Below are 71,721 nucleotides of genomic sequence, written 5' to 3' on the forward strand. Positions count from 1 at the left end.
CTCATGTTGAAAGGAACTACCAGCTTTCATGTTCTCATGTTCTGAGCAAGGCACTTAAACTTGAGCTTTTTTACATGGCACATATTGCACTTTTACTTTCTTCTCCAACACTGTGTTTTTTGCATTATTTAAACCAAATTGAACATGTTTCATTATTTATTTGAGACTAAATTGATTTTATTTATGTATTATATTAAGTTAAAATAAAAGTGTTCATTGTTCATTCAGTAATGTTGCAATTATCATTATTACAAATATATATACAAAAATCTTCCGATTAATCGGTATCGTCTTTTTTTTGGTCCTCCAATAATCGGTATCGGCGTTGAAAAATCATAATTGGTCGACGTCTACTTCAAAGCCTCTCAATGGCCAATACAAACCATCAGCAGTACAGGGTTTATATACATAATTAATTGCCTCCCACATTAACAGTGCTGTTGACAGGTCTGGGATCTTCTATACTGTGACTTGTACAGTGTACACAGATTAATGTCATTCAAACCAGGCATGTGTGTGTGTTGACATGCAAATTACTTGTTATGAGTGCAGAATGATGTGCAAATATTGATAAAAGCAACACGTGAATTCTTCATATTATATTTTGGAAATATTATATTTCATTAATAGTACACTGAATTGCTGTTTAACTTCAAATTAAAGCTGCAATATGTAACTTTATGGTATTCTCTACACTACACTTGCTTGTTGTCACATAAACTGAAATTAAGCGAACTATTAGATTTTTTGGAACCAGAAAACGGCTGAGAGATTTCTGCATAGTGCATTTTAAAAATGTCATAGCCTACATTAACATTTCTCAGTAGGCAAGGTGACATAACGTAACAACCCGTTCTATCCCCACCATAGATCACTGACACAATAGGACTAATCACTGTTAGTGATTCACTGATAAAATAAGAGTCATGTAACCGCTGAATTAACCCTTGTCATCAAACATACTAGCACTGCCAGTCAGTGTACAATAGGGTAGGGTACATAAGAATACTGATGTACCAGTTCAAATACCTGACTGTTATTTGATAATTCGCCAGAAACAATAGGGTCACACACAATGGTGCTTACTTAAAACAAGTGTCAGACCAGTTCCTTATCACAATGACTAATATGACTAATATGAAAAGAATGCTACCAAACAAGCTGCCTGTAGTAGCAGAGCAGGTCAGAAGTTGCTACTTATTGTGAATGGATAAAACAAGCTTGCCCACACTGTTTACATCATTGGGAACATCACATCCAACATGATCCATAATGTACGTAAAAACATATAATAACCTATAAATAACACAACTACCATTTTAAGGGAAATGCTACTAAAGAAGTTACATAAATTACAAACAGACATACACATGGCTGTAAACAATAATACTCCAGTATAGTTGACCCGCACTTGGCATCATCAGAATGTAAGCCTGGGTTCCCGCTGTGTCATCTCCTCCACCTCTTCTGGGCTGAGCTCATTACCTCTCAACCTAGAAAGAAAACAATTATTCTCTTAACTCTAATTTACAGTCTTTGGATTAGAGACCTTCTTAAGTGATTAGAGATCCATTCTTCACGTGTATGGGGAGGTATAGGAGACTACAACATACTGTACTGTATGTATAGGACATAACACTTTGTAAATTACATTTCTCAGCCAGTATATAACTGTCTAAATGATTAAAGCATAATGTTAACATACCACACTGCCTTCACACTAGTGTTGCCTTCAAGAGCCAGTATTAGACACTCCACACCTGTTCTTGTGATGCAGTTTTTGGTTAACCTGTGGAGGGCATGAGAGAGCAGAGTGAAAGATGTGTTTAGCACAGCCACAACTTTCAAAATGTCAGTTGGGGCAAAACGGAATGTGGGTAGCTGCAAAGTCCTTTTCAGTATTCAGGATGTGCTATCAATATACTCACCACAGCTCCTCAAGCGTACTGTTCTTGATGAGTGGGGCAAGAGCACATGCTCCTGCACTGCCAACACCATTGTCTACCAGGCTGCCATGAAACATACATCTGACAGTAAGATTTATTCCTATGTTGAAGTATTTGAATGATAACAGGGCTGTCTGGACATATAGTTGCCCATGATAGTATGGATGTGTTAGTAATGTTCATGGTTCAACCTGTCACTAGTCTAACATTACCTGAGCCACACCAAGGTTTGGCTGTCCTTTAGAGCATTGGCAATGGCCTCTGCACCTTTATCACCTATTTTATTTCCCCAAAGCCTAAAAAACAGAGAGGATTAAAATGGTCAACCAGATATATTATTACAGCATTGTGATAGGCATAAAAACAACTTTGTCATTCTCAGAGAGATAGGGTAGTCTGCTTCCTACCCCAAGAACTGTAGTGACCGATTGAACCTCAGTCCCTCCGCCAGTTGCCCTGCCCCTGCTGCGGTGATGTTATTGTTTCCCAGCCTGCAATACAAAGTCAGAGAAAGTGTTCGATTGAATATGGTATTAGCGATTGCTGTGTGAGGTAACATTGTACAGTATCTTATATGGTGAGAGTTGAAAAATATCCTCACCTTAGAGAGAGAAAATTCTGTTTCGTCTTCAGGAGGTGAGCGAAGCACTCTGTGCAGGCATCAGTTAGCTTGTTGTTGAACAGCCTTTCAGAGACATTAATCAAGATCAATAAAGGTAATAACCTCATCAGTTTTCTTTTTTACGTCTGCATATTTGACATAGCCATAGCATAGCCTAGCTATAGGTCAGGTCACCTGACAGTGGAAATTGATTTGGCCATACTCACGCAATCTTCTGAAAGCGCTCACACTGGATGCCTTTTTCAATCAATTTACGGATTCCCTCATCTGATATGTTATTGTGTCTCAGGCTGAGGGAGTGAAATAAAAAATAGTCTTATTATTAGGCTTTAGTTTAGTGTCCTGTGTGTTGTGTTACTGGCACAAGGTAACATGTTTATGCTAAAATAATCCCATAGTGAGTGCCATAGTAAATAGCATGGTAAAGCTTTCCACACTTACTATACAGAGTGGCAGACATGCAGGCAAGGCAGCAGCTGCTCCACCCCAACGTCTCCTACGTAGTTGTAGTCTAGCTGAAGCCCCACAGGGTTCCTAAGGTGCTGGAGCACGTAGGCCAGCGCAGTACACTCCACAGGGCCTATGTTACAATAAGTCAGTTTCAGGTGTTCCACCTCTAGCTTAGCCATAGTGTCTCTGGCGATCCTGCTGTCCTGCATCTCATGGATGCACTTGATGAGCCACACGAAGCCTGGCATGGCGTGCATGCTCTTCTTCTCCCCCTCCACGGGCCGAGGGATGGATTTAAAGTGCTTCTGCATGCCTTTGGACAGGCACATCACCACCTGCTTGGACTTCCTGTCCAGAGTGGGCCCAGGGCAGGAGAGGAGAAGCAGGCTGCGGTGGCGCTGAGACAAGAGCCCAGACACAAAAGTGGCTGTTATCTGGAGGTTGGGGGTCTCTGCTGCCGTATTGGCCTCCTTCAAGGCCCCTTCTTGTTGGGTCAAGCAGTGCCCCAGACACACCCTGTGAAAGCCAGGCTGTTGCTGCCTGTCCTGCGGCTGAAAGAGCTTAGGGATGGTGGAGCGGTCCAAGTTATTGTTCAGGACAATGTAGAGAGCAGCAAAGAAGCACTGCATGGTAATGTGCAGGAACTCGTAGTGTTTGCAGTTAGTAGAGGAGGAGAGGTCTTCACTACGGATGAGGAACCCCATGCAGATATCTTCCTCGGTCACCCCACACTTCTGTAGCTCTGTGCCTGTGAAGACATAACAAGAGGCCCCCAGGCCCTCCATGGCTAGCTGCCCCAGATGCAAGGCAGTATCCTGGTGCTCCTGCACCCACCCTATCCCCATGGTGTTCCTCTGAGAGGCCCGGCGCTGGAAGAAGTGCTGCAGGATCATGAGGTAAACATCTGTGATGGTCTGGGGACTGCCCTCTCCCTCTCCACAGCCCAGCAGCTCCTTATAACACTTGGACACAATCCAGCAGAAAACCGGGATGTGACACAGGCCCAGTAGAGCTGTGTTGTTTCGTAGAGACTCCAGGACCCTGGTGGCCACCGTCGGGTCGCGAAGATACTTCCTCACGAAGCAGTCGATCCCGCCGGGCGAGAAGCCTTTCAAGAGGACTTCCTTGCGAAGGTACCGCTTCAGGGTGGGACCCACTGCCTCTGGCCGGCTGGTCACCACCTTAGGATGAGGATAAACTTTATTGTCCCTGAGGGGAAAATTGTCTCGATACAGGAACTGCTTTATACAAAATAAACACTATACATTACCCAGTTGACACATACACAATACATACATTGCACATAAAAATCCTACACATGTCATTTAGCCGTATACATAAAACATACCTTCCTCACCCCCTTCATGAGGGATCCCTGCAGCAAGTTGAAGAGCAGGGTGGGGACTGGGGCACACTGGGTGGGGCAGCAGTGCCTCTGCTCTGAGTCTGAGAAGCTCTGCATAAACTCGTCCAGGCCGTCGAAGGTGAAGAGGATGAGGTGCGGATGGTCCAGGATGAACTGGAAGATTCGGTCCTGGTCCCCGTCCGGCCAGCAGCAGTGGAGGAACAGCAGCTCTCTGAGAGACAGCTCCCTCTGCTCCGAGCTCAGCCTGCGGCAGCTGAAGGGAAAGAGGAGGAAGAAATCATGTAGAGCCGCCCCCCTGGCCCAAAGGAGGTGTAGCCTCTGGAGAAGGGTGCTCTTCCCACTGCCTGCCTCCCCAGAGACTAGCACAGTGTCAGCCTCCTGGTTCAGGGTGCCCACCAGGCCCACCACGTCCTCCAGCCCCAGAGCACCAGTCTGGGGCTGGGCCTCACTGCCACCCTGGGCAAGCTCCAGCTGACCCTCTGTGTAGATGTCTTCTAGAGACAGACTGCTGGTTCCTCCATACGTGCTGAGGAAATGTGACTGGGCCGACACAGTGCTGCGCAGCTTCTTCTGATAGGACAAGCACTCTGCAGCAGTACACAAATGATAAGAATGTTTGAAATACACAGGACATCATAGCAAACAATATAATATCTAAGTGTTAACTCGAAATGACACAACGACAAGGTTCCAGTTTAACAAAGTTTACTATACTATATGAACACACTACAAGTAGCCATTTCACTCAAGGCTAGGTCCAACAACGACAAGACTTCCTGCGCATGCGCACTCTTGACTGAGTGATAGCCCCGTAATAACAGAAATATAGGGATACTTAAAACATGAACTTAACAATCTCCCCCTTTTCTTTAAAGACAAAAAAAACATCAACAACATAATTAAATGTCCAAGTATTATTCAAGATCCCCATTACAAATGGGTTGTGTGACAGTTTTTATTTGTATTACTCAAGCTGCCACTTTCCATTACTGAGAGCCTGTAGGAGCGAGAGCCTGTAGGAGCACAAGACCGGATGCTCCCTTTTTAGTCAGACAGTCAGCAAGCTGTTCCTTTGTGGTCGACCACAGAATCCGCTGGATTCTCTGTGCTTGAATAAGTTCCTTGATGCTGCTAATCTCAAAGTCGTTTCTCTGTGACAGACTTGGTTGACTTCACAGCATCAACTAATGAGTAGTTGTCAGTGACACAAACTACAGGTAGGAAGTGCCGTTTTGTCCCACCAGTGATAACCTAGCGAAGCATCACGGAAGACAACTAGTTTCAAAGAGTCATCTTTTCCAACATGCTGAAACTTTAAAGTCACTTGTTGTGATTCCAGTTTACGAACAACTTTGTTTGCCCCATGAATGGTTTGTACAGTGGCGTGTTTTGTGTTCGATGCCAAGTTGCAACCATCAACCCAGGTCTACTCTGTCTCGCAGCCCATAAAATTTGTCCCATCTTTGACCTCAATTGACCAGCTTCAATTCCACATAGAGGGGAATTCCTTTGTACGGCTCTTGAAGAATCCATGTGGATGGGTTGAAGATTCTTGATATAGCTCTCCTGTTGCATCAGTATTTTTCCATCAACTGTAATAAACTCTATGCCAACATAACAAAAATGATCATGCTCCTCACGGCCAACCTAGAAAACAGCTTTGAGGTGTGGAATCACAGTTGAAGCAAAGGTCTGTGAGCCACCCCAGATAAAGTCATCAACATGACAGGCAAGTACTCCAGTCACATTGCAGTCTTGATCAAGCCAATAGAAGACTGCAGGATCCACTTGTGACATTTTTCCACCTGTATTCAGCATTGTTGCCTTGACTTTGTTGTACCAGTAGAGTGATCCATCTGCCAGTCCATACACACACTTTTTTAGTTTCCACAGTGTTCCTTCACTTTTAGCTTCGGGCGGAGGTCGGATGTGAATGTCCCTTGACAGCTCTGTTCCCTGCAAAAATCCAGATTTGATGTCTATGGAATTAAGTTTCCATTTTTTCTGGCAGATCACTGACATCAGCAATCTGAGTGACTCTGAGGCGCATGTCGGTGAGTCTTTTGGGAGTTCTTTAGCAGCCAGCTCCTCAAAACCTCTAGCCACTAGACGTGCTTTGGGCACTATTCCAGTTAAGGATTCTTTAAGGGTACACACCCACCTTGTTGAGACGCACTTTTGGCCAATGTCTTTGACTTCCTCAAACACTCCATTTTTCCTCCAATTACTGAGCTCATCTAGCTTAGCTGAGTCAAATGACACGTCCTTTGTTTCAAGTACATCATCATTTTGAATGTCATTCTGTTTTTCTCGATTTTCCATTGGTTCAATTCTGATATTATCTACAAGTGGCAGGTCAGCTGACCCTGTTGTACCAGAAAGTGTAGCTGGTTCAGAGTACTGCAAGTTGTACCAGTTCTTGTGTTTTGCTTTTCCTGCTCGTCCAATGACGGTTGCTGTATGTGGAATACCACTTTCTCTGTCCGTGTATTTAACAGTTTGTCCAGTTTTCAGATTGGAACAACCATGTTCTCTTAACACATGTGGCTGTTGAATGTTTTCCTCATTTGAACGCTCAACAGTATTACCTGTGGCATGGTTGAAGGTCTCTGCTCCATTTCCTGTGTCAGTTTCGGTGTCCATATCATTGGATGCGACATCTGGTAGGTTTGTGTCTGTTACTGTGTCCTTTTTGTCATTTTCATTAGGAGACTGATTCTCAGCAACAGCCCCTCTATCTTGTTGATCATTTACTTTCCGCAATCTTGAGTGATGCACCCTGACAATCATGCCTCCGTGCCTCACAAATATCACCACACCATCTTGACCAATGACTACTCCCGGTCCTTTCCACTCTTGACAGTCAACTCGTTTGTAGTACACTTTGTTTCCAGTTTCGTACTTCTCATCATCATTATTCCCTGAACTGCTCAGTAACTTCTGAAGTCTGTTAACTGTATCATGTCCAAACTGTTTGTAAAGCTTTAACAATACTTTGTGTTTTTCTTTAGTGCTCATGTTCTCTGTGACTGTCAGAATCTTCATGTGCTCTGTGTCAGTCAGAATCTCATTTTTGCATGGACTCTGTGTGATGTATTTGTCTAAAATGTTTACACAATAGTGGCCTGAGGTAGTAAGTTCAAGAGTCACTGGTTGTTTAAACATCACTGCCTTGTCATTTTTTATGTCTAGTACAGCCTCTGCCTTCTTGAGGGAAGCTTTGCTTAATAGTAAGGGGATATCTGTAGGGACCACCTCTGTTTCAATGTGACACTTAGTCTGACCAATTTTTGCTGGTATCTTAACTCTCTTGGTAGAATGGACAATTCTCCCATCTCCAAATTTGAAAGCTCTGTTGCTTGGTGTGTCAATCATATTTTGTACTTCTTTCATATTTAGTTCACTGACATAGCTATCAAGCCATTTTGCACCACACACTGTCCGTGTACATGCAGTATCAATCACAGCAGATCCTAAGGATTCAACTATAAAAATCTCAGTATCAGAAGCAGATTCATTTGAAAACAGTGTAATGTTACACTGCTCTATCTCTGTGTTTACATTTTCCTCTGTTAGTTTAACTTGTTCATTTTTATGAGGACAGTCTTTAACCCAATGGTAAGTGCTTTGACAAATAGCACATTTCGATCTCCTTCCATATGTGTCCAGTGGATTTGTGCCGGGAAATGGCGCCCTCTTCTGGTTGTCTTGAGAACGTGACTTGTTGGCGCCTTTTCTGTGCTGCTCGGTGTAATATGCTTCCATCTGTTATTGGCGCGACAGACGTCTTCTCACCAAATATTATTTTTAGTGCCGACTTCATAGATGCAAAAGTCAGCACAGTACAAGCAGTCAAAGCCAACTGTTTCTCCCTACCATCTAGACAAGCAGTGTCTAGCAACTTGAACCCTAACACTGCATCTGGGAGAACAATGTCGTACTTGCGCATTCTATTGTACCTCTGTTCGAAATCAATGATGTAGTCCGCCATTGCAACCGAAATATCTCTCGTAACACTGTCAAAGTTTGAATATGCCTCGTAGGCACGGTCTTTCTCTTCTTTAAGAAATACAGAATCCAGTGCGGTGATCAAAGTTCCCATACCGTCATCCTTGTTCAAATCCTCAACGGATATTTCCAGTGCTGTATCTCTCGCTCTTCCCTCGAGCGATAATACCACCGCAAGTGCTTGCTTTTTCGCGTCCAGATTAGTAACGCGTGTCCAGATTCCCAGTTCATTTTTCCAACTTTCGTACGACCTCTTCTCGTCGAAGCGAGGTGGCACATTGTAGTTAGAAGCCATCCTCTGCTACCAATGTTAACTCGAAATGACACAACGACAAGGTTCCAGTTTAACAAAGTTTACTATACTATATGAACACACTACAAGTAGCCATTACACTCAAGGCTAGGTCCAACAACGACAAGACTTCCTGCGCATGCGCACTCTTGACTGAGTGATAGCCCCGTAATAACAGAAATATAGGGATACTTAAAACATGAACTTAACACTAAGAAGTATTAGTGTAACACCTATGTGTTAGTGCTGTATGCAAACGACTTGCAAGTAGCCGTGTGACTTTTAGTGTTGTGATATAATACAGTACCTTTGGGAGGAGCCTCTTGGTTAAATGGTGAGGGATGGTCCTCTGTTTGCTGAAAGTATTGCAGTAGGACCTTTGCTGCAGGCTCCCCCTTTGATCTGACCTGGTCCAGTAGACGCCTTGCCTACATGACAAAGAAGTCAATTAATTCACATTCACTATCTGAACCTAAATAACATGTCAAATTACAAAAAAAGTCTAAGGACAGCATGACCTGTTTGGATTCAAAGATGTGCAAACTGGAACTTAATTCCAAGAGGGACAGGGAAGTTGTGTAATATCATAGTACTCTACATCATACCAGGCATGTAGATATAAATAAAGCTGTTATACTGGTCTCAGGGTGCGGTTGGTTACCTGTTGTGAGGGGGTGTACACAAGTAGCTGCACTTCATCGCAATCAGATGGTGTAAAGCTGCCTGTATGCAGCAGGACCTCCAGAGCTCCTTCAATATGGTCCTTTAGCCTCCTCACCAGACCAGGCCTGTCTGTCTGGAGGGTCTGGATAGCTGTACCATGTAGTTCTTTTGTATCATCTCTTGTATTTTCTAGATCGGCAGTACGACAGTTTCCAAAAGAGAGGCCAGCTCTTTGGGCCTCAGGGAGGACCTGGTTGAAAGCAATACAATTAAATAAAAATGTAATGATCTGTATCTTTAATGATCTGTATCTATGTAATGATTTGTATCTATGTAATGATCTGTATCTTTAATGATCTGTATCTTTAATGATCTGTATCTATGTAATGATTTGTATCTATGTAATGATCTGTATCTATGTAATGATCTGTATCTTTGTAATGATCTGTATCTTTGTAATGATCTGTATCTTTGTAATGATCTGTATCTTTGTAATGATCTGTATCTTTGTAATGATTTGTATCTTTGTAATGATTTGTATCTATGTAATTGTAAAGGTTTTCTTCCTGGGGTGAAGGAGAGGACCAAAATGCAGCGTAGCCAGTGCTCAACATGTTTAATTATAAGAACAAGTGAACACTACAAACAACTTACAAAATAACAAACGTGCAAAACCGATACAGACCTATCTGGTGCAGAACACAAACACAGAGACAGGTAACAACCACCCACAACGAACACAGTGAAACAACCTACCTAAATATGACTCCTAATTAGAGGAACGCAAAACACCTGCCTCTAATTAAGAGCCATACCAGGCAACCCTAAACCAACATAGAAACACACAACATAGAATGCCCACCCAAAACTCACGCCCTGACCATCACACACATACAAAACAACAGAAAACAGGTCAGGAACGTGACAGAACCCCCCCCTCAAGGTGCCAACGCCGGGCGCACCAGCACAAAGTCCAGGGGAGGGTCTGGGTGGGCATCTGACCACGGTGGTGGCTCAGGCTCCGGACGCTGTCCCCACACCATAGTCACTCCCCGCTTCTGTATCCCCCTCCCAATGACCACCCTCCAACTAAAACCACCTAAATGAAGGGGCAGCACCGGGATAAGGGGCAGCACCGGGATAAGGGGCAGCACCGGGATAAGGGGCAGCACCGGGATAAGGGGCTGGCAGGTCCTGGCTGAGGAACTCTGGCAGGTCCTGGCTGAGGGACTCTGGCAGGTCCTGGCTGAGGGACTCTGGCAGGTCCGGGCTGAGGGACTCTGGCAGGTCCGGGCTGAGGGACTCTGGCAGGTCCGGGCTGAGGGACTCTGGCAGGTCCGGGCTGAGGGACTCTGGCAGGTCCGGGCTGAGGGACTCTGGCAGGTCCGGGCTGAGGGACTCTGGCAGGTCCGGGCTGACGGAAGGCTCTGGCTGATCCGGGCTGACGGAAGGCTCTGGCTGATCCGGGCTGACGGAAGGCTCTGGCTGATCCGGTCTGGCGGAAGGCTCTGGCTGATCCGGTCTGGCGGAAGGCTCTGGCTGATCCGGTCTGGCGGAAGGCTCTGGCTGATCCGGTCTGGCGGAAGGCTCTGGCTGATCCGGTCTGGCGGAAGGCTCTGGCTGATCCGGTCTGGCGGACGGCTCTAGCGGCTCCTGTCTGGCGGACGGCTCTAGCGGCTCCTGTCTGGCGGACGGCTCTGTAGGCTCATGGCAGACGGGCGGCTTTGCAGGCTCATGGCAGACGGGCGGCTTTGCAGGCTCATGGCAGACGGGCGGCTTTGCAGGCTCATGGCAGACGGACAGTTCAGACGGCGTAGGGCAGACGGGCAGTTCAGACGCCGCTGGGCAGACGGGCAGTTCAGGCGCCGCTGGGCAGACGGGCAGTTCAGGCGCCGCTGGGCAGACGGGCAGTTCAGGCGCCGCTGGGCAGACGGGCAGTTCAGGCGCCGCTGGGCAGACGGGCAGTTCAGGCGCCGCTGGGCAGACGGGCAGTTCAGGCGCCGCTGGGCAGACGGCAGACTCTGGCCGGCTGAGACGCACTGTAGGCCTGGTGCGTGGTACCGGAACTGGAGGTACCGGGCTAAGGACACGCACCTTCAGGCTAGTGCGGGGAACAACAACAGGGCACACTGGACTCTCGTGGCGCACTCTAGGCCTGGTGCGTGGTACCGGAACTGGAGGTACCGGGCTGAGGGCACGCACCTCAGGGCGAGTGCGGGGAGAAGGAACAGTGCGTACAGGGCTCTGGAGACGCACAGGAGGCTTGGTGCGTGGTGCCGGAACTGGTGGTACTGAGCTGGGGTGGGAAGGTGGCGCCGGATATACCGGACCGTGAAGGAGGACACGTGCTCTTGAGCACCGAGCCTCCCCAACCTTACCAGGTTGAATGGTCCCCGTAGCCCTGCCAGTGCGGCGAGGTGGAATAGCCCGCACTGGGCTATGCAGGCGAACCGGGGACACCACCTGTAAGGCTGGTGCCATGTACACCGGCCCGAGGAGACGTACTGGAGGCCAGATACGTTGGGCCGGCTTCATGGCATCCGGCTCGATGCCCAACCTAGCCATCCCAGTGCGGCAAGGTGGAATAGCCCGCACTGGGCTAAGCACGCGTACTGGGGACACCGTGCGCTTTACCGCATAACACGGTGTCTGACCAGTACGACGCCCTCTTACTCCACGGTAAGCCCGGGGAGTTGGCTCAGGTATCCAACCCGGCTTCGCCACACTCCCCTTTAGCCCCCCCCAAGAAATTTTTGGGTGAGCCTCTCGGGTTTCCAGCCACTCTGCCTTGCAAGCGCCTCATAATGACGCCTCTCCGCTTTTGATGCCTCCAGCTCCGCTTTGGGACGGCGACACTCCTCTGGCTCTGCCCAGGGTCCTTCTCCGTCCAGAATCTCCTCCCATGTCCATTCCTCCTTGTACTGCTGCTGCTGTTGCTGCTGCCCGTTGTCACGCTGCTTGGTCCGGGTTTGGTGGGTGGTTCTGTAAAGGTTTTCTTCCTGGGGTGAAGGAGAGGACCAAAATGCAGCGTAGCCAGTGCTCAACATGTTTAATTATAAGAACAAGTGAACACTACAAACAACTTACAAAATAACAAACGTACAAAACCGATACAGACCTATCTGGTGCAGAACACAAACACAGAGACAGGTAACAACCACCCACAACGAACACAGTGAAACAACCTACCTAAATATGACTCCTAATTAGAGGAACGCAAAACACCTGCCTCTAATTAAGAGCCATACCAGGCAACCCTAAACCAACATAGAAACACACAACATAGAATGCCCACCCAAAACTCACGCCCTGACCATCACACACATACAAAACAACAGAAAACAGGTCAGGAACGTGACAGTAATGATCTGTATCTATGTAATGATCTGTATCTTTGCAATGATCTGTATCTATGTAATGATCTGTATCTTTGTAATGATCTGTATCTATGTAATGATCTGTATCTATGTAATGATCTGTACCTATGTAATGGTCTGTACCTATGTAATGATCTGTATCTTTGGGACATGGCAACTGATTTGTATCGCTCAACATTTTTGCCTAGTGGCTTTTTACTAAGACAATACGTTAGGAACACCTGCTCTTTCCATGACATAGACTGACCAGGTGAATCCATGTGAAAGCTATGATCCCTTATTAGATTCACTTCAATCAGTGTAGTTGAAGGGGAGGAGACAGGTTAAATAATTATTTTTAAGCCTTGAGACAATTGAGACATGGATTGGTTATGTGTGTGCCATTCAGAGGGTGAATGGGCAAAACAAAAGTTTTAAGTGCCTTTGAACAGGGTAGTAGGTGCCAGGCACACCGGTTTGAGTGTGCAAAGAACTGCAATGCTGCTTTTCGCGCTCAACAGTTTCCCGTGTGTATCAAGAATGGTCCACCACCCAAAAGACATCTAGCCAACTTGACACAACTGTGGGAAGAATTGGAGTCAACATGGGCTAGCATCCCTGTGGAACGCTTTTGGCACCTTGTAGAGTCCATGCCCCCGACAAATTGATGCTGTTCTGAGGGCAAAAGGGGGTGCAACTCAATATTAGGAAGGTGTTCCTAATGTTTTGTACATACATCAGTAATGTATGTTCAAAACATGCTCATACATCCTTTAGAACGGCATCACCTGTGAAGAGCTGTGCCTACATATCTTACCTGTTTGAAAGCAGCCAGGAGCAGTTGACAGGTCTCATCTCCCTTGGTGTACACAAGATCTAGTAGCACCCTTGTGTTGGCACACAGAGCACGGCCTGGTACCCGTACATTCTGGTAGTCCTCCCAGAACAGCATTCCCCAGGACAGGAGTAGGTCCAATACACTCTCCAGACCCTCAGAAGAGCCACCACAGCACAGGGCACGCAGCAGCTCTGCTCTCTGCCTCAGGACCAGCTGCCGGGCACTCATACAGATGTAGGATCTTAATTTGAGCCAGTTTGCTACAGCAGGAAAATAATCTTGCAGCAACAGGAAATGTGATTTATTATGTGGATTATAATTAATGGACATTTTAGTAGGGTTGTTAAATGTTTTGTTAGGGAAAATCAAGTCTAAATATGCACACAGGCACAGCTTCAATTCTGACACCGCATCATGACACACTCACATGATATACTCTCATTTCCTCTGTGATGTCAAGGAATAAAAATAAATTCATCACCAAAAAGGGAAATGTATGAACACAATCCAAAATTGATCACAAATGTCAATACGATTGACTTGGAAAAATACAGATACAGTCAAACAAGTTTAGAGAAGGCAAAGAGATCGCTAATGTCATATATTGAATTGTGCATAGAGAGCATGTGAGTAACAGGTGAATCCAAAACGTGATGATAAACCTCAAAGGCAACTGTGACACCTGCATTTAACTTTACATCTGTAATAGACCATGGATAAAATTGTAACTTACGTTTCAGCGGGAGATTTGTCTGATTTCTTCGAGATCATCATCTGTCTACTCGAGTCCTGCGAAACAGAATGGTCCACGCAAATGGTAAAGGCGGAATCGTCAACTCTTGTCTCTCTTCCTCATTCCACAATTCGTCATTCCTCATTCCGCTAAATTGCCCGCTGTAAATAATGGCTTTTTCCTAAACCATTTAATAACGAATCTATAAACATATTAACTTATTATTTCAAGGTGAAGAATTTGCAAGTTCTCTAAAAGTATTGTATTATTGAGAGCTATTGAATTATGAGAACCCACATGTGCATGTACCTTTTATTTACAGGGAAAGTGAAAGTGACATGTCAATGACACGTTTAGAATTTGTTTAAATACTGGCTCTTTATTCCAATGATTAATGTCCCTTCAAATAGGTCTGTTAGAGCCCCACGTTTTTTGCACAAAAAAAATAATATATATCCGTTTGTAAATGTTACAAAGCGAAAATGTTGAGTTTCCATAAATCTCGCACGCAATGTAGATATCAAAGAACGCGCAGTTTGGGGTAGAGTAGTGGGTGAAACCATTCACTTCAGGAAAAGGAGTGATATAAATAAAGTTTCCTTTCATTATGTGTTGCTGAATTCATAAGAATATTTGCTGCCATTGTAGTAAGGTTGGCAATACGAGAGGTCTTCGCACTTACCATTTTTGTATTATTTTCTTTGAAAGAACAACTAGTGGGTTTTGAGTGCTTCTCCCCTATTTGGGAAGTTGGTTTGCCTGCTCCTGAGTCTGAGAGATATTCCCGAGAGCAGTGAAGGTGTAGCTGTGACCATCCTGTCAATGCCTATCATCACTGTTTGATATATTTTACTGCAGATAAAAACCGAGTCCTGAAGTGTGGGTGTCCGTGTGCCTTTCTTCTGGGGGGCTATGTGAAGTTGGTTACAAAATTGGTGCAGTGACCGATCATCACCGGGAATACAGCAGTGCTCCAGAGAAGAGGACTACACCTGCCGTCAACTTCATGAGACAGTTAATTTAAATATTCGTCATGACATCTCCACACCAAAAAATCCAGGTACTCTGGTCAAGCCCAATGGTGATCCACCACTTTTACTGGTGAGTGAGGACTTATAACCTAGGGGAGTTAACTGTGATATTGTAACCCCCAGTATTAGTAGGGAAGCTCAGATAGCTAGAATGGTAGAGCATAGCTTTACCAGGAGTGCTGGTGTAACGTCAGTAAATGAACAAGAGGATGTTATTGATCAAACAACATGTCAGAGTGATGGAGATGATGAATACTCCAATGATGATGAATACCTTACGCAGCAGAGTGTTATGCTTGATTTAGTCAAGCAGATGGGTCAAGAGATTGGTCACAGTATTGTTTCAAGTCTGTCAGCAAGTAATATCTCTCCATCCAAGGTATCTGCCGAACACTGTCCCAGTGTGCATGTCAGATTGGTCCAAGGTTAACTTTGTCATGAAATCTGACATGTGTGAGCCACCCACTTTCAGAGGTGATGGAACAGATAAATGTACTGTGTATGAGTGGCAGGAAATGATGAAGATTTACTTGGTAAAGAAAGGTCACAAAATGCCAGAGCAAGGTAATGAAATCATGGAAAGGTTCATGGGGAGGGCAAAAGATTTGGTCAAGATAGGAATCCGCAGCAACCCTATTGTTCCATCAGCAGAGACCCTGAGGTTATTTTCAGTATTTTGAAACAGCATTTTGGTGAAACCATCTCCTCTACTACGCCACTTCAAGATTTTTATGAAACCAAACCTTATCACGGGGAGAATAGCTTAGACTACTGGGTGCGCCTTAACCGAGTAGCAGATCTAGCTAATGAATGTCTACAAAGACAGGGCAGACAGATGGATGACGTGGGTCATGCGGTCCCCATGATATTTGTGAAGCACTGCCCCAATCATGAACTGTACACAGCATTCGGATGCAAGCCTAGGGAGAAACGGACAGTGGGTGAAGTTCAGGAATTGATAGGCAGCCACCAAAATGACAGATGTGCTACAAGGAGGAAGCAAAACATATTGACACTACAGGAAGACATCCAAAAAACAGAGGAGAGCTCAGAGCACCCCGTCCTTAGCTCAGCGGTTCAAGGAGTTCAGAGTTGCAATGATCAGGTGACAATAACAAAACTTTTAACACTGTTAGAACAGTTTATTATAAACAAACACGCTGCTCACCCTGCCACAAGAGGGCCCCGCAGAACTGTACAGCTGTCTCCCTCCTTCCCATGTGCTATATGTAAAGATGTGGCTCACTCCACTCAGGTCTCACTGTCTTAATGACCGCATGTGCTTCAAATGTCAAAATCCTGGCCATCAAACCATAGACTGCCCACAAAAGCAGGAGATTAGAAGAGAGGCACCAGTAGGGCAGCGGCCACAAAATCAAGGTCCAGCTATAAACTAATAGGTCTGCACCTTGAAGGGAAAGGTGCAGCTAAAAACTATAAATTAAACTGATCCTGAAATAGAACTCTTCATACAAAGAGAAAAACCAAGGCAACACAAATGTGATATATCAACGTACTCAGAGAATAACCGGCAATGAAAGTCTGTTCTATGCACCAGTGACCGTGCAGGGTTCAGTAGAACTGAGAGGACTCATTGATAGTGGTTCAATGACCTGTATGTTAAGTGAATCTGCTGAGTATACATTGCTTCGAAACATGTCTTAACTGAAAGCTCGAAAATGTCCACTCCTGTAGTACTCGTGGGATGTGAAGGCCAACAAGTCAATCCCAAATCCGAATATGAGCTCCATATCGAATTAATGAACTGCAAGATGCTGGTGCCAGTCTTAGTTGTGCCAGGGCAAACTGATGACGTGATCATTGTAACAAATGTACTGAAATGTCCTCCATCAACTAAAAAGTACAGAGGGATATTGGAAAGCAATATCACAACCAGTCAATGGCCTTTCTGATGAATCAGATGCACTTCTAAGCATACTGGAAAATGTTGACCGTTGGCAAGGAAGTAAAATGCCTGAAAAAAAGTTGCCACTGTTGTTCTCAGCCGGTGTGTGACACTATTCACAAAACATGAACCCTTAGTCTGGGGTAGGCTGAAAGGAACATTTTCCATTAGCAGTACTCTTTTCCATTAGCAGTACTGTTATTGTAGAGCCCACAACGTCCCGAGCAGTACAGTGTGTTAGTGGGTCGTACTGTATGCCCGCTGTGGGGTGACAAATGGATCCCCATGAGGTGGTTAATCTCCAAGATCGCCCGGTTACACTGAAGTGTAATGCAAAACTGGTAGATGTATACCCCTGCATAGCATTGGAAGACCTAAACAGCAGCTGCTGTGGTCAATGTGATGACAAACAAGATGTTGCACAGAATTGGAACCACGACTGAACAGGTAGAAAAACGCTCATATGCTGATGTGTTGAAAGACATGGGTCTAACTGATGTTGACATTGCCTCCTGTGTATCAGAGTATCAGATGAATGGAAACACAAGATGGCAGACCTGGTTGTGAAATATGACAGCATATTTTCCAGAGGGAAATTGGACTGTGGCGAAGCAAGAGACTTTGTGCATAGAATAAGACTGAAAGATGAGAGGCCTTTCAGACTTCCTTACCGCAGAAAAAAAGTATCTATATTAATGTTGCTCAGAAAACTTGAGGGGCCAAATAAAACCACAGCCAGTTGAGGAACCCTGTCCTAAATCATCAACTGAGAAACATTCCGTTTAAAGTAATTTGCCAATGGATTGGGAAAGAAAGATGCTACGTCCATGGCAATAGATAAACACATGATTTGAATCTGGGTTTTGCATCCCTAAATATATTGTGACATTTAAATTGTTTTCACAGCCCTTTAAGTAATGACAATATGTTAAAACATTTTATTATATTTATAAACAATAGTATGAATAGGATGTATACATACATGTAATGAAGTGAATGCAGCATTACTGCAAAAAAGGAGGCAAGTGGAAAGGGGAGAAAGTAGAGAACATGTCAGTCTGCCCTATATTAATCACCAAAATACAAATAGGAAGATTTGTTATTCTAGACACTTCTCCCAGTCATATTTAAGGTTAGAACTACCTTTTAGTGTTCTGATACTTCTAGCTTGGAGTTGTATGCTTATGATAACATAGCTACAGTATTTCACCTTTTAATGTGTATATTATTGCTTACTAGGTGTGTCCAATTTGGTAACCACTCCCTCTTCTAATTAGGGCTAATTGGAAAAGCCTTTCAAAAGAGGACATTGTATTCTCCTTTTTTTGTACTCCCTGACGAAGGCCATGCAGCCGAAACGCGTCGGTTTTTAAACAACTTTGTTTCTATTGAACATGCCATACTAATAAAGGCATTTTAATTAATTATATGAAGAGTGCCTTGGTCCTCCTTTCTTTTTGAGGAAGATTTGTTCTATTTGAAATGTTCATAAAGTTGGGAGATGTCCATTGTCACCAGGGTGTCTGAGGTTATCTGTAACACAAATGTTTGTATTAGGACTCATTATAACCAGTTTTCTGATGTTGTACTGATTAATGTGATGACTGCTGCTCGTCGAATGATTAACGGTTTATAATTACGTGATTAAATGAATCAGGTATTTATTAACTCATTAACCTGGGGCACCATGGGAAAGTTTGGTTTTATTGACTTTCTATTTCCCAAATTAACTCAAAGAATATCAGAATATCGATTTTACAACAGTCGCTAATTAATCAATTTCCTCTACAGTCTCATTCTGAACGTCACATAATCTGGGAATCTGCACAAACCAAAGTCTCATCAAATAAATCCGTACCCCACCAATTGAGTTGATTATTTACTTGCTAACAAGCTAAAATGATCATATAAGATACACATACACAAACACACAGTCTAGGCTATTGATTAGAACTTAGTACGATTGTCACGCCATGGCCATAGAGAGGCTTTTATTCTCTATTTTGGTTAGGCCAGGGTGTGACTAGGGTGGGCATTCTAGTTTCTTTATTTCTATGTTTTCTATTTATTTGTGTTCTCAATCAGAGGCAGCTGTCTATCGTTGTCTCTGATTGAGAACCATACTTAGGTAGCCCTTTTTTCCACCTGTCTTTGTGGGAAGTTGACTTTTGTTTAGGGCACATAGCCTTTAGCTTCACGGTTTGTTTTTGTAGTGTTTATTGTTTTGTTCGGCGACTTTTTCCCAAATAAAAGAAAATGTACGCCCACCACGCTGCACCTTGGTCCTCTTTTTTTAACGACCGTGACAGAACTTCCCACCACCAACAACGGACCAAGCAGCGTGGTAAGGAGGAGCAGCGTGTCCAGGATTCCTGGACTTGGGAGGAGATCCTGGACGGTAAGGGACCCTGGAGGCAAGCTTGGGAGTATGGCCGTCCACGGGAGGAACTGGAGGCAGCAAGAGCAGAGCGACAGCGTTACGAAGGGACTCGGCTAGCAAGGAAGCCGGAGAGGCAGCTCCAAAGAAAATGTGGGAGGGGGTACACGGGGAGTTTGGCTGAGTGAGGTTGGAGACCTGAGCCAACTCCCCGTGCTTACCGTGGCGAGCGTCGTACTGGTCAGGCACCGTTTTCTGCGGTGGAGCGCACGGTGTCTCCAGTGCGCGTGCACAGCCCGGTGCGCTACCTTCCAGCTCCCCGAATCAGACAGGCTAGAGTGGGCATCCAGCCAGGTCGGAGGATGCCGCCTCAGCGCATCTGACCGCCAGTACGTCTCTACGGCCCGGGATGTCCTGCGTCGGCTCTGCGCACTGTGTCTCCGGTGCGTCTGCACAGCCCGGTGCGTCCTGTGCCTGCACCCCGCATCTGCAGGCGGAAAATAACCATCCATCTAGGACGGGTTGTGCAGGCTCTACGCTCAAGACCTCCAGTGCGCCTCCACGGCCCAGTGTATCCGGTGCCTCTGCCTAGGACAGGGCCTCCTGTATGTCTCTCCAGCCTGGTGAGTCCTGTGCCTGCGCCTACAACTAATCCTCCCGTATGTCTCCCCAGCCTGGTGAGCCCTGTGGCAGCTCAACGTACCAGACTGCCCATACGTCTCCTCCCTCCAGTGATGATCCATGGCAAGAAACCTCCAGTGATGATCCATGGCACGAAGCCTCCAGTGATGATCCATGGCAAGAAGCCTCCAGTGATGATCCATGGCACGAAGCCTCCAGTGATGATCCATGGCACGAAGCCTCCAGTGATGATCCATGGCAAGAAGCCTCCAGTGATGATCCATGGCACGAAGCCTCCAGTGATGATCCATGGCAAGAAGCCTCCAGTGATGATCCATGGCACGAAGCCTCCAGTGATGATCCATGGCAAGAAGCCTCCAGTGATGATCCATAGCACTAAGCCTCCAGTGATGATCCATGGCAAGAAGCCTCTAGTGATGATCCATGCCACGAAGCCTCCAGTGATGATCCATGACAAGAAGCCTCCAGTGATGATCCATGGCAAGAAGCCTCCAGTGATGATCCATGGCACGAAGCCTGCAGTGAGGAGTCATGGAACGAAGGCCTCCAGTCCAGAGCCCCCAGCGACGTCCTCCAGTCCGGAGCCTCCAGCGACGGTCTCCAGTCCGGGGCCCACAACGAGGGTGCCCAGTCCGGGACCCGCAACGAGGGTGCCCAGTCCAGGGCCCGAAATTTAGGTAGCCTGTTTTTCATTGTGTGTTGTGGGTGATTATTTTCTGTGTGTTCTCTGTTAATAAATATAATGATGAACACTTACCACGCTGCGCTTTGGTCCTCACCTCATTCCAACGACGAGCATTACATTGAGTCAATTGGAGGTGTACCTGTGGATGTATTTCAAGGCCTACCTTCAAACTCAGTGCCTCTTTGCTTGACATCATGGGAAAATGTAAATAAATCAGCCAAGACCTCAGAAGAAAATTGTAGACCTCCACAAGTCTGGTTCATCCTTGGGAGCAATTTCCAAACGCCTGAAGGTAACACGTTCATCTGCACAAACAATAGTACGCAAGTATGAACACCATGGGACCACGCAGCCGTCATACCACTCAGGAAGGAGACGCGTTCGGTCTTCTAGAGATGAACGCACTCTGGTGCGAAAAGTGCGAATCAATCCCAGAACAACAGTAAAGGACCTTGTGAAGATGCTGGAGGAAACGGGTACAAAATGATCTATATCCACAGTACAATTAGTACGACATAACCTAAAAGGCCACTCAGCAAGGAAGAAGTCACCACTCCAAAACCGCCATAAAAAAGCCATACTACGGTTTGCAACTGTACATGGGGACAAATATCGTACTTTTTGAGAAATGTCCTCTGGCCTGATGAAACTGAAATAGAACTGTTTGGCCATAATGACCATTGTTATGTTTGGAGGAAAAAGGGGGAGGCTTGCAAGCTGAAGAACATCATCCCAACCTTGAAGCACGGGGGTGGCAGCAACATGTTGTGGGGGTGCTTTGCTGCAGGAGGGACTGGTGCACTTCACAAAATAGCTGGCATCATGAGGAAGGAAAATTATGTGGATATATTGAAGCAACATCTCAAAACATCAGTCAGGAAGTTAAAGCTTGGTCGCAAATGGGTCTTGCAATGGACAATGACCCCAAGCATACTTCCAAAGTTGTGGCAAAATGGCTTAAGGACAATAAAGTGAAGGTATTGGAGTGGCCACGTCACAAAGCCCTGACCTCAAACCTATTGTGAGGGTGTTGGTGAAATGGAGAAAGGTGGAGTCAGGCGCAGGACACAGAGATGAGTATAGTCTAACAGTTTACTCAAAAACATTTAGAATAATGTTCCAACATGGAACACAAAATCCAATGCACAAATAACACGAACCCACATGACAAACAATAACGCACAAAACAGAGATGGAAGCCAGGGGGTTAAATAAGGAACATAATTAATGACATAGAAATCAGGTGTGTAATAATGAAGACAAGCCCAAACGAAAATGAAACATGGATCGGTGGCGACTAGAAAGCCGGTGACGTCGACCGCCGAACGCCGCCCGAACAAGGAGAGGGACCAACTTCGGCGGAAGTCGTGACACCTATATAACATTTGTGGGCAGAAATGAAAAAGCGTGTGCGAGTGTGACAGGTTAAAGGAAATACTCATAGCCTGTTATACATTAAAAAGTATTGGTAAGTTCATAGTATGTGAGGATCTTAAAACATCTAATGTTAAGAAGATCATGCATTCAGTATTAGTTGATAGAGATTGATAACATTCATATAATTGTGTTAAAAAGTTAAAATCCATCAAGCGTACAAAGGGTACAAATTGCGAGAGGAATATGTAAACGTTATATTGATTACTTTATTTTGTGGTGCCTAATGGAAGGGTAAAAGTGTTAATCTGTGATCTACTAAATGCTCTTAATCTATGAGCCTGAGACCAATTGCTCTGGTCTCCACCCAAGTTCCCGGGGAAATCGCGGTCTTTCCTTATTGCACTAAAAGTTCTCATTGAGGAAACAATACCGTATCACTCTCGTGATTATTTCTCCCCTTTTTCAGGTACGTTATTGATGATAAAAAAATAGTAATTTAAATGTAATAACTCGCTAACATGTCAAGAGTGTTTAAGGTGTGTCTTAGTAACATCTTGAGGAAGTTAGAGTTAAGTTTGCAGAGAGTAATATGAGCCATGCTCGGTTGCAGCGAAGAATAGCTTCGTACTGAGAGTAGCTGCCATTTTATGTCGATTGTGAATGAACTTGTGCGTTGTTAATAAGATATTTTGCAGTGTTATTTGTATAATGTTTTTTCAAACACTTTATTGCCTGTTGATAAATTGAGTTATGGTTTACTGAGTTAAAGCTTTGTGCTTGACAGTTATATTGTAATTAGTATCTGTTTCAGTGAATTACAGTGTATACTGTTGTGACTTGAATAAGCCTTGTACCCTACAAAACTATCTATTTCCTGTAGATCTGTTGTTCTGTAAAATGTGTTACTTTTGTAAAATGAATTGCACTAAAAGTTCTCATTGAGGAAACAATACCGTATCACTCTCGTGATTATTTCTCCACTTTTTCAGGGGCGTAACATTTTTGGAGGCTCCGCTGAGATTGCTGCTCAGATGTCCAGTTTCCACATCCTGGTCGCTGAATTCCGAGCCAGCTAAATCCCCACATAACAACTCAGGCAGGCTGCAGTGAGGAAAGTGTTGCTGTTCGAGGGGAGCTGGAAGTGTCAACTGAGGCCATTGATCGACCATCAGAGACAGTAAGGACCATCTAATTCAGAGTCAACTCCTGCACAGTAAAAGTTCCTCCTGTTCTGTCAACATGACAACCGCCTTGGAAGAACTACAGGAAGAGGTAGTAGGAGAATTGCACACCCTGACTAAAGACAAGTTACTAGAGATATGTGATTTCCTTGACATATCAGGCGAACAGAGAAGAGATGTTCAAGACAAATCCCGCATATCATTGATGACTCACATTATGATGTTCCTTGAAAGAGAGGAAGTTGCAGAGTTAGAAGATGGTGGCATGTCGGAATTGTTGCTACTTAAAGACAAAATGACAGAGATGATCAGTGGCATAGATAACAAAACAGGTCAAACTGACCATGATATTGAAACAGCCGGAACACATCACAGAATAGAGGAACTGAGAACTGTAACCTCACAACAAGGGGTGGGAACTGAGCAGATTACTGCAGCCAAAGCCAGTGATTCTCTGCGTCAGCCCCAACCCCATGCCAATCTTCAGGGGAGCGTGCCGCTCTCACCCAATGCACAGCCCAGCTCATACTAGCGCAAAGAGTTTAGAATTTCTGGTCAGATAGGTGAACCGGGACAGAAAGATAAACTGATTTTTTCCAGCCTTGCCCATCAGATCGAGAGTGGACTTAACAAAGGCTATCCTGAGGTAAAAATAGTAGACGCAGTAGTCAGGGCTATTTCTCCAGGCTCACAGCTACGCAGCTACTTGGAAGGTAAACCCCAGCTAACTCTTCCCACACTTAGATGTTTCCTGCATTCCCACTTCCAAGAGAAGAGTGCAACAGAGCTTTACAAACAGCTAGCTTCAGAAGCACAGCATAGCAAGGAGAACCCTCAAAGCTTCCTGATGCGCGTCTTAGATTTGAGGCAGAAAGTACTGTTTGCATCCCAGGAGTCAGAATCAGGGCTTAAGTATGACCCTGCTCTAGTCCAGCGCATGTGTTTACACTCAGTCCTTACAGGTCTCCAGAGTGACAGTATCAGGATAGACATGCAGCCTCTCCTGCTAGATAGCGAAACATCAGATGAGGTTTTGCTAGAGAAGCTTAACATTGCTTGTGCTAATGAGATAGAAAGACGAAACAAAAAGCGGTTTAATGCCCCACAGCCTGCTACAACTGTAAGTGTAGTCCAGTTAGAAGATACGCCATCCGCAAAGTGTCCTGTGAAGGAAGCCAAAGCTAAGATACCCGCAGAACTGTTAACAGAGTTAGCTGAACTTAAGACAGGTGTAGCTTCTCTAAAAGGTCTCAGTGAAGAGATTGCTCAGATTAAGGAGACATTACAGCAGCCTATGTTTCAGTCACCGCCTTGTGCCTATGCCCCACCTCCAGTTAGGAGGCCAGATAGGGACCCCCAGCCACCTGTTTCCCAGCAGCAGTATTACAGCAACTACAGTCAGTCCCAAGCACCTGACCCTGCGCAGCATCAATATGCACCTAACCTGTATACCAACCGCTCTGCTCAAGCTCCAAGGAGGTGTTTTGTCTGCTAGCAGGCCAGAACAGATGCACGCTGCACACACTGCTTCCGATGTGGGAGTGGAGAACATTTTCAAGATGGATGTAAAATCCGGGTAGTCAGACCATCAAGGGAGGCCCCTTTAAACGGGAAAGGGTTACCGCTGAGGGACGAGTGTTAACCGTAGCTACCAAAAAGTCCCAGAAATGTGCAAATTGTGCCAGAGAAGATTAATTTGAGAACCTGAAACAATGTTCATCATGTAAAGAGACACTGTACTGTTCCAAAGTATGTCAAAACCAACATTGGACTAAACATAAGGAAAAATGCACTCACCTGAAAATTGACTCTACCAGTGAAAGGTTTTCCTGCACAGAGGAAAATGCCCACTCCTTACCATCCCAAGCTCAAGGTTGCCACCCCTGTAAGGTCACCTCGCTAGTCGGCAGACAGTGCCTTATTAAGTGTCACCTGAATCGCCACCACCTCCAAGCTCTATGGGACACAGGCTCTCAGGTATCAGTCATTGATGAACGATGGAAAGAGGAATCTCTCCCAAACGCAAGGCTGAGAGATGTTTCAGAAATCCTGGACTCACCTGCTGATCTAAGGTTGACTGCAGCAAATGGGACTGAAATGCCGTACCTGGGATGGATTGAAACAACTTTTCGGCTAGCCTCTGAAACTGACCAAACAAAGGAACTGATCATCCCAGTGCTGGTAATGAAAGGCTGTCACCTATCTCATCCCATCATAGGTTTCAATGTTATCGAGCACATCCTGACAATGACCGAAAAGACTAAACGATACAGTACAGTAAAAACAGCTTTCCCAAGCCTCAAAAGCAACAAGGTGAGAGCTTTTATACAGGCTGTTAGCGCAGAACAGACAGATGAATACGCAGTGAAAACCAAGAAAGAGAAGGTTGCTTTACCAAAACACAGTAGCATTCAGATTGAGTGCCGTGTAGCTTCCCAGCCTTTCAAAGAGGACATGACAATGCTTTTCCAGCCAGACCTGAACCCGCAGTGGCCAGACGACCTTGAGTTCTTTGACACACTAGTCAGAGTCAGGAAAAGTGTTTTTCCAGTTATCATGCTTGATGTCTCTAACCCCACTGACCACGACATTGCCCTGCTAAGACGCACAATAATCGGTACAGTACAAACCATTATGACTGTGTTACCTGCCCAAGTCTTTGAAAAAACTGTCACCCCAGCCACAGTGAATCACACCAGCGTTCGAACCCCATGTACTGCTACTGAACAGTGGGATCCACCAGTAGGTTTAACTCACCTAACCGAAGAACAGAGAGAGGTTGTTAGGCAAATGCTTAGAGAAGAGTGTCACTCCTTCTCCAGATCAGACAATGACATTGGCTGCATTGAACGATTGAAAATGACTATTTCTCTAAAGGACTCTGAACCAGTCAAGCGCACATACATGTCAGTGCCCAGGCCACTGTATCAGGAGTGGAAGGGTTACCTTTATGACCTCATAGCCCAGGGCTGGGTTAGGAAGTCAAACTCTTCATATTCTTCACCTGTCGTGTGCGTTCGTAAGAAGGACGGGACCCTCCGGTTGTGTATAGATTACAGAGACCTGAACAGAAAGACACATCCCGACCGCCAGCCCATCCCTCGGGTCCAAGACATCATGGACAGTTTAGGTGGTAATTCCTGGTTCTCCCTCTTAGATCAGGGAAAAGCGTATCACCAGGGGTTCATCTCTGAAGAAAGCAGACCACTGACAGCATTTGTGACCCCGTGGGGACTCTATGAGTGGATATGTATGCCATTCGGCCTCATGAACGCTCCTGCAGCTTTTCAGCGGTGTATGGAGGAGTGTTTGGAAGGGCTCCGGGATAACATCTGCATCTGGACGACACGCTAGTTTTCAGTAAAACTTTCGACAGCCATGTGAATGATGTGCGGAAAGTTTTGCAGCGTCTCAGAGAGAATGGCATTAAACTCAAACCAAGTAAGTGTGATCTCTTTAAACCCCAAGTCCGTTATTTGGGCAGAATAGTGTCTGCAGAGGGCAGCCGAGTTGACCCAGCCGATTTTGAAGCAGTAAGAGCATTGAAAGAAATCAGACCAGAGACTGTGGGCCAGCTCAGACAAATGCTTGGTTTACTCACTTACTACAGTAAGTATATCAAATACTTTTCTAGGAGGGCCAGCTGCCTGTATGACCTCCTGAAAGCAGATTCAGAGAAATTACCTGACCACCCACAGAAAACAAAAACAAAGAAAGTAAGTCATGTGGTGCCCTCAAACAAGCCAATCCTGTGGACTGACCAGCATCAACATGCACTTGAACAGCTGATTGAGTGTTTGCTTCACCCACCAGTCTTAGGTTTCCCTGATTTCACTCAGCCATTTGTTGTACACACTGATGCGTCACACCAAGGCTTGGGAGCAGTTCTTTATCAAAAGCAAGATGGGAAGCTTAGGGTCATTGCTTATGGCTCTCGAACCTTAACAGCAGCTGAGAAGAACTATCACTACCACTCGGGCAAGCTAGAATTTCTAGCTCTAAAATGGGCAATCACCGATAAGTTCCATGATTATTTGTACTATGCTCCGACCTTCACTGTATACAGCGATAACAACCCGCTCAGCTACATTCTGTCTACTGCAAAACTGAACGCAACCACTTCCAGGTGGGTTGCAGAATTGGCTGATTTCCACTTTACAATAAAGTACAGGCCAGGCAGAGAGAACGGTGATGCAGATGCTTTGTCAAGGATGCCACTGGATGTAGAGTCACTGATGAGAGAATGTTCTGAGGAGCTTCCACCAGACACCATTGCCGCCATGATACAAGCAGTTGAGGTACAGAAAGAGGCTGTTGTACCTTGGTCACTGTCAGCTGCATCTATGTCAGTATCAGCTGAAGGTGAGACAACCACTGCAACAACCAGCTCGATCCCAAAAGATGGGATAAGAGAAGCACAAGAATCTGATCCGGTCATCCGTCCTGTGCTCAATTTCAAACTGTCGGGTTCCAAACCACCAGTTAAAGAGCAAAAGGAATCCAGTCCAAAGACAAAATGCCTATTCAGAGAATGGGACAAATTGACAATAGACAGTGATGGCATTCTGTACAGAATCACTACAGCCCGCAAGCAGTTAGTTCTACCAGAGCAATACAAAGGTAAAGTGATGGAAGAGTTGCACAATAACATGGGACACCAAGGTACTGACCGCACTGTATCACTAGTACGTGATCGCTTCTTCTGGCCATATATGCAATCTGACATCGAGCACTATGTGACTAAAACTTGTAGCTGTGTCAAGCAGAAAAAGCCAGCCCATGAAACAAGAGCTCCTCTGACAAACATTGTGACAACACAGCCATTTGAACTGGTATGTATAGACTTCCTTCATCTCGACAGATGCAAAGGGGGATATGAGTACATCCTCGTGATTGTTGATCATTTTACACGTTTCACTCAAGCCTACGCCACCACATCAAAGTCAGGTAACACTGCTGCAAATCTCATCTTCAATGACTTTGCCCTGAAGTTTGTGTTCCCGTCCTGCATCCACCATGACCAAGGGGGAGAATTTGAAAATCAGTTGTTCCATCAGTTAAAGAAACTCAGTGGCATGGCGGGGTCCAGAACAACACCCTACCACCCGATGGGGAACGGTCAAGTGGAACGCATGAACAGAACATTGTTGCAAATGTTAAAGACACTAACTGAGACACAAAAGTCAAATTGGAAGGAGTCTCTGAACAAACTGGTTCATGCCTATAACTGCACCCGTTGCGAAGTGACTGGCTATTCACCATTTTATCTTCTGTTTGGGAGATCACCCAGGCTTCCAGTTGATATGCTCTTTGGATTGTGCACAGAGGCAGGTTCCAGTAACCAGCGAGACTACGTGGAGAAATGGAAACGAGGGATGGAAGAAGCATACGCCATTGCAAATGGAAATGCCCAGAAAGCCGCTGAAAGAAGTAAGAAGTACTATGACACTAAAGTTAGGAGTTCAGTGCTACAGCCTGGCGAGCAAGTTCTGATTAAAAACCTGACACCAAGAGGAGGACCAGGCAAACTCCGTAACTATTGGGAAGATACAATTCACACAGTAGTGAGACAAATGGGTTCAGACCTGCCGATTTATGAATTGAGACCAGAAAAGGGAAGGGGACGCTCCAGGGTCCTGCACAGAAACCTGGTCATGTCCTGTGACCACTTACCTTTTGAGACACAACCAGAAATGACCAAAGATGACAAAAGTCAGAAAAAAGGAGACATCAGCCTGCATCACAGCCTCTAGATTCTGATGAAGACAGCGGGGATGAATATGACCTTCATCATGAGCCGCTACAGGTTCCCACATCTCCTACAGTACCTGAGGAGAGGAATGCTGAACCAGCAAGAGAGTGGGAACACAGGCCCCCACCAGTGAAACAGACAGTTGCGGTGCCAGTCCCTGATACGCTACCAGCACAGCCTCTTGTTGAAAAGCGGCTGGAGGAGACAACAAGACCTGCCTGCTGAGGAGATTAACTTGCCTGCTGAAAATTTGCCTGACGATCGTCCACCAAGTGCCTTTCCTTCATTAACTGATGCTGCTGAACCTGAGAAACCAGCCTACCAGCTGCCACAAAGAGAGAGACGTATCACCTATGATCAGCTTGGTATCCCTTCCTGCTACAGTATCCAGCCACAACCACAGTTGTTCCCTGTCTACTCTGCACCAGGACTGGTTCCATGGCTGCCATCACTACAGCAATGTTACTTTCAGCCACCTTACATGTATGGGCTTCAGCAAACATGAGGCTACAGAGTTGACATGTTTGACCATGGACTACTGACTGATTTCACAGACTGTCACAAGAGACAATTTGCAGACTATGCATATACAGTGATCCCTCGCCACTTCGCGGTTCACTTATCGCGGATTCGCTATTTCGCGGATTTTCATAATGCATTTGTTTTTTTTTTTTGGTGCATTGTGCTCTGCATTCTGATTCGCTAAAAACTCACTCCCGCTTCTTGTATCAAAACATGCTACGAATTGTGCTATCATTTTGTCGTCTCGTGCAGTTATGTGTACGTACATAAAACAGCTTGGCAAATTTACATTAAGTTGGCCAAATTATCTTGTAATTTCGAACATCTCCTAAACCCATAATGTCGACGAAACGGCCTACACGTGAGTCACTGTATTTGTATACATGTAATAGTTGCTAATTGTAAAAAAAAAAAAAAGTTTTCTATTTCGCGGATTTCACTTATCGCGGGTCATTTTCGGAACGTAACCCCCGCGATAAACGAGGGATTACTGTATATCATTAAAATTGATGGACTGTTGATCAATAGTATGAGAAAAGACTGCTTATGTTATATAGCTGGTCAACAGATATGGACTGTGAATATAACTTGTTAGTTATATTTGAACTGTGACCCTTGACCTCTGCTCAAGTACTACCTTACAGAAGAGGATTTTCTAGGTCCAGTGCATATAGACTGTTGAAGAAGACAATGTTGGTAATGTTGGGACAACATTTATTTTGTCGGGGAGAGTGTGACAGGTTAAAGGAAATACTCATAGCCTGTTATACATTAAAAATGATTAGTAAGTTCATAGTACAGTGGGGCAAAAAAGTATTTAGTCAGCCACCAATTGTGCAAGTTCTCCCACTTAAAAAGATGAGAGAGGCCTGTAATTTTCATCATTTCTTCAACTATGACAGACAAAATGAGAAGAAAAAAATCCTGAAAATCACATTGTAGGATTTTTTATGAATTTATTTGCAAATTATGGTGGAAAATAAGTATTTGGTCAATAACAAAAGTTTATCTCAATACTTTGTTATATACCCTTTGTTGGCAATGACAGAGGTCAAACGTTTTCTGTAAGTCTTCACAAGGTTTTCACACACTGTTGCTGGTATTTTGGCCCATTCCTCCATGCAGATCTCCTCTAGAGCAGTGATGTTTTGGGGCTGTTGCTGGGCAACACGGACTTTCAACTCCCTCCAAAGATTTTCTATGGGGTTGAGATCTGGAGACTGGCTAGGCCACTCCAGGACCTTGAAATGCTTCTTACGAAGCCACTCCTTTGTTGCCCGGGCGGTGTGTTTGGGATCATTGTCATGCTGAAAGACCCAGCCACGTTTCATCTTCAATGCCCTTGCTGATGGAAGGAGGTTTTCACTCAAAATCTCACGATACATGGCCCCATTCATTCTTTCCTTTACACGGATCAGTCGTCCTGGTCCCTTTGCAGAAAAACAGCCCCAAAGCATGATGTTTCCACCCCCATGCTTCACAGTAGGTATGGTGTTCTTTGGATGCAACTCAGCATGCTTTGTCCTCCAAACACGACGAGTTGAGTTTTTACCAAAAAGTTATATTTTGGTTTCATCTGACCATATGACATTCTCCCAATCTTCTTCTGGATCATCCAAATGCTCTCTAGCAAACTTCAGACGGGCCTGGACATGTACTGGCTTAAGCAGGGGGACACGTCTGGCACTGCAGGATTTGAGTCCCTGGCGGCGTAGTGTGTTACTGATGGTAGGCTTTGTTACTTTGGTCTCAGCTCTCTGCGGGTCATTCACTAGGTCCCCCCGTGTGGTCCTGGGATTTTTGCTCACCGTTCTTGTGAACATTTTGACCCCACGGGGTGAGATCTTGCGTGGAGCCCCAGATCGAGGGAGATTATCAGTGGTTTTGTATGTCTTCCATTTCCTAATAATTGCTCCCACAGTTGATTTCTTCAAACCAAGCTGCTTACTATTGCAGATTCAGTCTTCCCAGCCTGGTGCAGGTCTACAATTTTGTTTCTGGTGTCTTTTGACAGCTCTTTGGTCTTGGCCATAGTGGAGTTTGGAGTGTGACTGTTTGAGGTTGTGGACAGGTGTCTTTTATACTGATAACAAGATCAAACAGGTGCCATTAATACAGGTAACGATTGGAGGACAGAGGAGCCTCTTAAAGAAGAAGTTACAGGTCTGTGAGAGCCAGAAATCTTGCTTGTTTGTTGGTGACCAAATACTTATTTTCCACCATAATTTGCAAATAAATTCATTAAAAATCCTACAATGTGATTTTCTGGATTTTTTTTCCTCATTTTGTCTGTCATAGTTGAAGTGTACCTATGATGAAAATCATATTTTTAAGTGGGAGAACTTGCACAATTGGTGGCTGACTAAATACTTTTTTGCCCCACTGTATGTGAGGATCTTAAAACATCTAAGGTTAAGAAGATCATGCATTCAGTATTAGTTGATAGAGATTGATAACATTCATATAATTGTGTTAAAAAGTTAAAATACGTCAAGCGTACAAAGGGTACGAATTGTGAGAGGAATGTGTAAACGTTATATTGATTACTTTATTTTGTGGTGCCTAATGGAAGGGTAAAAGTGTTCATCTGTGATCTACTAAATGCTCTTAATCTATGAGCCTGAGATCGATTGCTCTGGTCTCCACCCAAGTTCCCGGGCAAATCGCGGTCTTTCCTTATTGCACTAAAAGTTCTCATTGAGGAAACAATACCGTATCACTCTCGTGATTATTTCTCCCCTTTTTCAGGTACGTTATTGATGATAAAAAAGAGTAATTTAAATGTAATAGCTCGCTAACATGTCAAGAGTGTTTAAGGTGTGTCTTAGTAACATCTTGAGGAAGTTAGAGTTAAGTTTGCAGAGAGTAATATGAGCCATGCTCGGTTGCAGCGAAGAATAGCTTCGTACTGAGAGTAGCTGCCATTTTATGTCGATTGTGAATGAACATGTGCGTTGTTAATAAGATATTTTGCAGTGTTATTTGTATAATGTTTTTTCAAACACTTTATTGCCTGTTGATAAATTGAGTTATGGTTTACTGAGTTAAAGCTTTGTGCTTGACAGTTATATTGTAATTAGTATCTGTTTCAGTGAATTACAGTGTATACTGTTGTGACTTGAATAAGCCTTGTACCCTACAAAACTATCTATTTCCTGTAGATCTGTTGTTCTGTAAAATGTGTTACTTTTGTAAAATGAATTGCACTAAAAGTTCTCATTGAGGAAACAATACCGTATCACTCTCGTGATTATTTCTCCCCTTTTTCAGGGGCGTAACACGAGCAAGGAGGCCTACAAACCTGACTCAACATATTTTTGTGACTCAATTCCCATCATTAAAAACAAACAAAACCACATTTTTACGACTCCATCTGACACCAGCATGGTGTGGGCAAGGGTGTCATTTATGGGTTCCGCTGACCCAGCAACTGCAGGACCTGGGGACCCGGGGGGTCCAGGCAAGACAGGCAGACCCTACCCCACAAAAAAACACAAGAGACGACATCTTGATTTTTGTACACTTCATTTTGGCCCATTCTACCCCTCACCTTCCCATGCATGCAAATGGTCTCCAGTTTGTTGTTGTAATACAGTTTGTGTTCTCAGTCAACTTGCTTGGTAAAATAAACATAAACTGCTGAAAGATGTCGTAAGGACAACATAGGTAAACCAACAAGGACGATGAGGAAATATATGTCCTTGGAGTGAAGAGAAGTGGACCCACCAGAAAAGTCTCCAAGGTAGGATACCCAAAAGAAACCACAAAGGTCTGAAACAAAGAAAGTGAAATAGCTAATTATACATCATCGCAGTTTTATGGCCCATAGCCTTTCCACTGAATTCACAAACAGGTAGGCGCTACTACTTTGTAGCTCAGCCCCCTCAATGTAGCTGAAATATGATTGGGCTCAACTGAACATTTTGGTGTCAACAACCTTGTTTTTATTGTTGCATTAGAGTCTTCGCTAGTTGCAATGTGTTTGCAGGAGCATATTTTGGCAGACTTTTGAAAATGGCCATCAAATGATTGGGGAGAATGTAGACCCAGGATGCAACAAGGGGTCTGGGGGGCCCTGGAGGTCCACTGAGGCCAAACTGTTCCTCACCACGTCTGAGGGGCACTGAAGGTCCACTGGGGCCCGGCTGGCCATCGCCACTTCTGGAGGGACTGGAGCAAATGTGCAAAAGGACTATTGTTAAGTTACACTAATAGGCTATCAAGAATGATCTGAAAGATTAATATCAAAGGTGAATATTGAATAACAAGGCAAAACCATAAGTTACAGGACATAACTGCCATTAATAAGGCATTATTCTACACATAATCAGAGAGGGAGAGAGACACTCTACCAAAAGAGCAACTTCTAGCTAGAGAAATCTATTATTGTGCAGCGCTTCACATCTTTTTCACGCAATAAAATGTCTTGCATACAGTTGTAAAGAGTCATTTCAGGGGCCGGACTACAATGTCTATTCAGTTATATCAAGTAATATTTTCATTGGAAAATTGAACAATAACAGGATATAATGAGACAAAGATATAATTAATTTACACCTATTCATTTCAAATTTGAAGTCCCCTGCCTTTGCCAGTATGTCTTTCAGCTGTCTCTTTCCAAAAGAGACAGTCTCTTGTTTGTTAACTCCACCCCCAGACATCTAATGACAATGGTCCCCTCCTCAAAAGAGCAGTAGGGGAAATGACCTTTTCCACCACATTCATCTAACAGGGAAGACACAGGGAGCTTGGCATGGATAACATACTGATATCAAACATAAAATGTTACATACTAAATTACTGGTAACACTAAACAATAAAATTACATTTAATCTGCAATCTATTGATGTGACTAAATGTATCTGTATACTATTGATGTGACTAAATGTATCTGGAAGCTATTCATGTGACTAAATGTATCTGCAATCTATTCATGTGACTAAATGTATCTGCAATCTATTGATGTGACTAAATGTATCTGCAATCTATTCATGTGACTAAATGTATCTGCAATCTATTCATGTGACTAAATGTATCTGCAATCTATTCATGTGACTAAGTGTATCTGTAATCTATTCATGTGACTAAATGTATCTGCAATTAGCTTCAAATTACTCATCCTCACCTACAAAGCACTCAATGGACTGGCACCCTTATATCTTACTGACCTTCTGCATTCCTACATTCTGACCTGCTTACTACACTCCTCTAACAATGGCCTCCTCATCATTCTTTGGAACAGGCTCCATAAGAGACGTTGCTTTTAGCAGTGCAGCCTCCCAAAATAGCTCACAAAAATGTATAAAAACTGGCACGAATCTCCAGTTTATTGTACAGATTCGTTTCCAGTTTATTGTACAGATTCGGTGGTACAAGACAATGGGCACTCTTGCTCCAGTGCCACGGGACACAGTTCTACCGTGACAGAGCTAAGGCCAGCACACCATGTTGTTTCACTATTTAACCAGATATTTAAATGACTAACAGGTCAGATCCAGTAGGTTATAAACACACAATAACGCATGTGACCCATGACTGTATCAATATTATAAAGATATTATAGTCCACATATATGATTATCAAATAATATATGATAATATATGCCATTAAGCTGACACTTTTAAGCAACTTAGTCACGCGACTTGGTCATGCGTAGCTTAACCTCTTTCTAAATATGTTGGAAAACAAATTGCTTAATGTAATGAAGAGTACATGTGTAATAAAACAAATCACTTTTAAATTATATTCTAATTAAACATGAGAACATGGGAATACCCATGTCGACTGTTTTATTGGTGTGACATGCGACACCTAACTGTGATTGCGCCCAGGTGCATCTCGTTATTGGTGGGTGAGGTTTTCCCTATAAATTTCCAGTGTTTCTCAGTGGCCAGAAGATTCCCATTAAATGTAAAGGTTGGCCTGCCTTAAGAGGACAAGAGAAGTGAAGGTGACTTACACCAAACTTCCAGTAACGGCAGCTTGGTAGTTGAATTGTAAGTATGGCAAAAGTATGACCTTCAGCCAGGATCAGCTCTCCTTCTCCCTGGGCACGCCTCCCTAAACGTATGACCTTTGTATATATTGCTGTTTCTAATTTAAAGTGAAAGCTAATAAGTATATATTGGTGATAGGATCATAGTATGAGTGTTATCGCTGAAGATTGTGTGAGATTATTGCAGATCTGCTGTCGATCTGAAATCTATCTCAGGCAGATACAACAAATTGCATTAGGCTGTATCAAGGGCTTTGTGCTTCATTGGCCAGTCAATTCAGGTGTGATAGTGCCAGGCTGGATAAAAATGCTTTCTTACTGTTCACTTTAAAACAAATTAGGAAACATGGTATTACTTTGTACTTCCATAATAACTGCTATGTAAGTGCTATGTAAGTGCTATGTAATTACAGTCTAGCGGTATTGGTTATTAGATAACAGCATAACTCCAGCCAACATGTTTCAGAACAATGTTGATACTGCATTTATTATTGTGTATTAGGTATTTATGTTTTAGGGCAGCTTGATGTAGTGTGACTACATGTAGTGTGATGTAGTGTGACCACTTTCATTATTACTTAAAGTAGGCATCCATCTCACAACTGCTAAATGATTATGGATTGATAAGTGATTTGTAGTGAACCACATAGCTTTAAGCAATAGATTTCTGAATACATTTAATTGATGATTCAAACATTGGACCTCATTCCTGTAAATCAATCATTAATCTGCAAAAACCTTCCTCAATCATGAATAGTTATTGTCAGAAGAATCCATATTCCTCCTACCCCTGGGCGAGATCATGCAACATCATAAAGTTCACTTCCACTGCTATGCTGATGATAGTCCAGATGGCCATGTGATTAATTGTTCAGCAGTCTATGACTTGGGTGACTGGAGTCTTTGACAATTCTCCTCTGACACTACTTAGGATGTCATTTTGAACATAGACATAGTCTACAACAATTGCCAGTAGAAACCATCAGTTAGAATTTCCTGTCCTGCACTGAGGAAATCTAACAGTTAAGGGGGAGGAGTGTGTGGGCCTAGAGAGGGGTCAAATTCCTCTGACAACAAGGGGGCGGGATTGCATACAAAATAACGGGGCACACAAAGAGTTCAGGGGCGTTGGTGGTTTTGCTCTGAATTTTGTCAAGGAAGTCAAAAGTAGACTATTTGAAAGATTATCGACGATTTCAGAGATCTTAATAACACCCAACAGTTATGGCAGGTAAAACAAATATCATTGCATTGCATGGTTAGTAAAAACAAGACAATCTGGTCTCTGATATGCATGTTTGCTTTAAAAACAAACGCAATCTTTTTTGAGCCTTCCTCTGACACTACTTAGAGTGTCATTTTGAACACAGACATAGTCTACAATAATATGCCAGTAAAAACCATCAGTTAGAATGTCTTGTCCTGCACTGAGGAAATTTAATAGTTAAGAACTTTTGCATGTGAACAGCAATCTGCACAATATGCTCTTCCAATGTATTTGATCAATTGGATTGTTTTGCAGTAGGTTCAACAGTCTATGGCTAAACTGTTTACTCAAATGTTCTTTTCAGATGAAGAGGCCGTGCCCGGTGCAGAGGGTCCTCTTGTCGCAGTGACTTTTCAGAAAACTCCTCACAAAAAACAGAAGTACCTGGAGTCTGAACCCAAAGCATTGGGGGTAAAACATCCTGAGCAAATAAATGAAGTGTTGTCTGTGTAGTCTGGCAATCCATTTAAATGTCACTATAATGTATTATGATTTGTGAAATGTTATTTAATGTTATTTAATATGTAGTTCATTTTACTTCACCCCTCTCTCCTCCCCCCTCAGGTGACTCAGATTGCCCTCAGTGTGTTCTATATCAGTTCTGTCATTGTCATTCTCACCAACAGCATAAGCATGGTGGTTGAAGATTTAACACAAATCATTGGATCAGTGTTTGTGAGTGCCCACCATACATGTTCCCCATCTACTCACTTGATTGATGTTAAAAGACAAGCAATTTAAAGAGCTGTTGAGTCTGTTGAGTCTGAGGTTGACATGTCTCTTACTGTTGTACTTTCTACAGGTGATCATAGCTGGTAGTTTGGCCATAGCTGCACAGAATCTCCATCTTCCCACTGTAAGTTATGCAATTTGTAGGCGTAGATGTTCTTTGACAAAACAAGTGAGATATACTGTATCAGTGGCATTTCTTCTGCTCTCAGCTGCTCTCTTCTCCCCCCTCTGTCTCAGCTGAAGGCCTGTCTGGGGATGCAGGTAGTGGCCTGTGTAGCATCAGTGATCAACTTGATCGTCTCTGTGTCAGACATGGCTGGACATGAATATGGTTATGGCTGCTGGAAATACGTTGAAATCAACAGCACTGATCACAATGATTCTTGCTATTCAATCACTGTGAGTATGTACAGACAATATGTCAGTATGTGTTGGAAATACTTCAATTAACATTGAAAAAGGGGATGTTCAAACAGGGATGATCATATTGGATGATAAAGTGGGCTGAGATTAAGAATATCCTATCAAATGTCACATGCAAATATTACAAATTAAATGTGTAAAGAGGAAAATATGTCATACAATAGGAATAAACACATGAAACAAAGTACACATTGCTCCAATTCTTGTCAACAGGCTTCTACTGAACATTACCTTGCTGAGTTGGTCCTGATAAATACTGCTCTCATCGCTATCTCTGTCACGCTCGCTGCCTACTGCTGCAAGGTGGTCAATTGCTGCTCTCCAGGACAACGAATGGTGAGTCAGTGTAGGAATGGAACCTCTAAAATCAGAAACGGACTGGCCATAGGTCAGTTCTGGCAAATACCAGACAGATCCATTGGCCAGTGGGACAGTCTAAATTGGGGTTTAATCACAGAATTATCATGATTTGGCTCATGATGGGAACGACAAGGGGGAAAAAATGGTCCAGTGAGTTGTAAATGACTAGGCCAATTTCTGGTCCCATGCAGTCCTTGCCTTCCTACAACAGACATCACCTTGAAATGCAAAGTTTGGTTGGAGGCCTACCAATACTATGTCTGTGGTGTGTCTAGAATGGGGTAGTGGCCTGTTCTCATTGTTCAAATATTGCATTTGACCAGATACTGAACAGAACATCTGAATTATAATCAGTGATTGAATGTTGTTATAACATGACGGTTATAAACTCTTAATTGAGTATGTGAGTTCTCTCTTCTAGCCGGTGATCACAGTCCAAGTCCCTCCTGCTCAGCAATGAAGAGAGATACAGTTTGAGGACCAATCAAGACAAGAGATCCAACCCTCTCACTAACCAGCAAAAACATGTCTTATACTTCCATCAACTAAAATATTGTAGGCCTATATATCTATACATACACTCAGTGCATAAAATATTGCGCATGGCACCTACTACCATACCCCGTTCAAAGGCACTTAAATCTTTTGTTTTGCCCATTCACCCTCTTAATGGTACACATACACAATCCACATCTCAATTGTCTCAAGGCTTAAAAATGATTCTTGAACCTGTCTCCTCCCCTTCATCTACACTGACTGAAGGGGATTTAACAAGTGACATCAATAAGGGATCATAACTTTCCCCTGGACTGACCTGATCAGATCATGTCATGGAACGAACAGCTGTTCATAAGGTTTTGTGGACTCAGTATAAGTCACCTGATGGATTTATTTTTGTAATTAAAAACTTTGATACGATGTACCCTTATGTGAGTTACATTTTATTAGGGGTCCTAGCAGGTGCAGGAACCCTATTGTTTTGTTAGTGTTCTTATTATATTTCCTGGGTCTTCCTTCTTTTGGTCAATATCTCCACAACCAATTGGTAAAAAGTTGTAAAAAATAACAACAGCAAAAAACAATAAATGGCAGGTTGGTAGAACCCTTATATATGATCTATGGAGGGTTTGTAAATGGCTTACAATTCACCAATAAAGTATATCCATAGGTTTACAACCGGCTAGGTCGACTGTGTGGGTTAGAGCATGGTGTTTTCAACACCAGGGGGTTGCAGTTGATTCCCACATGGGCCACATATTGAATGTATGTATCACTGACAATTGTAATATAAGTCATTTTAGATATACGTTTTTACCAATGACCATATCATTTTCATATGGTATCACAATGTAAAGAACACAATTCAATATCATTCCCATTATTTCAATGTGCATGTACAGTGAAAAAGTAGGAGTGGCTGGAACATGAAAGTTATTCTATTGTTTCTATTCATTGAGCAACTAGCTCTCACAGACTCACATCAGAATTGGATGTTCGTCCATATTTCTCAAACATCAAATTTTGAAGTTGTTGAAAATGTCAAATTTCAAAGTGTTTAAGGTTAAGTTTAGGAATGAACTCTCAAATATTTAGGTTAGGCATTAACTCCGAAATGGTTAAGGTAAGGTGTAAGGTTTGGGATAGGCTTAAAACTAAGTAAAACGTTAAATCGCTGGATTTGAACATGCAACCTATGGAATTAGAGGTAGATTCTTATGCCCATAGACCATCCCCATGCAAAACCGAAACCTACTTGAATGTAACAGTGCTCACTGTTGCCGCTAATGGCCGGTTTCCATGTCATCTCCCGATGTCCTCAGACATAGAAGGACGTCGAATACTGACTTGTATCACGGGTGACCTGACTGCAGTGAGAGCACAACATGAACCACATTCATGAAGCTACTCAGAGTAGGACCAATGATCTAGGATCAGTTTAACCTTTAAGATCATAATGAATATCAGATTACCTCAAATCAAATTGTATTAATCACATACACATATTTAGCAGACGTTATTGTGGGTGTAGCGAAATGCTTATGTTCTTAGCTCCAACATTGCAATAGTATCTAACAATTCACGACAATACACAACTCTAAAAGTAAAAGAATAGAATGAATACATAAATAAATATTAGGACGCGCAATGTCAGAGTGGCATTGACTAAAATACAGTAGAATAGAATACACTATATACATATGAGATGAGTAAAGCAGTATGTAAACATGATCAAAGTGACTAGTGTTCCATTATTAAATTGGCCTGTGTTGCCATGTCTATGTATACAGGGCAGCAGCCTCTAAGGTAGAGGGTTGAGTAACCAGGCGGTAACCGGGTGGTAGCCAGCTAGTGATGGCTATTTAACAGTCTGATGGTCATGAGATAGCAGCACCTGTGATGCACCTGTACTGACCTCGCCTTCTGGATGATAGCGGTGTGAACAGGCCGTGGCTCGGGTGGTTGATGTCCTTGATGATCTTTATGGCCTTCCTGTGACATCGGTTACTGTAGGTGTCCTGGAGGGCAGGCAGTGTGCCCCCGGAGATGCGTTGGGCAGACCGCAACACCCTCTGGAGAGCCCTACGGTTGCGGGCGGTGCAGTGGACAGGGGGGAACTGATCCTAGATCAGCACTCTCACCTTGAGACACTTTATGAATACGGGCCCAGAGATCCAATTTGTATTACATGACACTCCTTTGTGGCTAACGCGGCACTAAAAATCTATTTGTAGATGGTAGATTTGGAGAAATGGTTAATGGATAACGATAGTGTTATGAGGAAGGGATAGAGGTATGAGGTACAGGGGCAAGGGTGGAGCATAAAGTCTTATACAAAGCCTAAAGAGCTGAATGAAATCCTAGAGCTGAATAAACAGAAACAATAATGTGACTGTGATTGCACGATTGAGGGCTCGATTAATTCAGATTCATGCTAGCCGACACCCGTATAGCTGGTGTTTTGACTGTGTCGGAGGAGAAAGCGTTTTAGACCTGTCAAATCCACAAGCAGCTCCAGGTGTGGTGACACTGATGGTTTCTCAGAACTGATGGCTTCTACAGTTGTGGCGAGAGTACAGCATTTTAGCTAAGCCTAACCCTTTTCCAAACCTTAACCTAATTATCCTAACCTGATACTTCAATTCTCCTAAACTGATATTTTAAAACTGATAACCTGCTACGTTAATTCTCCTAACCTGCTACTTTAATTCTCCTAACTGCTACTATAGAGCCAGTGACTTTTGTTCTTCACACCAGAGTAACATAGTCCCCGCACAATGATCTTCTCTTAAACTTTGCTCTGCTTGTGTGTCTACAGCTGAAGAGTAAATGACAGGACCCTTATTTAATGTCTCCTCTCAGATAAATAATGTGTTTGTGGATAATCATGGAGTTGAGGAAAATGAATTTAGGCCATCAGTTGACTGTAGTTTTTCAGTCCTCTGTTCTTCATGAGTATGTTCTACAGGGCAACAACAACCTGACTCTGACTCCTATCAACCTGCCTCATTAGATGGATAATCTAAAGACAGACTGTGTCACAAATGGCAACCTACCCTAAATACAACATTACTTGGCACCCTTTTCCCTATATAGTGCACTACTTAAGGTATAATTTTGAACATAGACATAGTCTACAACAATTGCCAGTAGAAACCATCAGTTAGAATTTCCTGTCCTGCACTGAGGAAATCTAACAGTTAAGGGGGAGGAGTGTGTGGGCCTAGAGAGGGGTCAAATTCCTCTGACAACAAGGGGGCGGGATTGCATACAAAATAACGGGGCACACAAAGAGTTCAGGGGCGTTGGTGGTTTTGCTCTGAATTTTGTCAAGGAAGTCAAAAGTAGACTATTTGAAAGATTATCGACGATTTCAGAGATCTTAATAACATCCAACAGTTATGGCAGGTAAAACAAATGTCATTGCATTGCATGGTTAGTAAAAACAGGACAATCTGGACTATATTCTGCATGTTTGCATAAAAAATAAAAACAATCTCATACCAGAACATTTGCATGTGAACAAAAATCGTCTCAATATGCTGCTCCCAAAAAACATTTAAATCGGGTTGTATTGCAGTAGGTTCAGCAGTCTATTGCTAGACAGTTTTCTCAAATGCTCTTTTCAGATGAAGAGGCTGTTCCCGGCGCAGAGGGTCCACTTGTCGCAGTGACATTTCAGAGGAATCCTCACCAAAAACAGAAGTACCTGGAGTCTCAACCCAAAGCACTGGGGGTAAAACATCCTGAGCAAATAAATGAAGTGTGGTCTGGCAATCCAATCAAATGTCATTATAACGTTTTTTAATCTATGAAATGTTATTCATAACAATCTGTAGTTCATTTTACTTCACCCCTCTCTCCTCCCCCCTCAGGTGACTCAGATTGCCCTCAGTGTGTTCTATATCAGTTCTGTCATTGTCATTCTCACCAACAGCTTGAGCATGGTGGTTCTAGACCCACCACAAATCATTGGATCAGTGTTTGTGAGTGCCCACCATACATGTTCCCCCTCTACTCACTTGATTGATGTTAAAAGACAAGCAATTTAAAGAGCTGAGTGTTGAGTCTGAGGTTGACATGTCTCTTACTGTTGTTCTCTCTACAGGTGATCATAGCTGGTAGTTTGGCCATAGCTGCACAGAATCTCCATCTTCCCACTGTAAGTTTTGCAATTTGTAAGTGTACAAGTTCTTTAAGAAAAAAAGTGAGATATACTGTACCAGTGGTATTTCTTCTCTTCTCCTCTTCTCCTTCTGTCTCAGCTGAAGGCCTGTCTGGGGATGCAGGTAGTGGCCTGCGTAGCATCAGTGTTCAACTTGATCGTCTCTGTGGCAAGAATGGAAGCACGCAGTTATTTCTGTTGGAAATACGGTGAAGGGAACCTCACTGATTACGACAAGACTTGCATTTTATTTAATGTGAGTATTTACAGACACTATATCAGTATGTGTTGGTTATTGTTCAATGTACAGTGCATTCAGAAAGTATTCAGACCCCTTGACTTTTCCATGTTTTGTTACGTTACAGCCTTATTCTAAAATGTATTAAATTGTTTTTGCCCCCCTAATCAATCGGCACACAATACCCCATAATGACAAAGCAAAAACAGTTTTTTATCATTTTCTTGCAAATGTATAAAAAATGTATAACAGAAATAGCACATTTACATAAGTATTCAGACCCTTTACTCAGTACTTTGTTGAAGCACCTTTGGCAGTGATTACAGCCTTAAATCTTCTTGGGTAAGACACTACAAGCTTGGCACACCTGTATTTGGGGAGTTTCCCACCTTCTTCTCTGCAGATCCTCTCAATCTCTGTCAGGTTGGATAGGGAGAGTCGCTGCACAGCTATTTTCAGGTCTCTTAAGAGATGTTCAATCGGGTTCAAGTCCAGACTCTGGCTGGGCCACTCAAAGACATTCAGAGACTTGTCTCAAAGTCACGTCTGCGTTATCTTGGCTGTGTGCGTAGGGTCATTGTCCTGTTCGAAGGTGAACCTTTGCCCCAGTTTGAGGTTCTGAGCTCTCTGGAGCAGTTTTTTTTATCAAGGATCTCTCTGTACTTTGCTCCATACATCTATCCCTCAAACCTGACTAGTCGCCCAGTCCATGCCACTGAATAACAGTCACTGCCACAACCATGCTTCCCCGTAGGGATGGTGCAAGCATTTCTCTAGACGTGAAGCTTGGCATTCAGGCCAAAAAGTTAAATCTTGATTTCATCAGACCTGAGAATTTTGTTTCTCATGGTCTGTGTCCTTTTGGTGCTTTTTGGCAAACTCCAAGCGGGCTGTCATGTGCCTTTTACTTAGGAGTGGCTTCTGTCTGGCCACCATAAAGGCCTGATTGTTGATGTGATGCAGAGATAGTTGTCCTTCTGGAAGGTTCTACCATCTTCACAGAGGAACTCTGGAGCTCTATCAGAGTGACCATCGCATTCTTGGTCACCTCCCTGACCAAGGCCCTTCTCCTCCGATTGCTCAGTTTGGCCGTGTGGCCAGCTCAAGGAAAAGCCTTGGTGGTTCCAAACTTATTCCATTTAAGAATGGAGGCCACTGTGTTCTTGGGGACTTTCAGTGCTGCAGAAATGTTTTGGTACCCTGCCCCAGATCTGTGCCTCGACACAATCCCGTCTCAGAGCTCTACGGACAATTCCTTCGCCCTCATGGCTTGGTTTTTGCTCTGACATGAACTGTAAACTGTGGGACCTTATATATGATTTGGAAAGTGTGTGCCTTTCCAAATCATGTCCAATCAATTGAATTTACCACAAGTGGACTCTAATCAAGTTGTAGAAACATCTCAAGGATGATCAATGGAAACAGGGTGGAGCTCAATTTCGAGTCTCATACAAAAGGGTCTGAATACTTATGTAAATATGGTATTTCAATAAAACAAAATTGATTGCATTTGCAAACATTTCTAAAAACCTGTTTTCGTTTTTCCATTATGGGGTATTGTGTGTGGATTGATGAGGGAAAACATTTATTTAATACATTTTAGAATAAGGCTGTGACGTAACAAAATGTGGAAGATGTCAAGGGGTCTGAATACTTTCCGAATGCACTGTAAATGTTAAAGTGATGCTTATATTAGATGTTCAAGTGGGCTGAGATTGAGAATGTCCTATGAAATGCTACATGCAAATATTACTTATTGGATATGTAGAGGCAAATACACAAGATAAGTACAGTATGTGGACACCCTTTCAAATGAGTGGATTCAGCTATTTCGACCACACCCGTTGCTGACAGCTGTATAAAATCGAGCACACAGTCATGCAATCTCCATAGACAAACATTGGCAGTAGAATGGCCTTATTGAAGACCTCACTGACTTTCAACGTTGCATCGTCATAGGATTCCACTTTCGAAGTCAGTTCGTCTAATTTCTGCCCTGTTTGAGCTGTCCGTCAACGGTAAGTGATGTTAATTTGAAGTGGAAATATCTAGGCGCAACAACGGCTCAGCTGCAAAGTGGTAGGCTACACAAGCTCACAGAATGGGACCGCCAAGGGCTGAAGCACGTAGTGGGTAAAAAAGCATCTGTCCACAGTGGCAACACTCACTGCAGAGCTCCAAACTGCCTCTGGAATCAACGTCAGCACGAGAACTGTTCATCGTGCTGACGAGCATCCGCACACAAGCCTAAGATCACAACATACAATGCCAAGCGTCGGCTGGAGTGGTGTAAAGCTCGCTGCCGTTGGACTCTGGAGCATTGGAAACGCATTCTCTGGAATGATGAATACACTTCATCATCTGGCAGTCCGACGAAAGAATTTGGGTTTGGTGGATGCCAGGAGAACGCTACCTGCCCCAATGCATAGTGTAATGTTTAGTGGAGGAGGAATAATGGTCTGGGTCTGTTTTTCATTGTTTGGGCTAGGCCTCTTAGTTCCAGTGAAGGGACATTTAACACTACACATACAATTACATTCTAGACGAATCTGTTCTTCCAACTTTGTGGCATAAGTTTGGGGAAAGCCCTTTTCTGTTTCAGGATGACAATGCACCCATGCACAAAGCAAGGTCCATACAGAAATGGTTTGTCGAGATCGGTGTGGAAGAACTTGATTGGCCTGCACAGAGCCCTGACCTCAACCCCATCGAACTCCTTTGGGATGAATTGGAATGCCGACTGCAAGTCAGGCCTAATCTCCTAACATCAGTGCCCGACCTCACTAATGCTCGTGGGTGAATGGACACAGGTCCCCACAGCAATGTTCCAACATCTAGTTGAAAGCCTTCCCAGATGAGTGGAGGCTGTTATAGCAGCAAAGGGTGACCAACTCCATATTAATGTCTATGATTTTGGAATGAGATGTTCGACGAGCAGGTATCCACATACTTTTGGTCATGTAGTGTATGTCGTACAATGGGAAGAAACATAAAAGAAAGTACACAATGCTCCAATTCTTGTCAACAGAATTCTGCTACACATTACTTTGCTGAGTTGATCCTGATACAAACTGCTCTCATCGCTATCTCTGTCACGCTGGCTGCCTACTGCTGTAAGGTGGTCAACTGCTGCTCCCCGGGACCACGAATGGTGAGTCAGTGTGGAAATGGAACCTCTAGAATCAGAATAAAACTGTCCATAGTCAGATCTGGCAAATGCCAGACGAGTCCATTGGCAAATGGGCCAGTCTAAATTGGGGTTTTAGTGCAGAATTATCATGATTTGGCTAATGATGAGGATAACAAGGGGAAGAAATAGTCCAATTTCATGCAGTCCTTCCCTGCCTACAACAGACATCACCTTGAAATGCAAAGTTTGGTTGGAGGCCTATAAATACTATGCCTGTGGTGTGTCTAGAATGGGCTGAGTGGCCTGTTCTCATCATTCAAATACTGTATTTGACGAGATAATCTGTGTTGTTATAACATGACTGTTATAACGTCTTAATTGAGTGTGTGAGTTCTATCTTCCAGCCGGTGATCACAGTCCAAGTCCCTCCTGCTCAGCAATGAGGAGAGATACCGTGTGAGGACCTATCAAGACAAGCGATCCAACCCCTTAATCAACCAGCAAAAACATTCTTCCATCAACTGACATATTGTAGGCCTATATGCCTACACGTATGTCAGACCGATGGATTTGTTTTTTTTTATAGAAAACTGCTTGGCATGATGTAGCCTAATGTGAGTTATATTTTATTAGGGGTCCTAGCAGGTTCGTAGAACTGTGATGGAAAGCATTTTGTTGGTGCTTTTCTATTTACCAATTTCTGTGTTCTATGTTTGTGCTTTTCTATAAACAAATTTCTGTGTTCATGCAAGTGACTGATTAAACGAATCCTCACTATCAGTATCTGCAATTTGGCAGTACACCGAGATCCTTGTTTAGGGAAAGGGATATCTCTGTTTCAAGGTCTCAGCTTAGAGAGAAGAAGCCTTGTGAGGTATTGGTCTGTCACATGCATGACCCAGTATTGGTTGTCACATGAATGAAGCAAACATGAATTATGAATGATGTATAAGCTAAATCATGCAAATATAACTTTTCAGTATATAAGGGAACTAACGGGACTGCCCGTTAGAGCTCACTTCAGACCGGTACTTTATGCATCTAAGTTTGACTGTGACCTCTCCAGCTTGCTGACAATAAAGAGTGATTCATTTATAATTGACTTTGAGTGTCCCTGTGTAAGAATTTACACAACAGAACCCCTACATTATGATCTATGGAGGGTTTCTAAATGGCTTACAAGTTATAAATAAAGGATATCCATAGGGGGGTGAACAGGCTATGTGGGTTAGAGCATGGTGTTTTCAACACTAGGGGGTTGGAGTTGATTCCCACATGGGCCACATCTTGAATGTATGTATCACTGGCAATTGTAATATAAGTAGCTTTAGATAAAAGTTTCTACCAATGACCATATTCTGAACCATGCATATAGGAAAGGCATTGGCTCAGACTAGAGGCCACATCTTCTTTGAAGGTCGTTTTGGGAATGTGTTCCTCAAAAAGAAGCTGTTATGAAGAGGAAATGTCTAACAACAAAAACAGAGTTAGTACCCAAATGATCATTGAGTAGCTAAAGTAGTTTTTAAATGCATAATGTGAAGGACCTCACATAATTCTGCTAGGTCCTAGGAGATGTGTAGCACAGATTAGGGCGCCAGTCAAATTGTCAAACCCAAAAATATATGCTGTAGGGGTCTAATGCAACCACTTGAGGGAACTGTTGTGTAAATTAGAGCATGCTATCTGTTGACAAGACTGGACTGTGGGGCCCCATCTCTTACCGTTTTCCTATGACACATTTGCTTTAGATTCCCCTGACACTAACCTTTCATCCATCACTTTCATCTCAGTTTTCCAAGACGGCGCAGCAGTAAGACGTGTTTTTTTTTGTCCCATGTAAATATTCAGTATTTTTCTGTTGTTTTGTATACATTTCATTATATTTCAATCTCTTTTTTCCTTTTTCGAATTAAATATGCCTTCCTGCAACCCACCTCACCCAAATGTGGTATGGATCTGCTATTTTTTAGACCTTATAACTGGAACCTCCATCAGAATCTAGCCATCAGAAGCTAGCCAGCTAATTAGCTACTAGCTATTTAGTCATTGTTAGCGGTCTTTACCTTTAGCTCAGACACCAGCCGCTTTAGCCCGGATAGCCAGGATAATACCTGCCGGTTTGCACAGCGCGATATGAGCACTGAGCATATTGGACTGCTTTTTTCCCACTACATCACCGGATTCCTGCCGAAAGCTCTGGACCATTACACCAGATCTTCGCAGCTAGCTAGCTGCTACCGAGTGGCTATTGTGGCTAACGCCCTTGTCCAGAAGCATGCACCAGTTAACCTCGAGCTAGCCTCGAGCTAGGCCCATCTCCTGGCTAGCAAAGGAAGTACACCAACTACAATACCTCTCTTGCCAATTGGCCTGGACCCTTTGTCGACACGGAGCCCTGCCGATCCATCACGACTGGTCTGCTGGTCTGCTGACGTAATTCGGCCAATTTGCTCTCAACCGGCCTCTGCGTCGTGAATGTTGGTGATGATCCATCTGCTAGCCCCGGCCCGCTAGCTTCCTGAACACCGTGTCTCCCGCTCGCCTAGCGTAGTAATCGACTACTTAACGACTCCCTGTATTATCTACTGCTGCTCATTGTACCCTATGATCACTCGGCTACACAGCTGATGTGTCACGCCCTGGCCTTAGTTATCTTTGTTTTCTTTATTATTTTAGTTAGGTCAGGGTGTGACATGGGGTATGTATGTGTTTTGTATTGTCTAGGGTTTTTTGTATGTTTATGGGGCAGTGCCTAGTCTAGGTGTATGTATGTCTATGGTTGCCTAGATTGGTTCTCAATTAGAGACAGCTGTCTATCGTTGTCTCTGATTGGGAACCATATTTAGGCAGCCATATTCATTGGGTAGTTCGTGGGTTATTGTCTATGTCTATGTGTAGTGTTTAGTGTCAGCACTATTTTGGATTATAGCGTCACGTTCGTTCGTTTGTTGTTTTTTGTAGTTTGTAAAGTGTTCTTCATTTTCATCTTCATTAAAAATAGAAGATGTATTCAAACCACGCTGCGCTTTGGTCCTCCTCTCTTCCACCATATAACGATCGTGACAGAATAACCCACCAACAAAGGACCAAGCAGCGTGGTAAAAGGCAGCAGCGATCACAGGACTCATGGACTTGGGAGGAAATTCTGGATGGCGGAGGACCCTGGGCACAATCTGGAGAATATCGCCGCCCTCGTGAAGAGCTGGAGGCAGCTAAAGCCGAGAGGCGGTGGTATGAGGAGGCAGCACGGAAGCGCGGCTGGAAGCCAGAGAGGCAGCCCCAAATATTTCTTGGGGGGGGGCTCTCGGGGAGTGTGGCGAAGTCAGGTAGGAAACCTGTGCCAACTCCCCGTGCTTACCATGGAGAGCGAGAGTACGGGCAGACACCGTGTTAAGCGGAAGAGCGCACGGTGTCTCCTGTACGTGTGCATAGCTCCTCGTATCGGCCGGGCTAGAGTGGGCATCGCGCCAGGTGCCATGAAGCCGGCTCAACGCATTTGGTCTCCAGTGCGTCTCCTCGGGCCGGTGTACATGGCACCAGCCTTACGCATGGTGTCCCCGGTTCGCCAGCACAGCCCAGTGCGGGATATTCCACCTCGCCGCACTGGCCGGGCTAAGGGGAATATTCAACCAGGTAAGGTTGGGCAGGCTCGGTGCTCAAGAGCTCCAGTACGCCTTCACGGTCCGGTCTATCCGGTGCCACCTCCTCGCCCCAGCCCAGTACCACCAGTGCCAACACCACGCACCAGGCTTCCAGTGCGTCTCCAGAGCCCTGTTCCTCCTCCACGCACTCGCCCTGTGGTGTGTGTCTCCAGCCCGGTACCACCAGTTCCAGCACCACGCACCAAGCCTCCTGTGCGTCTCCAAAGCCCTGTACGCCCTGTTGCTGCTCCCCGCACTAGCCTTGAGGTGCGTGTCCTTAGCCCGGTACCACCAGTTCCGGCACCACGCACCAGGCCTACTGTGCGCCTCAGCAGGCCAGAGTCTGCCGTCTGCCCAGCGCCGCCTGCGCTGCCCGTCTGCCCAGCGCCGTCTGAGCCGCCCGTCTGTCCGGAGCCGTCAGAGCCGCCCGTCTGTCTGGAGCCGTCAGAGCCGCCCGTCTGTCCGGAGCCGTCAGAGCCGCCCGTCTGTCCGGAGCCGTCAGAGCCGCCCGTCTGTCCGGAGCCGTCAGAGCCGCCCGTCTGTCCGGAGCCGTCAAAGCCGCCCGTCTGTCCTGAGCCGCTAGAGCCGTCCGTCAGTCAGGAGCCGCTAGAGCCGTCCGTCAGTCAGGAGCCGCCAGAGCCGCCCGCCAGTCAGGAGCTGCCAGAGCCGCCTGCCAGTCAGGAGCTGCCAGAGCCGCCCTCCAGTCAGGAGCTGCTAGAGCTGCCCGCCAATCAGGAGCTGCCAGAGCCGCCCGCCAGTCCGGAGCCGCCCCTCCGTCCGGAGCCGCCCCTCAGTCCGGAGCCACCCCTCAGTCCGTAGCCGCCCCTCAGTCCGGAGCCGCCCCTCAGTCCGGAGCTGCCCCTCCGTCCAGTGGCGCCCTCTAGGATGGTCTTCAGTCCGGGACTCGCTGTAAGGGTCCCCACTCCAGAGGCGCCACCAAAGCAGGTATTGACTATGGTGGAGTGGGGTCCACGTCCCGCACCCGAGCCGCCGCAGTAAGAAGGCCCACCAGGACCCTCCCCTTCTGTGTCAGGTTTTGCGGCCGGAGTCCGCACCTTTGGGGGGGTACTGTCACGCCCTGGCCTTAGTTATCTTTGTTTTCTTTATTATTTTAGTTAGGTCAGGGTGTGACATGGGGGATGTATGTGTTTGGTATTGTCTAGGGGTTTTTGTATGTTTATGGGGCAGTGTCTAGTCTAGGTGTATGTATGTCTATGGTTGCCTAGATTGGTTCTCAATTAGAGACAGCTGTCTATCGTTGTCTCTGATTGGGAACCATATTTAGGCAGCCGTATTCATTGGGTAGTTCGTGGGTTATTGTCTATGTCTATGTGTAGTGTTTAGTGTCAGCACTATTTTGGATTATAGCGTCACGTTCGTTCGTTAAAAAAATAGAAGATGTATTCAAACCACGCTGCGCTTTGGTCCTCCTCTCTTCCACCATATAACGATCGTGACATGATGTCTGCTGGACTCTTCATTAACACGGTACTTCATTTTGTTTTTCTGTCGGCCCCAGCCTCAAACTCAGGCCCTGTGTGTAGCTAACTGACCCTTTCTGCCTATTCATAACCATTTACCTGTTGTAGTTGTCTTAGCTGTTTACCCATTGTTGTCTCACCCGTTGTTGTCTTAGCTCTCCCAATCAACACCTGTGATTGCTTTATCCTGTTGAGGATAGAGGGCGCTATTTTCACTTTGGGGAAAAATCGTGCCCAATTTAAACGGCCTCGTACTCTATTCTTGCTCGTACAATATGCATATTATTATTACTATTGGATAGAAAACACTCTCAAGTTTCTAAAACCGTTTGAATTATATCTGAGTAAAACAGAAATCATTTTGCAGCAAACTTCCTTTCAGAAAGTGAAAAATCTGAAATCGAGGCTCTGTTCCAGGGCCTCCCTATCAATTTGCTTGAAATGTATGACTATACATGCACTTCATACGCCTTCCACTAGATGTCAATAGGCTGTGAGAGGTGAAATGGGGTTTCTAGGTATTTCTATGGTCAAAAGAGAGAGCTTGGAATGACATGACCCCGAATTCCTTTGTTCAGGAAGACGCATAAAGGTCATCAGTATAGGCTTCTGAAAAGCATTCGCTATAGACGTCTAATATCTCCGGCTTTGATTTTATTTGATAAATGTGATAATATCATCGTAAAGTATGTTTTTTCAATATAGTTTAATCAGATTATTGAATTTTTTTCGGGAGTGTTGGCGTGTTCCGTTCTCTGCGTTTGTTCACGAAGGAGAGCTTAGCGCCACTTGGCTAGTTTTGCTTGCTAAATCGAGAGGGAAAAAGGCCATTCTAAAACCAAACAACGATTGTTCTGGACAAAGGACACATTGTACAACATTCTGATGGAAGATCATCAAAAGTAGGACCCATTTATGATGTTATTTCATATATCTGTCGAACATGTTTACTATTAGTTTGCGCCCAGATTTTGGGCGCTCTCTCGCTATAACGTAAGCTGCATGTCGTACTGAAGTTATTTTTAGAATTCTAACACGCCGATTGCATTAAGAACTAGTGTATCTATCATTTCCTATACAACATTTATTTTTTAGTAAAGTTTATGAATAGTTATTTGGTCAGAATAGGTGAGTGTCAGAAATATATCCAGACATTCTGGGAAAAAGATGCTAAGTTTTCACAATGTATAACCACGGATTTCAGCTCTAAATATGCACATTTTCGAACAAACCATATATGTATTGTGTAATATGATGTTATAGGACTGTCATCTGATGAAGTTTATGAAGGTTAGTGAAATAATTCATATCTTTTGCTGGTTTTGTCGCTATCAATACTGTTGCCATGAATCAATGCTGTTGTGTGGTAGGCTATTGTAGTAAGCTAATATAATGCTATATTGTGTTTTCGCTGTAAAACACTTAAAAAATCGGAAATATTGGCTGGATTCACAAGATGTTTGTCTTTCATTTGCTGTACACCATGTATTTTTCAGAAATGTTTTATGATGAGTATTTAGGTATTTCACGTTGGTCTCTATAATTACTCTGGCTGCTTCGGTGCTATTTCTGATGGTAGCTGCAATGTAAAACTGATTTATACCTCAAATATGCACATTTTTCGAACAAAACATAGATTTATTGTATAACATGTTATAAGACTGTCATCTGATGAAGTTGTTTCTTGGTTAGTTTGGTTGGTTCTTGGTTAGTTTGGTTGGTTATGTGCAAGCTACCTGTGCTGTGAAAAATGTCTGTGCTTTTTTGTATTTGGTGGTGAGCTAACATAAATATACGTGGTGTTTTCGCTGTAAAACATTTTAAAAATCGGACATGTTGACTGGATTCACAAGATGTTTATCTTTCATTTGCTGTATTGGACTTGTTAATGTGTGAAAGTTAAATATTTCTAAAAAATATTTTTCAGTGGAATGTGGGAGGAGTGGCGCTAGAGGAACCCCTGTCCTAGACAGGTTATGCCTCTCTCTAATGTCAATATGCCTTGAATACTGTTGTTTAGGGCAGCTGTCATTGTTTTATTTAACTGCGGAGTCCCTAATCCTGCTCAACATGCCTCAGATAGCCCCCTTGTCCCACCCCCACACATGCGGCGACCGCACCTAGCTTAACTGGCGCCTACAGAGATGCAAAATCTCTCATCGTCACTCAATGCCTTGGTTTACCCCCACTGTACCCGCACCCTACCATACCCTTGTCTGTATACTATGCCCTGAATCTATCCTACCACACCCAGAAATCTGCTCTGAATCCTGGCTTAGGAAGGCCACCAAAAATTCTGAAATTTCCATCCCCAATTACAACATTTTCCGTCAAGACAGAATTGCTAAAGGGAGCGGAATTGCAATCTACTGTAGAGATAGCCTGCAGAGTTCTGTCATACTATTCAGGTCTATGCCCAAACAGTTTGAGCTTCTACTTTTAAAGATCCATCTCTCCAGAAATAAGTCCCTCACTGTTGCCGCTTGTTATAGACCCCCCTCAGCTCCCAGCTGTGCCCTGGACGCCATATGTGAATTGATTGCCCCCCATCTATCGTCAGAGTTCGTACTGCTAGGTGACCTAAATTGGGAAATGCTGAACACCCCGGCCGCCCTACAATCTAAACTAGATGCCCTCAAATCTCACACAAATTATCAAGGAACCTACCAGGTACAACCCCAAATCCATAAACATGGGCACCCTCATAGATATCATCCTGACCAACTTGCCCTCTAAATACACTCAGCGATCACTTCCTCATTGCCTGAGTCCGTGATGGGTCCGCGGTCAAACGACCACCCCTCATCACTGTCAAACGCTCCCTAAAAAACTTCTGCGAGCAGGCCTTTCTAATTTTTTATTTTATTTTATTTATTTCACCTTTATTTAACCAGGTAGGCAAATTGAGAACACTTTCTCATTTACAATTGCGACCTGGCCAAGATAAAGCAAAGCAGTTCGACACATACAACAACACATAGTTACACATGGAGTAAAACAAACATACAGTCAATAATACAGTGAAAAATAAGTCTATATACAATGTGAGCAAGTGAGGTGAGATAAGGGAGATGAAGGCAAACAAAATATATATATAAATAAATAAAAATATAAAAAGGCCATGGTGGCGAAGTAAATACAATATAGCAAGTAAAAAAAAAAAAAAAAAAAACACTGGAATGGTTGGTTTGCAGTGGAAGAAAGTGTAAAGTAGAGATAGAAATAATGGGGTGCAAAGGAGCAAAATAAATAAATAAATACAGTAGGTAAAGAGGTAGTTGTTTGGGCTAAATTATAGATGGGCTATGTACAGGTGCAGTAATCTATGAGCTGCTCTGACAGCTGGTGCTTAAAGCTAGTGAGGGAGATAAGTGTTTCCAGTTTCAGAGATTTTTGCAGTTCGTTCCAGTCATTGGCAGCAGAGAACTGGAAGGAGAGGCGGCCAAAGGAAGAATTGGTTTTGGGGGTGACCAGAGAGATATACCTGCTGGAGCGCGTGCTACAGGTAGGTGCTGCTATGGTGACCAGCGAGCTGAGATAAGGGGGGACTTTACCTAGCAGGGTCTTGTAGATGACCTGGAGCCAGTGGGTTTGGCGACGAGTATGAAGCGACCTGGCCTGGGTATCCTGAAAGGATATTGACCTCATCCCGTCAGTAGAGGGTGCCTGGTTGTTCTTTAAAAGTGCTTTCCTCACCATCTTAAATAAGCATGCCCCATTCAAAAAATGTAGAACTAAGAACAAATATAGCCCTTAGTTCACTCCAGACTTGACTGCCCTTGACCAGCACAAAAACACTGTGTGGAGTACTGCACTAGCATCGAATAGTCCCCGCGATATGCAACTTTTCAGGGAAGTCAGAAACCAATACACACAGTCAGTTAGGAAAGCAAAGGCTAGCTTTTTCAAACAGAAATTTGCATCCTGCAGCACTAATTCCAAAAAGTTTTGGGACACTATTGGTCTATTTATTGCCTTACCTCCTTACTTCCTTTTGCACACACTGTATACAGATTTTTTTATTGTGTTATTGACTGTACGTTTGATTATCCCATGTGTAACTCTGTGTTGTTGTTTTTGCCACACTGCTTTGCTTTATCTTGGCCAGATTGCAGTTGTAAATGAGAACTGGCCTACCTGGTTAAATAAAGGTGAAATATATATATATTTTTATCTATAAGCTTTAAACGTTCTACAGAACTCAATCACAGAAATGACTGATGCACAAATGATCAGAAATGGGGATGTTTTTTTCACCCACATCATAACGGTCTGCAGGGTGCGCTGTTATCATTTACCAAGACATTTAGCCAGTTAATTGCCATTAATCTAAATTGGGAAATCATTTGACTTGAGACGATGATTAATTGACTGTTTTGACAACTCGTTCTAAATAAACAGCTCAGGTAGAAATTGTTATGCCGTTTCCTCCAACAACAATAAAATACAAAAATACTTATGAATACTAACAGTATGCAGTGGAGGTGTGGGAGAAATAAATAGTTTAGCCATTGGGAGCATGTATCTATGCATCATGCTCACATGCTGTGTTTCTGATGTAATCTCATAAAAACACAACCATAGAAACAGCAGCATTCTGATTGCCATCTAATCCTCATGCATTCTTTGATCTTAGAAATAAAATATCAGCTGAAATTTTTTTTTTGGGGGGGGACTGTCTGTTGTTTTATTATTATATTATTATTGTTTCCTCCTGTGTGCCATGATTAGTTCATTGTCTTTTTCATTATGTTCTGAAGGCGAAATCTTCAAAAGTCAGACAATGGAAGTATGTAATGAAAGGCCGACGGGTGTGTGATTTTAAAGTCAGTTTCTTCCTAAATATGAAAAGGAGGCAATCCTACCACAGGGAGTAGCAGAGTGTCACACATGCATTGTCTTTATCCAACCAGCACAGCATAGTTATTGCTATATCTAAAGTTCTGTGATATGAACTAGGGGTTGTGGCCTGGTCTGAGTCAATTTCAATTAAATTGTACACTGTGCTTTTGTAACCATTCATTTAACCCAGTCTGACCATGGGCATGAATATCTGTGACGATTTAATGAAAAGTTGTTTATTGTGAATTCCTGGATGTGGTACGTACAGATGTTATTGTGTTGTTCATACACAGTCTTTGCATTTTCTAAATGATGCACTGTGACTGTAGACACAGCTTTATGATTTGTGTCAAATTTAGAATTTAGAAAGCAGGCAAAATACATCTTGTAGAGTAATATACAGCATTTGGCAGACATCACTGATTTATTTCTTCTTCTCTTATAGCTGAAACCATAACCATTCCAGGAGCAATGATGCGAGCCAAGTCTCTACAGAGTACAGACCATTCCTACTAATTTCCTCCCTCAGTGATGAGGTGATTCTTGGGTCTATATGGGTCTCCAACGGTGCGGGACAACTTCTTGAATCTTGCCCAGACGTATAATAATGTATTTCACAGATATGTTACAGAAAGTCTGACTGCATTGTGTGTCTAATGCTTAAGGGGTGGGTAAAAAATCACAAAATTGTTTGCAATGGAGGGTAATATATCCTGTTAACTCCTGGAGTCTATACAGTCCTGCTGATATCATCTAGGAGCTAATTGTATCTCTCATTCCAATTAGAAATCTCTGAACAAACAAACAGGGAGTCAGATGACAGAAGAGCTAGGATCTAGCTGTCACTGTTATGCTTGTTCTTTAGTGTAAAAAGATAGTAAGGACTAGTGTCTGGGTGCAAATGTCTTGACACACCAGTCACCACCAAGCTCCTATGCTCTGGGTCATTGGTTGTAATGAAAGGCCAAACTGATGTTGATCTGACAATGTGGTGCAGGCCTGTGAGCTCTGCAACCACACTATGTATCCAGCTACGTACAGATCCCTGGACCTGAGCAATGGACCAGTAGGGGAATCAAGACAGCGATGGGACTCCAAGTTTCTGTGGTCCTCCAGGTCACCCTGTGAAAGAGAGGGAGAGAGAGGAAGAGGGGGATTTAGAGGGAGATAATGTTCATTTTTCAACAATACCCACAGAGAGCCCCAGCCAAACCCGACATGGCGGAAATGTTCATCAGCATGTGGTTTATTAGACATTAAAGTAAGGTTCTGCTCCATATGGACTCAATTCAGCTCCCTGAGCTGCACTAAAGCAGCTGCTAAGCACTAAATAACTTAACTCCACACAGCCATTTTAACCTTGATGGCTATGAATAACATAGCACAGCCCAGCCATTGCAGGCCTATGGCAATGAATAACGTAGTTCAGCACAGTCGTTTCATCATCATGCATTTTTCTGCTCTTAAGATATCAAAAACATGTGGTGAGCTTGACGTTAGGCCAGGTGCATCGAGTGTGCACGTAATGTGGTAGAAAAAAATGTAGGCTAGGAGTTGTTTTGAATACTAAGATACTGGAATACAAGATGTGTGATTGTGGATGTGACTGCAAAATAAATCTGGGCCGCTCTTGCTTTGTGCTTGGTGTTAGATCAGTCAGACAAGGATAGGACTGGAAGGGTAGAGTAGGTCCATCCATAACCTGATAGGATCAGTCACAGAGACATTCTCTATTTCCTTATCAGTGTTTGGACAGGAATGTACTGTAGGCTATCTCTGACTGGTACCTATTACTACCTGTCTGTAAATTGGTTCCATGGTTCCTTAGCCATCATCAGTAGCTGTAAATGTCAAGCGGCCATCTTTCTTTTATTTTCTTTCTCCCCAGACATACAATAAAACCGAGTGCACTGTAAGGTCAGAGTATGCATCATCATATTAAACTTTATGGACTGCTGAAATTCATTGGTTCTTTAAATCCCTGCACTGAGAACTTGTGGTGCGTTGATAAAAATGAAATAATTAAATGCAGTGTAGAGGTTCCTCACTCAATAAAGAGAGTTCATGGAAATCTGGAAGATTAAATCTAAGGTGTGTGTGTTAATCAAAATAGTAACAGCTTCCCTAGACAGACTTACTAAGCCACCCTAATGAGAGTGAGAGGGGGGATGGAAGATACAGGTGGGTACATTACTCTCCCACTTAAAATATGGAGAGGTTAATTGGCAACAGGCTTTGCTGTCATAATGGTAAGAATGGGAGACTGGTTTTCTGTCTCTTATTGACTCATATGCCCAATTAGTCAGTTTTCACCAAGGCCGGTGAGTGAGGAACTTAAAAGAAGAACCGGATAAAACCTATTTTAAAGGGAACAGAGTAAGGATGTGTGTGTGGCCGCAAGTGTGGGTGTCAATTGGGATTTAATTGACAGGAAGATTAAAGCTCACATCTGAGAGACGAAGGAGCTTTTTTCGGGCGCCAGCAAAGTCGAAAACAGAAGGAGAGTCTGGTCTCCTCTCCAGTGCCTGCCTGCCTGGCCGAGGTTTGGGGTGCGGAGGGCACGGCCGCTCAAGGTTAGCGCTGGGGACCCCGCTGAGCTTGTGCTGTCTGAGATGGGTCCTACTTGTTGGACATTCATTATCAAACTCTGTTTGCTCCTTTCATCTGCAGCACTCTACGTAAACTACAGAGGCACCTTGCAGCTTGACATCTCTCCATTCATGCTGTACCTTTAACAGCATGCTGCCACTTCAAAGAGGAAGAGCTGCCTTTGATGTTGCAAAAAGAAAGAACCTCAATGATCTACTAAAACCAATGCAGCAACTTTTTGGAGGGAGCAGGCTGGCTGCTATTCATCTCCAACTAGCTCACTGTCTTTGACTTTGAGAAGGGTTCTTCTTCTTAATGTCCAACCTCTCTTCTGTTCTTCCTGTCCATGGCAAGTCTTTCCTTTGCAGTCCCTTACTTTGCAAGTCCTTTCTTTGCAGATCCAGCAAACACAGAAAACCCAAGTCAGCATTCTTTAGAGACGACACCAGAGCAGGTGGTTAATTCAATGCAAAGGGCTTTATTGGCATGGGAAACATATATTTACATTGCCAAAGCAAGTGAAATAGATAATAAAATATAAAAAATAAACAGTAAACATCACACTCACAAAAATTCCAAAGGAATAGAGACATTTCAAATGTCATATTGTGTCTATGTACAGTGTCTCTGTCTGTTCCTCCCATAATCGAAGGTCTTACCTTGTCACGCTGCTGTAATCAGATTAGTGTCTCCCCTACAACTTAACCTACACAATTTGATCGTTTAATTGTATTTAAACTTAAACAGTCACAAAGCTGACTATTTCAATCATCATACTCAGTCATAAAATAGTTACTGATTACATGCAATGCCAGCTTGCGGTACATAATATGTTGCTCCAGAATCCAGTAATGATGCCATGTAACAGGAAAAACACATGGCATGCACAGACACACAGACACACAGACACACAGACACACAGACACACAGACACACAGACACACAGACACACAGACACACAGACACACAGACACACAGACACACACGCACTCGTCCATCTGGGACCAATCTAAACCAGTTGTTTCCTTTGAATCCAATGTTGCAGTAATTTGCAGTTTTTTCAAAGGATCTGTAAGCTTGTGGAAATTACAAATGTGTTTTTGTTTTTCCTGTTTGTGACAGACGAGGAGCCTTTAAATCTGGTGCAGAAATCACAGATATAAAAGGAGAAAGTAGGCGTTCTTCTTGACTGGCTTGCGGCCATCTTTAATCTAAAACATTGTTGGGAAATTGGCAAAAGGCCAGTTTGTTGACCATGTGTGTAGACTGCAGACCCTCACTCCTGGGAAGATGGAGCAGGTAGGCAGGGCAGGCTGGATTACTAGAGGCTGGGGTTGTGAAGGCTAGGCCGCCCCCTCCATCCCTCCCACCAGCCAACCACACCTCAACACACAGACAACAAGTGCATCTACATTGATTTTCCGCTTTGATCTGTGTGCTGAGATCTGTTGATTTTTTTCCTTTTCAAATCAAGAGTAATTTCCAATCTAAAAGCGGCAATTACAGTCTGTTGGATATAAAAGGCCTGAAGCTACTGGCACCCTTCATCCTCCATCCACCCAGACACTGAATAATTCACCACAGCAGAGTTCATTAGCAATCAGGCTTCCTCCATTACAAACATATCCTTAGTGGCTGGAAAATCCAACGGCAAGCAAACCTGTGGAAATGTTATTATTACTGTACTGACTGAGTCTTCTGGCATGAGAACACCTGGACCATTTAGTTAGTACTGTGACGATTGGGCGCTTACTTTTCATACTGATTAAACATCCATCATGCTCTTGCATTAACATTTTATGAATTTAGAGAAAAGTGTATTCTGATTGTTTAAAGGTGTAAAACTCATTGTGATTTGTAAACGTTCACATACTGCACCTTTGGTCAAAAGATATTAAGAAATTACTTCACCTCCCTTTCTATGAGTGACAGCTAAGCGTGTGCTCAGAGCTGGAGAACAGGTCCCGGCTAACCTTGTCCCAGGCTAATTGCTAACGAGCCGGCTGGTGGATGAGGCTAGGTCAGGGCTAACAGTGATGACCAACGATCAACACTGTAGGATCAGAGATGAGGGGGTGATGCCTGCTCTTCACCACACACACACACCACACGCCCACCGAGTGATTACAGGGACGGCTGTTTAATCCATCCAATTGTCATCTCATCAAATTTTTAACAAGCGAGTCCCGTTGCAAATGTCAACAGACAGTGAAAAGTGATATTCAGTGCCAGTGACTGATTACAGGGGCAGACAGCTTTAACTTTAGCACTTTGTCAGCTCCTTAATTCAATGAACTTGACAATTATTGAAGTGGCTTTATTTTTACCCTTTCTTTTCTACACATGAAAGGCTGCCACACTAATTAGCTTTCATTCTTTTCTTCTCTCTTTTTTCATGCTCTTGAATCGGCAGAAACCGGCATATTCCAATAATTTGCATTATCCTGTGAATCTGGGCTTTGAAGTTCTGATATGCTGTAAGAAATAGGGGACCACTTATCCCGCATGAAAAACATTTCAAAGCCCATAAATACGCTGGAACAGATGTACATTATCATTGGATTTGCTTTTTTCTCTTTGCTCCTGTATTGGTAATAGACTACCTCGTGTCCTTCTCATCCTTAGCGTTTAGCATCTCGTCTCTACAGAAGCTAGCACCCCACTGGGCCAATCCGCACTTCAAAGCTCTCACTGCCTATCTGCTGGAGACAAAGAGAACACATATGGCAGCCTCTCATTTTCCACAATATCATTGCTCTCCTGCTTTTGGCAACAACAAGACAGGGTTCATCTCCACCCTCTCCCCAACACCCCTACCTCCTCTCACCCGACTCCCACTCCCATCGCTCAACAACACACAATCTAAGGGTGTTTTCACATAGTGTCATCTTTAAAATAACCGATCTCAGTACTTTTTAAATTGAACTCCGGGGTCAAAAAAAGCTAAAGAGGTTCTCTTGGTATTCACACTGCTCTTGGATTTGAATGAGGACTCAACTCTTTTGCAGGTTCACTTCACCTCTTTTGTGGTCCGAGTCCCCTCTGCATATCATTCACATTGCTATGTTTAGAAAGGAACCAAGATATTTTTCCAACATTCACTCAATGCATTCTGGGTTTTTACAAAGTGCAGGACAAGCCATTCCATCAGAATGTGTTAATCAGACAGCTAGATATACATACCTACTTACATTTAGGAAGATAACAGATTGCATTTAGTTAAAAGATGACAATTATAATCAGAAAATAATAACAGAATAAATAGCGGAAGAATACGTGCAGATTAAAAACCAGTTAAATGTAACTAAATGTAATCCTCCAAAGTAATTATTTATCATGAGAGCATACAAATGCTGCATATCTAAGAAAGGTTCAAATCTGACTTCTCTGGTAGCAAATAGTTGTAAATTGCTGAGGTGTAATCACTTTTGAGGACACACGCTCAAGTACACAGTACAAATATGAAAATATGAAATATGTTGTATGATGTATTTCCTATTCAACAAAACTGTATGAATAAGGCTTGACATAACTTACATGCTTTCTAAATATAGTATAATCATATGATACAATGACTAACTATAAGAGTTCACCTTCCTTATAACTGTAAAATACATAAAATGTGCATATTTTCTAAAGGTCTCTCGATCAAAATATCTGCCCCCATCACTGTGAACGTCTCACAGAGCTTTAGCTTGGCTTCCTGACAAACAGAAAGTGTTTTTTGTTTAAAATCTATTAATTATTTTAGATTACTGGCTACAAATCAATCTCTGAATGTGATACACTGACGGAACCACTCTTACCTGCTGCGCTATGATGTAAGGATTCCAGGCATATGTGATGTAGGGTTCAGCTAGGAACCCTACATCACAGACTGTCGGACAGTCGTAAGACCGAATGAAATGGTAGGAGGGACATCACAGCTTCAAGTGGTGTCAGATTTTACATCCTGCTTTACACAGGCAAGAGAGATATACTCCTGTGTCTGTGACAATCAGGGCTACCGCTTAACGCAAGCCATTTCGATCAACAGTATGGTGTCAACAGATCGATTTATAAGCGAAAATGTTGGTCGGAACAGTTACCAGAACGACACAGGTACCCAAAACAGGGGACTTTACATTTAAGAGGTATAATGCTGTAACTGAAAATTGTACACCCAATGTTGGCTAGTGCCCCCATCAACACCGCCTACATTGAGATCGGATACAAAATAAAATACAATGTTGTGATTCTCACCACATGTTGTCTACTCACACTATTCAAACCCCACAATCGAATAAACAGTTTATGAAGCTCTCAGACTAATAGATCACATATTGCAAACAAATAATCTGAACTAAAAACTCTACACATATTTGGAATTTCTGTGACCAATCGATAATCAATATCCAAAAAACGCACACGTTTATTCTGCAAACCTGCACATCATCATCTTCTCTCATTTGTGGCACCACTGTAGTCTAGTGTGAGGGGTTATGGCAGCAGAAACGGTGTTGAAGTAATCTAGTGTTAGGGATTATGAGAAGGGAAACAGTGTTGCTGTAGTCTAGTGAGAGGAGTTATGGCAGGGGAAACGCTGTTGCAGTAGTCTAGTGTGAGGGATTATGAGAAGGGAAACAGTGTTGCAGTAGTCTAGTCTGAGGGGTTATGAGAAGGGAAACAGTGTTGAAGTAATCTAGTGTTAGGGATTATGAGAAGGGAAACAGTGTTGCAGTAGTCTAATGTGAGGGGTTATGGCAGGGGAAACGGTGTTGCAGTAGTCTAGTGTGAGGGGTTATGGCAGGGGAAACGGTGTTGCAGTAGTCTAGTATGAGGGGTTATGGCAGGGGAAACGGTGTTGCAGTAGTCTAGTATGAGGGGTTATGGCAGGGGAAACGGTGTTGCAGTAGTCTAGTATGAGGGGTTATGTCAGGGGAAACGGTGTTGCAGTAGTCTAGTGTGAGGGGTTATGGCAGGGGAAACAGTGTTGCAGTAGTCTAGTGTGAGGGGTTATGTTACGGCTGTCCTCGCTGACAGAAGGTGTGGACCAAAACGCAGAGTGGTTAGTGTTCATTCTTTTAATGAAAGTCAACAAAACACTTCAAAATACAAAAACAACCAACGTGACAAAACCGAAACCGTCCTGTGTGGCAACAAATCCTCCACAGGAACAAACACCCACAAAACACAAGTGAAACCCTGGCTGCCTAAGTATGATTCTCAATCAGGGACAACGATTGACAGCTGTCTCTGATTGAGAATCATACCAGGCCGAACACAAAATCCCAACATAGAAAATCAACCATAGACAACCCACCCAACTCACGCCCTGACCAACTAAAATAAATACAAAACAAAGGAAAATAGGTCAGGAACGTGACAGAACCCCCCCCCCCTTAAGGTGCGAACTCCGGGCGCACCAGCACAAAGTCTAGGGGAGGGTCTGGGTGGGCGTCTGTCCACGGTGGCGGCTCTGGCGCTGGTCGTGGTCCCCACCCCACCATAGTCAACCCCCGCTTCCGTGGCCTCCTCCCAATATCCACCCTCCATGTCAATCCCACTATTCCAAAGGGCAGTAACGGACTGAGGGGTAGCACCTGACTGAGGGGCAGCACCGGACTGAGGGGCAGCACCGGACTGAGGGGCAGCACCGGACTGAGGGGCGGATCCTGGCTGGCTGGCTCTGGCGGATCCTGGCTGGCTGGCTCTGGCGGATCCTGGCTGGCTGGCTCTGGCGGATCCTGGCTGGACGGCTCTGGCGGATCCTGGCTGGACGACTCTGGCTGGTCCTGGCTGGACGACTCTGGCTGGTCCTGGCTGGACGACTCTGGCTGGTCCTGGCTGGACGACTCTGGCTGGTCCTGGCTGGACGACTCTGGCTGGTCCTGGCTGGACGACTCTGGCTGGTCCTGGCTGGACGACTCTGGCTGGTCCTGGCTGGACGACTCTGGCTGGTCCTGGCTGGACGACTCTGGCTGGTCCTGGCTGGACGACTCTGGCTGGTCCTGGCTGGACGACTCTGGCTGGTCCTGGCTGGACGACTCTGGCTGGTCCTGGCTGGACGACTCTGGCTGGTCCTGGCTGGACGACTCTGGCTGGTCCTGGCTGGACGACTCTGGCTGGTCCTGGCTGGACGACTCTGGCTGGTCCTGGCTGGACGGCTCTGAAGGCTCGGGACAGACGGGCAGCTCAGGACAGACGGGCAGCTCTGACGGCTCGGGACAGACGGGCAGCGCTGGGCAGGCAGACAGTTCAGACAACGCTGGGCAGGCAGACAGTTCAGGCAGCGCTGAGCAGGCAAGCAGCGCAGGCGGCGTTGGGCAGACGGCCGACTCTGACCTGCTGATGCGCACAGTAGGCCTGGTGCGTGGTGCCGGAACTGGAGGCACTGGGCTGGAGACACGCACCACAGGGAGAGTGCGTGGAGGAGGAACAGGGCTCTGGAAACGCACTGGAAGCCTGGTGCGTGGTGTCGGCACTGATGGTACTGGGCTGGGGTGGGAAGGTGGCGCCGGATATACCGGACCGTGAAGGAGGACACGCGCTCTTGAGCACCGAGCCTCCCCAACCTTACCAGGTTGAATGGTCCCCGTAGCCCTGCCAGTGCGGCGAGGTGGAATAGCCCGCACTGGGCTATGCTGGCGAACCGGGGACACCATCTGTAAGGCTGGTGCCATGTACGCCGGCCCGAGGAGACGTACTGGAGGCCAGATATGTTGGGCCGGCTTCATGGCACCCGGCTCGATGCCCAACCTAGCCCTACCAGTGCGGCAAGGTGGAATAGCCCGCACTGGACTAAGCACGCGTACTGGGGACACCGTGCGCTTTACCGCATAACACGGTGTCTGACCAGTACGACGCCCTCTCACTCCACGGTAAGCCCGGGGAGTTGGCTCAGGTATCCAACCCGGCTTCGCCACACTCCCCTTTAGCTCCCCCCCAAGAAATTTTTGGGTGAGCCTCTCGGGCTTCCGTGCTAGCCGCGTACCCTCATACCTCTGGTTCCTCTCTCCGGTTGCCTCTGCTCTCCTCGCTGCCTCCAGCTGTTCCCATGGGAGGCGATCCTTTCCAGCCAGGATCTCCTCCCATGTGTAGCAACCCTTGCCGTTCAAGACGTCTTCCCATGTCCATTCCTCTGTCTGTCTTTGCTGCTGTCGCTGCCCTTCTCCACTCCGCTTGGTCCGTTTGTGGTGGGTGTTTCTGTTACGGCTGTCCTCGCTGATAGAAGGTGTGGACCAAAACGCAGAGTGGTTAGTGTTCATTCTTTTAATGAAAGTCAACAAAACACTTCAAAATACAAAAACAACCAACGTGACAAAACCGAAACCGTCCTGTGTGGCAACAAAACCTCCACAGGAACAAACACCCACAAAACACAAGTGAAACCCTGGCTGCCTAAGTATGATTCTCAATCAGGGACAACGATTGACAGCTGTCTCTGATTGAGAATCATACCAGGCCGAACACAAAATCCCAACATAGAAAATCAACCATAGACAACCCACCCAACTCACGCCCTGACCAACTAAAATAAATACAAAACAAAGGAAAATAGGTCAGGAACGTGACAGGTTATGGCAGGTGAAACAGTGTTAGAGTAGTCTAGTGTGAGGGGTTATGTCAGGGGAAACGGTGTTGCAGTAGTCTAGTGAGGGGTTATGGCAGGAGAAACAGTGTTGCAGATGTCTAGAGTGAGGGGTTATGGCAGGGAAACAGTGTTGCAGATGTCTAGTGTGAGGGGTTATGAGAAGGGAAACAGTGTTGCAGATGTCTAGTGTGAGGGGTTATGAGAAGGGAAACAGTGTTGCAGATGTCTAGAATGAGGGATTATGAGAAGGGAAACAGTGTTGCTGTAGTCTAGTGTGAGGGGTTATGAGAAGGGAAACAGTGTTGAAGTAATCTAGTGTTAGGGATTATGAGAAGAGAAACAGTGTTGCAGATGTCTAGAATGAGGGATTATGAGAAGAGAAACAGTGTTGCAGATGTCTAGAATGAGGGGTTATGAGAAGGGAAACAGTGTTGCAGTAGTCTAGTATGAGGGGTTATGGCAGGGGAAACAGTGTTGCAGATGTCTAGAGTGAGGGGTTATGAGAAGGGAAACAGTGTTGCAGTAGTCTAGTGTGAGGGGTTATGAGAAGGGAAACAGTGTTGCAGATGTCTAGTGTGAGGGGTTATGAGAAGGGAAACAGTGTTGCAGATGTCTAGTGTGAGGGGTTATGAGAAGGGAAACAGTGTTGCTGTAGTCTAGTGTGAGGGGTTATGAGAAGGGAAACAGTGTTGAAGTAATCTAGTGTTAGGGATTATGAGAAGAGAAACAGTGTTGCAGTAGTCTAGTGTGAGGGGTTATGGCAGGGGAAACGGTGTTGCAGTAGTCTAGTGTGAGGGGTTATGGCAGGGGAAACGGTGTTGCAGTAGTCTAGTGTGAGGGGTTATGGCAGGGGAAACAGTGTTGCAGTAGTCTAGTATGAGGGGTTATGGCAGGGGAAACGGTGTTGCAGTAGTCTAGTGTGAGGGGTTATGTCAGGGGAAACGGTGTTGCAGTAGTCTAGTGAGGGGTTATGGCAGGGGAAACGGTGTTGCAGTAGTCTAGTGTGAGGGGTTATGGCAGGGGAAACAGTGTTGCAGTAGTCTAGTGTGAGGGGTTATGGCAGGGGAAACAGTGTTGCAGTAATCTAGTGTTAGGGGTTATGAGAAGGGAAACAGTGTTGCTGTAGTCTAGTGTGAGGGGTTATGGCAGGGGAAACAGTGTTGAAGTAATCTAGTGTAAGGGGTTATGAGAAGGGAAACAGTGTTGCTGTAGTCTAGTGTGAGGGATTATGAGAAGGGAAACAGTGTTGCTGTAGTCTAGTGTGAGGGATTATGAGAAGGGAAACAGTGTTGCTGTAGTCTAGTGTGAGGGGTTACGGCAGGGGAAACGGTGTTGCAGTAGTCTAGTGTGAGGGGTTATGGCAGGGGAAACAGTGTTGCAGTAGTCTAGTGTGAGGGGTTATGGCAGGGGAAACGGTGTTGCAGTAGTCTAATGTGAGGGGTTATGGCAGGAGAAACGGTGTTGCAGTAGTCTAGTGTGAGGGGTTATGGAAGGGGAATCAGTGTTACAGTAGTCTAGTGTGAGGGGTTATGGAAGGGGAAACAGTGTTGCAGTAGTCTAGTGTGAGGGGTTATGGCAGGTGAAACGGTGTTGCAGTAGTCTAGTGTGAGGGGTTATGGCAGGGGAAACGGTGTTGCAGTAGTCTAGTGTGAGGGGTTATGGCAGGGGAAACAGTGTTGCAGTAGTCTAGTGTGAGGGGTTATGACAGGGGAAACAGTGTTGCAGTAGTCTAGTGTGAGGGGTTATGGCAGGGGAAACGGTGTTGCAGTAGTCTAGTGTGAGGGGTTATGGCAGGGGAAACGGTGTTGCAGTAGTCTAGTGTGAGGGGTTATGGCAGGAGAAACAGTGTTGCAGTAGTCTAGTGTGAGGGGTTATGGCAGGGGAAACGGTGTTGCAGTAGTCTAGTGTGAGGGGTTATGGCAGGGGAAACGGTGTTGCAGTAGTCTAGTGTGAGGGGTTATGGCAGGGGAAACGGTGTTGCAGTAGTCTAGTGTGAGGGGTTATGGCAGGGGAAACGCTGTTGCAGTAGTCTAGTGTGAGGGGTTATGGCAGGGGAAACGGTGTTGCAGTAGTCTAGTGTGAGGGGTTATGGCAGGGGAAACGGTGTTGCAGTAGTCTAGTGTGAGGGGTTATGGCAGGGAAATGGTGTTGCAGTAGTCTAGTGTGAGGGGTTATGGCAGGGGAAACGCTGTTGCAGTAGTCTAGTGTGAGGGGTTATGGCAGGGGAAACGGTGTTGCAGTAGTCTAGTGTGAGGGGTTATGGCAGTGGAAACAGTGTTGCAGTAGTCTAGTGTGAGGGGTTATGGGAGGAGAAATGCTGTTGCAGTAGTCTAGTGTGAGGGGTTATGGCAGGGGAAACAGTGTTGCAGTAGTCTAGTGTGAGGGGTTATGGCAGGGGAAACGGTGTTGCAGTAGTCTAGTGTGAGGGGTTATGGCAGGGGAAACAGTGTTGCAGTAGTCTAGTGTGAGGGGTTATGGCAGGGGAAACAGTGTTGCAGTAGTCTAGTGTGAGGGGTTATGGCAGGGGAAACGGTGTTGCAGTAGTCTAGTGTGAGGGGTTATGGCAGGGGAAACAGTGTTGCAGTAGTCTAGTGTGAGGGGTTATGGCAGGGGAAACAGTGTTGCAGTAGTCTAGTGTGTGGTGTGGGAATAATGACAAGCGAACCTGGTGAGCTTTTTGTTCACATTGCCCTAAAAAGGGAATCGAACTACAGAATTCAAGCGAACTGAACTCAGACCACCTCTCAAGATGGTCTCAGTTCAGTTCGCTTCTGGGCTCTTTTGAGGGTTTGAGTTGCTTTGGAGTGTTCACACTGCACAAGAAATTAAGCAAACTGCACTGAGTTCACAAAAATATATAGTTCACAAAAATATATTATAAAATATTTTTTTCCACTAATTAGTATATTGACAAATTGCATCAGATCTTTTCTCCTCAGATCATTTTCAGAGCTAATCTGATTGGTCAAAATACCAATTAGTTAAAAAAAACATTTGAATTGGGCTTCCTGTATAAACGCAGCCTTAGAGTAACCAGAGGTGTATATATGAGAGTAATGATTTGATATTGTAGCTTTAAATATCCACTGTGTGATGGGAATGGAGCTCTTCCTCAACTGAGTGAACAGAGCACCATCCTAACTGCCTTCTTTCCAACTTGTTCTCCCCATGTCTCTCAGGGGCCATCACAGAGTAATTGCTGTATTACAGTGGAGTTTGGGCTCATCTATAAATGATCAGGGCTCTATAATAATCCTCTGACCTGGGTTCATCTGAATGCTCACACACAGAGCACCAAACACACAGAGAGAGAGAGACAGAGAGAGAGAGAGAGAGAGAGAGAGACAGAGAGAGACAGAGAGAGACAGAGAGAGACAGAGAGAGACAGAGAGAGAGAGAGACAGAGAGAGAGAGAGAGAGAGAGAGAGAGAGAGAGAGAGAGAGAGAGAGAGAGAGAGAGAGAGAGAGAGAGAGAGAGAGAGAGAGAGAGAGAGAGAGAGACAGAGGCATAGAAAGAGCCAAAGCAAGCAACTGAGCCAGATATTGATCTGAGGTCAGTCTAATTAAATCAAATCAAACACCTTAGAAATTATAGCAGTGCAATTTCCAATTTCTGCGTTAGTTAATGAACATAATACCAGCGAGTTCAAAAAGACATGTCAAAGTGAAACGAATCAAAGAATCCAAAGAATGACTTTGAAAGACTGATCTTAGATATTGCTGTGTTTTCTATACCCACTCCTGGCTAACATATCTCCATGTAGACCCTGCAGTGGGCTGGGAATACAATTGATGTACTAAAAGATGAAATGAAGAAATGGAGCTTTGGAAATGGTTTGATGTGTCAGTGTCGGAGGGATAGATACTGTTAATCATGATGCCGACTTCTCCGGACACACAAACGTGGCTGATTTAAATGGGATTTATTTGGGAGAGAATGGCAGGTCCCGTTGCCGAGAACACGTTGCCGTGGACACTCTGTGGTCGTCCCAATGAGAGATAAGAGCTTAAGCTGCATATCAAAGGGTGTGCATGTAGAGAGTGTGGCATGGCGGGCAGCTGTTGCCAGCCAGATTTGGGAACCCACCGAGGCTCCATGGGGTGGGATGGAAAGGATCCTCCCCCCCCTTCCCCTCTCCGCTGTCCTCTGACTCCCTCATCCCCACATGTTCCCACATACAGCCACATCAAACAAACACATACACGGCACATCAAAACACACACAAGCGGATAAAACGACCCGCAATAAACCCAAACGCACTAACACTACAATGAGGAAATGTATGCATAAAAAACACCACAGGCACAGAGGTCCAGCAGAAACAGATTCCAAGACACACAGATAGTTTAGATCACACACACACACTCCCTCCCTCATCCATATATATCCAACACAAATACGCACAGCAAACCCACACAAAGAGGAGTCAGCAGACGTATTCTAGGGAACAGGTTCATACTTTAATGAAAGGGTATCTCCCTTGGCACAGTTCTGCTATCAAATAAATAAAGCAATTAATCAAAAACCGTCTATATAAACTAAACAAAGTCATGAAAAAGCCATTAGTGAAAAGAGAGAAAGGGTCTGGTCTGCTATTGAGGAACTGAACAGCAAGTGCTAAACATGTTTCATTTACAACAATCACCAAGAAGAAGTGAAGGAAGTGCGAGAAAGAGACAACTATCCTTCCCTGCTAGCACTGATCGGCACAGCGGATACTGTAGAGAAGTGACAAAATAGTAGGCAAGTGTGATAGCTTGGCAGAAATACTGTATATTCGCTCAGTCATTCAATTATTATAAATACGTTTATTCCTTCTACACGTTACTGGTATAACCTTTCTGCAGTCCATATACTATTTACATTAGTTTAACATGTAGATACATTAATTTTACAAAACATAACTTATTGATGGAATACAGTGAGAACATTTAATTCAGTCTTGTCTGTAAATACCAAAACTGAATACATTTACAGATGGAGAAGATACAGTGGAGCATTCTGGAGCAGAACGTTAGATGCCGGTGAAGCTGGAG

The 71,721-nt window shown here is 44.3% G+C and overlaps 3 protein-coding genes and 1 long non-coding RNA gene across 8 annotated transcripts in view; 2 read left to right on the plus strand and 2 right to left on the minus strand.

The window, feature by feature from the left end:
- Positions 1-584: 584 nt before the first annotated feature.
- nod2 (nucleotide-binding oligomerization domain containing 2) lies at positions 585-14,773 on the minus strand. Of its 5 annotated transcripts, XM_071401184.1 has the most exons (14): positions 14,584-14,773; positions 14,275-14,330; positions 13,521-13,819; positions 9,346-9,597; positions 8,992-9,112; positions 4,367-4,971; positions 3,010-4,199; positions 2,775-2,858; positions 2,548-2,631; positions 2,354-2,437; positions 2,159-2,242; positions 1,929-2,027; positions 1,706-1,789; positions 585-1,493 (listed from the first exon to the last, which is right to left on the minus strand). In XM_071401184.1, the coding sequence occupies exons 3-14, from the start codon at positions 13,767-13,769 to the stop codon at positions 1,421-1,423; spliced, it is 3,009 nt and encodes a 1,002-aa protein (XP_071257285.1). In that variant the 5' UTR covers positions 13,770-13,819; positions 14,275-14,330; positions 14,584-14,773; the 3' UTR covers positions 585-1,420. The 5 variants fall into 5 exon arrangements, with proteins under 5 accessions (XP_071257285.1, XP_071257282.1, XP_071257283.1 ...); XM_071401181.1 differs by having other exon boundaries at positions 13,521-14,330; XM_071401182.1 differs by lacking the exon at positions 14,584-14,773 and having other exon boundaries at positions 4,376-4,971; positions 13,521-14,571.
- Positions 14,774-22,572: 7,799 nt separating this feature from the next.
- On the plus strand, positions 22,573-34,793 carry LOC139575833 (uncharacterized). The gene is made up of 2 exons (XR_011675019.1): positions 22,573-23,469; positions 33,018-34,793. It is a non-coding gene; the product is annotated as an uncharacterized lncRNA (long non-coding RNA).
- Positions 34,794-36,834: 2,041 nt separating this feature from the next.
- On the plus strand, positions 36,835-47,149 carry LOC139575278 (uncharacterized). Its single transcript, XM_071400237.1, has 14 exons — positions 36,835-36,973; positions 37,314-37,420; positions 37,574-37,684; positions 37,812-37,865; positions 37,979-38,140; positions 38,378-38,500; positions 38,946-38,963; positions 41,841-41,847; positions 42,652-42,758; positions 42,898-43,008; positions 43,131-43,184; positions 43,288-43,443; positions 46,454-46,576; positions 46,960-47,149. The coding sequence occupies exons 1-14, from the start codon at positions 36,967-36,969 to the stop codon at positions 46,996-46,998; spliced, it is 1,179 nt and encodes a 392-aa protein (XP_071256338.1). The 5' UTR covers positions 36,835-36,966; the 3' UTR covers positions 46,999-47,149.
- A 23,974-nt stretch (positions 47,150-71,123) lies between these two features.
- The window catches only part of LOC139575834 (protein naked cuticle homolog 1-like), a 55,933-nt gene continuing 55,335 nt past the window's right edge, over positions 71,124-71,721 (minus strand). Inside the window, exon 10 of the mRNA XM_071401185.1 lies at positions 71,124-71,721. This exon is cut by the window's right edge and continues 4,372 nt beyond it. The gene's annotated coding sequence lies outside the window, so the exon portion shown is untranslated.

This window comes from Salvelinus alpinus, chromosome 5 (assembly GCF_045679555.1).
Source record: "Salvelinus alpinus chromosome 5, SLU_Salpinus.1, whole genome shotgun sequence".
NCBI lineage: Eukaryota > Metazoa > Chordata > Actinopteri > Salmoniformes > Salmonidae > Salvelinus > Salvelinus alpinus.

What these genes read in the sequence shown, in the direction of transcription:
- nod2 (XM_071401181.1), bottom strand. Translation starts at nt 13,871, where the DNA reads ATGTCCATTAATTATAATCCACATAATAAATCACATTTCCTGTTGCTG. An exon ending in CCAAGAGGCTCCTCCCAAAG is followed by an intron (nt 4,972 to 8,991) that starts GTACTGTATTAT and finishes GTACTGCTGCAG; the next exon opens with AGTGCTTGTCCTATCAGAAG. An exon ending in GAGCGCTTTCAGAAGATTGC is followed by an intron (nt 2,632 to 2,774) that starts GTGAGTATGGCC and finishes TGTCTCTGAAAG; the next exon opens with GCTGTTCAACAACAAGCTAA.
- LOC139575278 (XM_071400237.1), top strand. An exon ending in CTGAACCCAAAGCATTGGGG is followed by an intron (nt 37,421 to 37,573) that starts GTAAAACATCCT and finishes CTCCCCCCTCAG; the next exon opens with GTGACTCAGATTGCCCTCAG. An exon ending in AGACTTGCATTTTATTTAAT is followed by an intron (nt 43,444 to 46,453) that starts GTGAGTATTTAC and finishes TCTTGTCAACAG; the next exon opens with AATTCTGCTACACATTACTT.